General features: G+C 39.7%; 2 protein-coding genes across 3 annotated transcripts in view; one reads left to right on the top strand and one right to left on the bottom strand.

Annotated features, from left to right (window-relative positions):
- The window catches only part of ANLN (anillin, actin binding protein), a 28,950-nt gene extending 2,468 nt beyond the window's left edge, over nt 1-26,482 (bottom strand). The window contains exons 1-25 of one of the 2 annotated variants that reach the window (XM_057367733.1): nt 26,350-26,482; nt 22,086-22,239; nt 21,429-21,713; nt 20,670-21,016; nt 19,736-19,955; nt 18,630-18,823; nt 18,387-18,494; nt 17,798-17,918; nt 16,827-16,943; nt 16,089-16,315; nt 15,407-15,558; nt 14,935-15,082; nt 14,160-14,295; nt 13,651-13,833; nt 12,966-13,092; nt 12,106-12,154; nt 11,970-12,026; nt 10,513-10,551; nt 10,134-10,155; nt 8,984-9,096; nt 7,303-7,356; nt 4,433-4,519; nt 2,814-2,921; nt 1,283-1,455; nt 1-931 (exon numbers count right to left, since the gene is read on the bottom strand). The exon at nt 1-931 is cut by the window's left edge and continues 2,468 nt beyond it. In XM_057367733.1, coding sequence (XP_057223716.1) covers nt 808-931; nt 1,283-1,455; nt 2,814-2,921; nt 4,433-4,519; nt 7,303-7,356; nt 8,984-9,096; nt 10,134-10,155; nt 10,513-10,551; nt 11,970-12,026; nt 12,106-12,154; nt 12,966-13,092; nt 13,651-13,833; nt 14,160-14,295; nt 14,935-15,082; nt 15,407-15,558; nt 16,089-16,315; nt 16,827-16,943; nt 17,798-17,918; nt 18,387-18,494; nt 18,630-18,823; nt 19,736-19,955; nt 20,670-21,016; nt 21,429-21,713; nt 22,086-22,239; nt 26,350-26,367 — 3,363 coding nt within the window. In that variant the 5' untranslated portion in view covers nt 26,368-26,482 and the 3' untranslated portion in view covers nt 1-807. The remainder of the gene's footprint in view (nt 932-1,282; nt 1,456-2,813; nt 2,922-4,432; nt 4,520-7,302; nt 7,357-8,983; nt 9,097-10,133; nt 10,156-10,512; nt 10,552-11,969; nt 12,027-12,105; nt 12,155-12,965; nt 13,093-13,650; nt 13,834-14,159; nt 14,296-14,934; nt 15,083-15,406; nt 15,559-16,088; nt 16,316-16,826; nt 16,944-17,797; nt 17,919-18,386; nt 18,495-18,629; nt 18,824-19,735; nt 19,956-20,669; nt 21,017-21,428; nt 21,714-22,085; nt 22,240-26,349) is intronic. The other variant, XM_057367734.1, reaches the window with a different exon arrangement.
- Nucleotides 26,483-37,942: 11,460 nt separating this feature from the next.
- Nucleotides 37,943-65,372, top strand: MATCAP2 (microtubule associated tyrosine carboxypeptidase 2). Its single transcript, XM_057367732.1, has 7 exons — nt 37,943-39,297; nt 46,094-46,743; nt 53,427-53,570; nt 55,694-55,826; nt 56,969-57,274; nt 57,785-57,882; nt 62,214-65,372. The coding sequence occupies exons 1-7, from the start codon at nt 39,273-39,275 to the stop codon at nt 62,373-62,375; spliced, it is 1,518 nt and encodes a 505-aa protein (XP_057223715.1). The 5' UTR covers nt 37,943-39,272; the 3' UTR covers nt 62,376-65,372.
- The last annotated feature ends 6,493 nt before the right edge of the window (nt 65,373-71,865 follow it).

Genomic DNA, 71,865 nt, shown 5'->3' with positions numbered 1-71,865 from the left:
CCTATTCCTGGTTCTCAAATAGAGAATTCTAGCTTGTAAAAACCACAAGTCCCAGGAAATACTGACATACACAACCCTAAACCTAATTTTTTTTATTTTTTTATTTAGCAGTCCTACCAAAAATATTCAAGACCTTCCATTTCTATCAAAGTGCAATATACTGCATAAGTAATTCCACACCTGCAAATCACATAGTGTACATGCCATGCACTTATCCACACTAGTATGTGTGAGAAATTCCAAAAGTAGTAGGGATATGTTGTGCATGTCTTTTGTTCTGACCACAAGGATGCTGTACAAGCAGAAATAACTATACTACATGTTGCAAATAAAATTGTCTAGTTAATTCTGTGCCTGATCATTACAGAAGAAGCTCAACAAATGCAACAACATTAAATCTTGTGCTTCAGCAGCATCCTTGTTAGAATATTTTGAGCTATTGTTTCTTTCAGGGAGCTGAGTTATCTAGAAAGTTTGTCYTTCACTAGCTAGTGCCTCTCTTCCTGCCCTGAAGTGTGATTTCCTGCAATAATTTAATTGTTTAAAGGAGARAATGTATCTAGCTAGAAGACTTCCAAAAAAGGAGTTACATAAATATTTAGCACATTTAGAAACAGCTAATTGCTTCTTACCAGACTCAAAACTAGGAAGTAAAAAGGTTTTAAAAWTTTTTAAGTGAAATAAAAATACTGCATAACATAATCCTGTATAATGTTAAATACTCTCTCAAACTTAAAGCATAAGTGACCTAGGGGAGTTCCCGCATTTTTTTTTTAATTCTTTCCTTGTGTAGTTCCCTTCCAGTGTTTAAAGCTTTCCAATAGGTTTGTAGCAGGCATCAGGCTGCCACATGCGAAGGTCAACAAGGACTTGGTTGAGCTTTTGCATCCAAAGGTTACGTTCTTCTTTAGTATCGGCAGACAGCCAGTTCCTAGAAAGCAAAGAACCACATGGATTATTCTCCACCTCCAGAAAACGTCAAGCTGATCAACCATAGAAGCCCAAATAAAAGGGTTAAAATTAAGTCAAACATTCCACAATCCTGCTACCAAGCCACTTGGCATTTCCATTTCTAGAAAAGCAGTCATTTGTCCGCAGAGCACTGAAATGGGACAGCAAGAAAAACAGGACTAAAAGTGAACAAAACAGTTCAAGTGCCACCCCAGTCTTAGCATTTAAAGAACCTTTGCACTGGTATGAAAAAGTTGTAATGTTACTAAAACTAAAAGGTAAAATACCTTCCCACACACATCCCATATCCTCCATGATTTTATGCACTCACTTTGTAACACAGAGTGTGTCTCTGCATTGGCTCACAAGAGTTTCTCGGTCATCTTCTCTCTGAGGTCGGACAGTTATTAGTTCAAAAGTGTTGGGACGGGCACAGAACTCCCTGTTGGCAGGTTCTATCTGATGATTAGTGCAGTTAGCCAAGTTTATCCGGCCCAAAGGATGCTGGAAGTGAAATAGTTCATCAGTCAAGAATACTGCAATCAAGAGTAATTCTGAACAACATATGCTTTGAGAACTTAGATGATATTAAGTGAACACACCTTCCCACAGTTACTCCATAAAAAAGAATGATTTATGTGCAGCTGTAAGAAATTTATTTAAAAAACATTCCACAATTTAAAGTGATCATGGCCTAGTACTGACATTTATGAGCTACATCTATCTCTGCGTGATGCAATATATGAGGTAAGGGCAAGGGCATGCAATCACTAAGTTTAATATTTTTGTAGCTCACAGTATAACCAAAATACAGCTGACCCTCTCAGTACAATAATGAAACAACTCTTGAAGATTTTCAAGAACAGAACCTAGATAAAAAAACCAAAGCTTTTTTCTTACAGGCAAAAGCCRAATAGGAACCTTTCTTTTGCTTATTTTTTTTTTTTTTTACTATCTTCTCTTACAGTAGGCAGAGATTTTTCCCTCTTTCCTGGCAGGCAGAGAAAGTACATTGATATATTTTGGCAATGCCAACTATCAGCATATGGTCTTCCTCTGTTAGCAGAGAAGAAACTAAACTCAGGCATCTGGAAAAGCATAGAAGATGCAAAAGGACCAGAGTTTGCCACAGAGTTTGGGAAAGAAAATGTTCTGCCAATAAACAAGAAAGTGTTTAATGGTAAATAACTTCAGTGAGTCAGAAAAACCTTCTTAAAAGCAGTCCTTAAAAAAAACTGGAAACATGTTAGTACACACTGCAAGAACACACTAAGGAGACAAGGAGGTTCACTTCAGTGACAGATGAACCTCTGATTTGCTTCATTAGCCCAACAATAACCTAGGTTTCCATGAGAAGCATTTAAGAAACACCAGTTCCAGCAATAATGTGAAGCTTCAGGAAGACAATGACTTCAAATAAGACAGTCCATAATTACACACATGCTTCTGCAACATAAAATATGGCCACTCTAATTCTTTACCATATTGTTAGTCATCATTTTGTCTAAAACTTAAGGCAATCAGATACAGACTGCTTRGTAAGCCATACAAATGCAATCAATTTCAATTCAATAATTAGTTATTTGAGGAGCACAATGGAAAGCCTTAAGACTAAAAGGGAAATTAAATATGGATCTTCCATCACTTTTCCCACCTGACAGGGCAGTCACTTCCTAAGTTTGCCTTTATTTAGGTCACATTTACAAAGAAAAATCCCTTCCATTCCCCAAGGAAGCTTTCTRAGCTTGAATCCCATGCTTTACCAGTTTTAAGCCTAAACATCACTGTCTTTAAAAAAGAACATCTATTTGTGCAGGGTACTGCAGAACTTTATAGACTTAAACTTTATAAAACAGCATTACCTTTCGTTTTTCATCATCTGGGTATGTCCAATAGGAGATACAATTTCCAGACAGCACACACCAGCGCCTATGCCATGCTCCAAATCCACTGACATCTTCAAACATAGTCTTAAAAAAAGAAAAAAATTAAATGGGGTAACATTGTGCCTTGAGCTAGGTCTGTACTTAACGATTTTTTCTACCAGAATGGCTCTGTAGCCCTTCATAGGAGCAAATGAAAGAGAAAGAAAAAAAAATTATACTGGGAGAGGCTTCTATTAGTACAGTATATTTATTTTCCAGATGGCATAGAAAATAAGCTCACACTATCATTCTCAAGTTTGCAGTCTTTTGTTAAACCTATCTTTGCTGTTTCAAATTACCAGCTTTTCAAATTACCACCATGTTGATGGTGGCATGGATTCCAAGTATTTTAAGATAAAGAAGGGTGACATAGTATATAAAGTATGAACAGTTCACAAAACACGTTCAAATAACAATTTATTATTATAAGATATTTGAGTAATTTTTCACTTACAATTCAGGATTAAAAAACATGCAGTTATTCAAGAGGCCACACTCAAGGGAGTCTAGTCAGTTCAAAAGAAATTAGAAATTGATTTTTAAATGTTTGTGTTGGCAGTTCTTTTATTGGATGCTGGATTTCATCAATTTCAAGCCCCATTTCCTTAGCACTGGAATGGAGAGTTTACTATCTGATTTCTATTCCTGATACCCCTTGAACTTGTAGAACTTTTTTCCAATTAATGTGCATATTGTGTTTCCCACTCTTCACAATGCATAATTTTTAATGGTACAAGGAGTTTCCAAACCCTTACTCTGAACAAATTCAATATGCATTACCCCATTCTTCCAGTTTTACATATTGTATAGTAGAAAAACAAATATAGACTTTCTCTGATTGGTACCTAGAAACATGGGACAGCAAATACCATAAGCATGTGAAATGTTTGCATCTAATGAAATCTGTTCATACTTCAATTAAGTGAAGGGAAATGATACAGAAAACAATGTCTGAAAAGAGTCTAAAGAAATGGTGTTTTCTGGAAACACCAAAATAGCAGCAAATGTTAATGTTTCATTTAYATAGCACATTTACTGCCATCTTGTGGACACTTCAACAGTTCCAGCTCTTAGGCACAAGTATCGGCCGTGCTTCTAGGTCCAGTTTTATAGGGAACTTCCCAAGACGTTTCTCAAAAAAAAAACCCCTATACTGTTGCTTCTTTGTCATTTCCAAAGGCTGTGAACATAGTAGAAAAAAACTGATCTYTTGTTTTTACTAGACACACAAGAAAAGAGTCCTGTAAAATTCTCTGCCGTAGCAATTAAAATCTTACCTGACATCACAGGTTATAGCAAGAGAAGGTTAACTGAAGTTCAAAATAACAAATGAACAGGTGTTTGGAAGAGAGATACACAAATTCTTGAAAGGTAGCCTTAACTTAGGCTGTTTAGAAGATAAACTAAGAAACATTTGTGGTCTGGTTCAGAAATGGAAAAAAAAAATAAAAAATCAAGCCAGTTTTAAGCTTCAGACACAGCTGTAATGTTAAGAAGTTACTACACTTAATAGGATCTGTAATTTCCAAGGCAGGAGTTTGAAGTGAATACCTTACCAAGAACCCTTTCTCCTCCACCAGAGAGTCCACTTGGCATTTCAACCTCAGATATATATGACCTTCCAAAGGAGACAAAAAGGGAACCTGAAAAAAGCAAAACAATCATTTAATTTTTGCCACCTCTCAACTAAGCTTACAAGTTCAAGCAAGCCACCGGCCCCAAGAGGTTAGCACTGTCTTGCTCTTAGGATCTTCAGCCAGAAAGAAGCAGTCAGTCAGACTCAAGCAAGACAGTAATAATCACTTTTTGTTTCAAGTTCTTTGAGAAGCTTTCTAAGAATTATTTATTAGTTTRATCAGGACATATGCATAAACATGCACTCTAAAGACACGCACTCCAAGCATGGTTAGAAACAACAGAAGGCACCAGTCCACACCCTTCAAGCTTCTGCCTCAGYTTGACATCAAGGAAAATATCAAAGTGAGCTTAAACAGGAATGGTACTTGGATACCATAAGCATTTTTGGCAGATACTGATGYAGTAGTGCCTACTCAGATAAACCTTTGTATAAAAGAAAACCTAAAAAGGGGAAAAGTAAGAAAAACAATYGTTCTCAACTGACATTTAAGGTGTTAAAGACGTGTTAAGCAATTTCTAATGGAAAAGGTTTCAAGTCCTATCTTCTGCCACTGGAACAAAAAAAAAAAAAATAGTAGCTTAACTACTGTACCAGAGGTCAGTTAAAAAGTTATTTGGTAGTCTAGGGTTTTGAGGAAGAGCATGCAACAAAGTGTGCCTTTGAGCTTCTGCCACATCCCTCCCCACATAATGCCTCATTACCTTGACTACTCCCATGAAATCATATCCCTTCTCTTTTTTCCCCCTGACAAAGTAACTGAGGCAAGCTGTTAATTCAACAAGCAAATGATGACCTACAGGGCATTCTACACACCATACTTCTTTGCAAATTTGAGTAAGCAACACTCTTAAGAATTTTGAAAAGAATTTTTAAAATCAGAAATCTTGGTCTTTTGTATTACTAGAAAAACCAGCAAGTTTTCTCGTTTTTCAGTGCTGCTACTCAAATAGAAATAAAGAACTGTTTGCTAGGGAATAGGCACAGGCTTGTGTACAGAGTAGCAAAATAGCTTTTAGAACCATGGAATCAATGCCAATCAAATGRAACTAAATTTTGTTAGTAGTTAAGATGAACAAGAGTAACCCTCAGTAGTTAAAAGTGCTCATCTGTGGGGCTCAATGAATCCCACAGAACACCAAAATAGATGGTGTGGTTAGAAATCGATCACCTTTTGGATTGCAGACATATTGCAGCTTCCTCACAAACAGGTGACCAAATCATTTTTACATATTTGATCTACCCAACTAACACAGCACTCATGGCTTGCTCCCRTACTCAACAGGAATAGCACAGCACAGAAAAATTCTAAGCATCAGGTAGGAGTCTGAATGACCACTTGAGAAGCAAAAAGTAGTAAAACACTTCCACATAAGTAGCATCTGTCCTGGAACTCTTTTTATCAGCAAATACAATTACAACCCTATATGCTACATCAGGGAACAATGGCATATCATTCTAGCAAAGCATAGTAAAATCCATTTCTGAATGAGCRCCTCAAGGACATTTGACCATTCCCYTCTTCCAGTTTATGGGTTTTACATTCCTTTCARGTTTAAGTCAGAAGAACCCAGTTTATGGATTATGAAATTTACCAGTGAAGAACTGTGTGACARCCAAGTAAAAAGGTTGTATAACAAACAGAACACGTTTAGCCCACAATACCATACTAATTACTAAAGYAGGTCTTGAAACACCTTCCTGTATACACAATTACAAAACATTGCATTCTAGTTAATATTATATCTCTTTTAAAGGGTTGAATGTGATGGGAAGGAAGCAATTTGTCAAATATCCAGCTAGAGAAAGAGAAAACTAAAGCCCATGACAAGGCTAGCTTGAATTCTGGTGCATCCTGCCATAGAAAGTCGGCTTACTGTCATAGAAGATTATCTGTAATGGCACTCAAGATAACTGAAGAATTTGAAAAACTGGTTTCTTAGGAGATTTTTGATTAAAAATAGGAGATGATAGGTACTAAAATTATCACTTCCTTAACTTTGAGGGAAAACATGAAAATTAATCTAAAACACTTATCTAGTTATTAGTTTACTTGAATCTTGCAGAAGAATTATTTTCAGAGGTTGAAGACAAATTATTTCTGTTAAGGTTTTCAATTCACATGATTTCTAGAGCCAAAAACATATGCACCAAGCCAAACATCTTAAGTGCACATTTGTGTACAAATAAGGACTTCACATTTTGATATGTTTAGTATTTTCAAAACTTTTGCATAAAAAAGAAATGTCTTAATATGTCTTGTCAGAACAAGGTGTCAATAGAATAAGAATCAAAATTACTTRGGTCCTGAGAGATTTTCATTTTCTTCAGCAGCAACAAGTTGAGTTAAACCAACATTTAAGCTGCCAGATGATTTTTCTCTGGTTCCCTATGACCACAGCAGCTAATTCTATGTTCTATGCAGTTCATCAAAAAGCTGACTCAAATTGCCTGACTAGAAATCTTTAAGAGACATATTGATTTGTTCTGAAGCAAGAAACACCTCCTCTAATCATCTAGGAAGACAAGAGACATGCTAGTTAAGGAAAAACCCTAGGCAACCTAAAAGGAGTTCTAGCAGCATGTTTATTATTGTGAAATACAAGGGATAGAAATTCTGCACATCTTAAAAGCTTCTAACATTCTTGTGTTTAGTTAGTAAATCTTTGTAGGGCATTTTCTTAGAAAAAGGAAAAGAAACACCTGCAAAAAAAGCCAGACAGACATTGAGAAACATGCACTAGAAAGCAGTTTCCTAATTGAAGTTWTAAACTAAAGGATCATAGCAACCTTGTCCTGGAACATATAGCCCAACAGTTCTTTTTCCTCCCCTTCAAAATTTATCTAGGGAAAAAAGAAACATGCTCAATGCAATTAGTGTAAAGTTAAGGTCTAGAAGAAAAAAAAGGGCACAGTTCTACATGGATATATTTTGGTCCTTTCTATCCTGGATTTTAACAGCACATATTTTAAAGAGGAATGAAACTCAGTCCACTGCGGCAGCAGTTTGTTCCATATTAGAAAWGCATGAAGCAAGTTAAAAGTCAGCTGTTTGGTACAGCCACAGGTGAAGTCAAAACTGAAACTTTAGTGAGGCAATAATTYAACAAGAAAAACCCCAAGTCATGAATAAGATTTCTGCTTTTTGCCAGATAACTGTAAGATTGCACCTGCAAAAAATCAACCAAGTGATGGTTTCCCTGGAATTCTTTTTGARTCTTGTACTTTTGCTACAATTCACTAGTCCAGTCCAGTGTCCTATCCTACAGTGTAAACAAATAAAGTTCAAATCCAAACTGCTAAATTTAATGAAAAATCTGGTTCCATGAACTCCAAGAGCAAGGGGTTACCAATAAGAAAGCTGTACACAAAGACTTCTMCCTATAGTTCTGGTTAAGAAGAACATTTTTGTAGAAGAACCAAAGCTGCTACTTCTGAAATTCACAGTCAGTAAAAACAGTGCAATTTAACTGTTAAGTTCTGCCAGCTGTTTCAGTAAGGGAATCTACTTCTATCTACAAGAAGTAAATCTTCTTGGGATGTTTTAAGACTTCTACACAATCACAACTTGCTCTTGTTTTCTCAACTCTCATCAGAAGCTRTAATTGCAATAATACTATTAGTACAATAAGACTTGATTAGCCAAAAAAAAAAATAATAATACTTATGCTGCTGTTTGGATAGCTAAAGCTGTGATTTAGTATTACCATAAACTGTAGTAACATTTGAATTAATTTAAATTAGCTTAGGATAGCTGCTGGCATAAACACCTATTAAAATAGTCTTTAGGAATTAGATATTAAAGGTTAGAGATTGCAATGAATATAAAAATGTATTTTTTAAACTTCTCGTAGCAAAAGCCAATAAACATTCTGTTTAGATAAGGAACTAATGGTATAAAATTCAATAATAGCTCTCAAAAAAAGTAAGATAATTTGCTTCTACAAATTTAATTGGGATATGAAAGGAAAAACTCATACTCCTAAATATTTTCAAAAGGCAAATTTTAGGTCAATCAAGTGCAGAACACTTAAAATACTTCATTATCATTAAAACACACTTAATGCTTTTTTTAGTGATAACTGCAGGACAAGGAGCAACAATATGAAAACCACGCACAGAGATGCCAACTGCATACATCAATKTTTTTGCCAGTGAAAGCAAATCAGTAATCAAATTTCTTTATTATCTTTGCATAACCATACCTTATATTGARCTACAAAAATGAAAGAGCATCTGGCATAGTAATATAAATCTCTSTTGTATCTCAAAATTACATTTAATTCATATGAAATTACATATAAGTAACTATCATGCACAGATTTTTAATGTCTATATAAATACCATATCTATAAACATATACATTTCATTTCTAGGATGGTACTTTTACCTGAAAAGCAAACCCAGACTCAAGTCATTTTTCTAGTAGTATGCAACGACCTGTAGATTAGTAACCAATAATTTCCCTTACCTTGTCTAGTGCAAATTTGGTATTTCCTACAGAAGACAGCGATAACTTGTGGGTTCCAACMAGGATGAAATTAGTACTGCGTATGGCATTTGGGCCACCTGGACTGGCCATGGCTGTGGAGAAAAGTTAAAGTGAAGTCATAACAAAACACACAATCAGGATGCTGCAAGCGTTAAAGTAAAGTACTTTATTTGTTCTACTATATGTGTGCCCTACTCAGTACTCCAGGGGAAGCACTCTTTGCAGTGCAGCCCAGAAGCACATTCAGAGAAAATCTTGATACACACCATTCCTCCTCAGCAGATTTTTCTTTCAGAAACTAGCTTTGAAAACATCCACAAGAGAGAAAACAAAGCATTTTGAGTCTCAGGGGGATGGAGAGAATGCTAGGGCACACTACAAAGCACACAGGCCCTGCAGTAGGAACGTTTTCTCTTAACCTCTTCTCAAGTGACACCGCAATCTTCCAGAATTTGTATGCCTTTTCTTTGCACTTACATGAATAGAAACACACAGTGTAGCTCAGGTTCAGGAACCTTACTAGTTGCAGCAGCATGGCAGACATTCCAGAAYTAGCTCATGAGCTCCTTAATTGCTGCAATTTCTGCTAAAGCTAGCTCAGGTATCTCATACTTTAGTCAGAGAAGTGTATAACATTTYTATATACTTAGATAAACACTCAGAGATGCTGTTCTTCCCTGTCAAGAGTCAGAAATATATAAACAAGTTTATACATCTTTTCATATATGTATATATGAAACAGTACACACAAGAAATACTTCAGGATCAGYCTGTATTTTCAAATTATTCTGTATTACTTTGACCTCAGACTCTAGTTCTCTAATTTAAAAGTCGTTAAATTAGTTTGAATTCACACTTTCAGGGAAAAAAATGTAAACCATGGGTATCTGATACCARATATTAGTTTCGATTTTGTAAAGATATCTTCCATTAAACATAATGGTAACTTCAATATAAACWCAAGGCCAGTTTCTAGGCTGGAAAATTTGGTGTTTATTACTCACAAATGGTCACCTGTTACTATTATTAATTATTGATACACTAGTTTTGACATAGTAAGTTTTTTGCTTGTTTTACACAGCAAGTGTAGATTAYTCATCCTGGAATAAGATGCTTAGACTTTACTTACCTGGAGTAAGTAGGTTGCTTTTCTAGAAAGAGAGAGAAATAAAAGCTTAGTGRAAAAGTAATTCTGACAGTCTCTACAGAAGACAAAGCTAGAGTAGAAAGAAACTAGATTTGAAGTACTTTTAAAAACACAGTCAAATGGAAAAAAAATGAGAAGTCGAAATAAATGTGTAGTAACTGCATATTTCCAGCATTACATATGGAACAGAGCTGTTTCTTGAGCAGATGATTGAAAAATTTGGCAGAAAACTGGACAATTTATAGTCTTACATAAGGGACAGAAAAAAATCTATTATGGGCACAGCCTTAATCTGTGTGAGAATAAGGCCTTGGAAGGGGCTATAACCAGATCTTGTTTCTAATATTACATTCATACTTACCGAGGTAATAGATGTTAATAATCTCTTTGGAGTAATAACCTATAAAAGAATAMAAGATAAATGCATTTGCTACTGAATTTGTCCACCACATTAGCATGAAAATTAGACAGTGAAACTATGAAGTCTTATCTAAATAAATTTTGAATGGGTACTTGTTGTAATGAATAGGTCTTGGGTTTTGACTGGACATCTTAGTGAAAGAAATGTTACAGATCAAAGGAGTATTTACTGCAGAAAAGTTAAAGCATGCATTAACTTGGGATGAGTAACATATTTGAAAAAAACAATCTTAGGCCTTTTGACCTCATGTAATGAGGTTTCAAAGTTACATTTGTTTACTAAATGCAAGAGCTAACAAAAGGTACAGAGCTGTTCTATGTGCTACTGTTATATTTTATTTTTAAATTAAAATCTCCAAGTTTAAGTGGGACTACATTAAACATGATTTTGAATTACGTACTCATCTCTTCTTGGAGCTGAAAGACAAGTCTAAAAAGCTTGTCTAAAAGCAGATATAGGATGCCATTAGCAAGCCCATAACCTCATATCAGCAACTTACTTAGTGTCACAAAACCATTCATTCATTTTCAAGTAAAAGTTCCTTCAAACTACAGCATAGGAGAGAAGTAAACCCTGGACTTGAAACTTATTAGCTATTAGGTGGGAGCTTTCACTGGGAGARACTTTCACTGTGCCAGATCAAAGAATAAAGATATTTCCTGTTTTTGCTTGCAGAGATGGGATTTAAGTACTCATTCCAACTGTTTTGAAAGACACGCAAGTTTCTTGTTTTTACTGGGTGACAGACATCTAGGTCTGATTTCCTCCTTGACAAAAGTCATTAATTCACTGTGTGTTCTAGCTATTAGAATGAAAAGAGGAAAAATACACCTTGTCCSCAAAACAAACAAACCACCACAAATCCCCCAAACCAAAGTCGGATAGCCACTGGCTTGTTTAGGGTTACACACCCTTAACAAAGTACAAACACTTGATAAGSGTGCACCCTTATTAAAGCAATGTTTGCTTTAAAAAGTAAGTATCTAGTCCTTTTACTTAACACTGGGGAGTAAGAAGAGTTTTCAGTTGGTCAATAAAACCTTTAAGACAAATCAAACTCTAGGGTAGGGCATATTGACTGGCGTAATTTAAATGAAGTGCAGAAAAAGGGCAATAAATCCCTATCAGAAGCCCCACACCTAATAAATAAAGGCGTGCAAAGCCTAGCATTTTGAAGAACTAGTACGACTTCTCCTTCTCCTCCAATATATTTCAGACTCAAGCAAGTGCTCCAGGTTCAATCTACTAATTGCTGCAGGTCTCCATAATCCATCTGTCATTGCAGATGTTCCAAGAAGGGAACAAAAGTAAGTAACAGATTGTCTGAGACTATTAGTCAGTTCTTCTAGTGCACCTTCTGTTGAAACACAACATACYGATTTTCAGGTTTCATTTACCTTAGATTTATTTGTCTTTTTCCTTTTATCAGTGCTTGTAACTTCTTTTCTCTGCACCTGTAAGGCAAGAAGGTATTTAGAAAGTACAGCGCATCATTCTCCCTTACATCTCCTCTTGACAGGAATTGGTACATACCCAACTGTARACTTCTATATTTATTTCAAAGTCATTTGATACATCATGCCTAAAAAGGAAGAAGAAAAAACAAGTTTTGGTATGTGGCAGGATTTTGGGGGGTTTGTTTGCTCGTTTTGGTTGGTTTAAGTTACTCTTTACTTCTTCCTTCCTTTTGCTCCTTGTAACGGTCCAAGGAGCAAGATCATCTTTGTGCATTACTATTTTAAAACATTTCCCAGAACTCAAAGAAAAGGGGAGGGGAGGACAASGGGCAGATAAAGTGCATCTATCATTTCTCAGATTGCACCCTTCAGCACACTGCTGGCACATGCTTCTAGAAACAGATTCGGTTTTTTGAGTAAATAGCTTTAAGTGAAAATTCCAGTTCAACTGAACTTTGAAAAGAGTGTTTATTTATTTTGAAGACTTCCTAACAAACAGCTATTTGAACTCACAATACTTTTTKAGTTGACATGTGAGAGTTGAAGTTACAGTTGTAAGAGCACTATTTTTCCATATACCAAAACCAAATAGCTATATAAAATGTTAGATGCTTCAAAAGAGAAAAACACATCTCAGGCACAGCAATCCATCTGTCATTGCAGGTGTTGCATAAAAGAACAAAAGGTAAAAAAAAATCAAGAGATAAAATAGATGATGGATGGTAGAATAAGTCTAGGTTGCYCTTCTGAGAGAAGTGCCTTGCAGCTATTTTTTGAAGAAGGAAATAGCTATACCACAAAACTTCAGCACACTTTTTTGCAGAATATGATACTCTTATAACTGTGACTTTCAACATTTTTATGCATSCTCCACCATCAGAGTGGTTCAAATAAGACAGTTAAAACTGGTACAAATAAGAKTTTCTTTACACTTACATAGTAAATGTCGTCGTAAAAGTAAGAGCATCTCCATTCAAGGAACTGGCAGTACTTGCTAATGGAGTTGCAACCATGTTTTCTGCTCCAGATCTCAGTATTATTACATAGTAGTAATTTCCTGCTTCTGTAAATACACATCAGATGGTTTGGTTAGCCGGAGGACTCCAAGTATGTGAAAAAATCCCCAAGTACTGCATTGGTAATAAACACATCTCTGTTTCACCCCACTTAAAACATTTAGTTACAGTCAAGACTTGCTTATAAACTTACTCTTAAAACAATTCTATTTTCTTTATGCTGTATCTACTAGTAAAATTGTCTCCACAGGATTCACTGTATTACTGTCAGGGCATCTCAGAGCAGTCCTACACTAACCAGTGAGTGAAAGAGGAAAGGAAGATCTTTAAGTGAAATTCAGCACATAATCTTAATTCTTTTTACTCCTTAGGTCTGCCAGTTTAGCCACCTATAAGCTTTCACTGAAATATTGAAAAATTATTTAGAAGCAGATGAACTGCATGTAATAGCTAAATTTTCATTACCTCCAGATTTCAGAGAACATCAACACAGAAGCCAAAGACAAAAAAAAAAAAAAAAAAAATGGAAAATGAACCAGAAATATATGCTGGGGGAAATGAAGAAGGGGCAGAAATGAGATAAGGCTTTTGTTTGCTAGTTTTACCTGGCTTTTGAACTGTACCACATACAAAGTCTGCTTTTAGAGGTAGACGCATTTCTGAAATGGAAACAGATCCCCTGGAGGGAGCAAATTCAGCAGATGTAGAAGCAGCTTTATTTCTTTTGTTATGTGGTCCCTCACTCTTCAGTTTATTCAGTTCTTCCAATAAAGCAGTTCTCTTCTCAGCTGCATGAAGAAAATAATTAATTATAATTAGTTGTACAGAAGAGAAAATGGTACTGAACAATTTTTTTCTGCCATAACTATGTAAAATGCAACTTAAATGTTAATAACTTTATAGTATGATGAGAATATTAGGGTCAAGAAAGATGCTAAAACTGTTCTCTTGCCTATTTAAGGAGCTGAGACAGAACAGATACTACCCTCTTCTGTTTTTCAGGTGAAAAACCACTAAATGGCCACAGCATAGCACAACAAATGTGTGGGGAAGAAATTATGAATTAGGTCAAAGTGTTCATTACAAAGAATTCAACTTGAGTATAAAARCCTACTTGCAAACAGAAGAAGTCTCTCTGCTTCTGCTTCTTCTTGTGACCCTTTTCCATGTTCCTCATCRAAACAGCAGTTCAGAGCTTGACTGGCTTGATAAATCACTGTCTGTTGCATGTTGATCTCATTGTTCAGTTCCTAGAGTAAACCAGWAGTAAAAATAATTAACAACATGAGAGATTTAGTGTTGCGCTCAAACAAGAAAATGTCTCAAGATGAGCATTTTTGGGGGGCAATGCTTCAGAAGAAAATCAGATCCTTTAGACAACAAACTACAAAAACCTTGCCAAAGTAATAGTAAACTGCAAAAGAAGACTGCAGAGCAATTTTTTGATCTCAAAGTTATGGTGGGAAGTGAAAGACTCCAATATTGTATGTTCCATATCCCATCTAGTCTTCCCTTCATCAGGGRAAGCAGCAGCTAACCAGAAATTCAGCCATATAGATGAACAAAGCACTAGTAAAGACCAGAATATTACCTACTGAAAGTATGTAGTTATAAATTCTGCCTAATTCAAAGGAAGTAATAAGATGCAGATTGTCTGTCTCCTCAAAATAATGGCTTGTTCTCTCCTGACTTAAAAGGACCATGTTATAGGTTAAGAGAAGCATTAGCTGTTCAAATTATGCATTATCATTCCCTACCATTAGATATTTATGCTACAAAAACTAATTTTTAAGTTCTAAGCAGTATTTTAATGTCCTGGACATTCACTGCGGCAATTAAATTTGGAAACGGTAGATTAGAAAAAGGATTTTAAGAAGCATATTAGATACCTGCATTTTCTTTTTGATATTGACTTGATCAGATGGGCCATTTCTTTTCATTTCTAGTTTGGAAGCAACATCTTCTTTGCGAACAATGATTTGTTTTATTGAAGGACGTTCTGTTTCCTTAAATCTTTGGGATCTGTACGCATCGACACTTTCAAAAAAGGAAACCCCACAGAATGTTTCACAGGTGTGCCAAGCTTTTTTTTTTTTAATATATACATTGGTATGTATTATATATTGATGCTTTCCAACTTGCCTAAATGGCTTTAAAGAAAGCATTCTATCAACTGATTTTAAGTTTACGCAACATAAAAGACCATACAACTTTGATAAAGGCTGAGATCTTGTAAAAAAATTAATTTGTAGTTTGAGTTTCATTTGTCATTTAGTCAGTATGCATCACTGGAAGAGTTAAAGAGCCAGTGCCTTAACGTGTACACTTACAGAATCAAGAGTGGAGGGTTGTGTTTGTTACCTGTAAGGAAGGTTGCGATCTTCCGACATAGAGCCAATACTATCTCCGGATTCTGCCCTGGGAACTCTAGTCCTTTGGAACTTCTCAGACTTCAGACTTACATCACTGATACTGCTACCTTCCCCAGTTGACTTAGAAGGAGAACCAAAGGCCTGAGGAAAAGAAAACATTATATTACAGATGTCTGTTCAAATAGTAATTCTGTTTCCTCTCTCCTTTACTTGTTTTGTATATAAATAGTAAATTTTCTTAACACTATTTAACAGGTGATATTTTAAAAATATGTACATAAAGTATGTTTGTTTATCTTAAGGACACTAACGGGTTATTGAACTCWGTGAGATGCCACCCTTAGTTTACAAATCAGTGCACTTACATAATTACTTCTCTTCAGATTTYTCCTCAGCAGTCACTCTATTGAATGCATGTATGCCACTATAAGTCCAGTACTAGTTACAGGTTTGGTTTAGCAGAAGACCACTTTTTTAGCAGAGCATCCAATATGCTACACTACTTTAGTAAAAAAATACCTTTTGCCTCATTATGCTTTCATTAGCAAAATATCATTCATAACTTTTTTATTTGCCCAGATATCCTAATACTACAAATTATCACAGCTCACGAGCAAATTGTACATCTGCATGATAAACCAGCCCTTCCCCACCCTCCTAAGAATTCTTACCTCTGAACCAACAGATTCCACYAGAGGGGTTAACAGAGACATCGATGAAATATTCAATGACTCTTCCTGCTCATCCTCATCACTTTCACCTTCCAGGCTCATGCTCATTTCTTTCTTCAGCTTTTCTATGTCTGGACCATCCTCTTGAAGAATTTCAAAAATCTCATTTATCACTTTTGAGCTATTCATCTCATCATCCACATGCATTTTGCCTTCRTATACTTCATCTGAAGGGTGACATTTGAAAATATATTAATAGCATCAAGTCTTGTTAAACATAAGTGAATTCTCTTTGGTTTTCAGGCAAGCTTGATTAAATAGCACTTCTTATAGTGAGCCATACAGAGCCTAAAAGTACACTTCCATGGTTATTTTAATATCTTGTTTTTACATATACTATGTAATCAATGCAGAAATGGAATGAAAAGAGGCACCTCTTAGATTTCAACCTTTTAGTTCAAATATGCCTGAAACTTAACTGCAGTAGAACAGTCGTTCCTGTCCTTTCTGAATAAACTTTTTGGCTTTTTAATATTCTTTGAAGACTTCARTGTCAAGAGAGAAGAGTTGTGATAAGTTTCCTGATTTGTTTTACATAAATAAACTTCCTTGCAAAACATATGGGGATCAGCATATGGATGATGAATTCATTTTTTGGATTTGAAGGCTATTAACATTGTTCYAGACAAGTGGAAACAGAGAGCCAAGTGCATTAATATATATCTACTGAACACAAACCTTTTGGTTTCTCAGCAAGTTGTTCAAGTTTTGAGACAGACATACCTTTTACAGGGCTCTTTGACTCAGCAATCTTCAGAAGACTGGGTTTATCACTGTCTTCACTTTTTGAAGTATCTACGGGGTTTACAAAAAAGAGAAGTATTATGTCTAGCCTTTGAATTTTATTTTAGTTACTGATATTTAGAAGTTTTACTAACAAAAAAGCCCCACTAGATTAAATATTCCAATTACCCACTTCTCAAAAAAAAAGTATTAGAATATAAACCCTCCACAACCTGTACATCTAGGCTTCTGTCCTATAATCAGAAAACTGATACCACAACRAACAATGCTGAAACCATAGCGGAGTGCAGCCACTTGAGCAAAAAGGGGAAATTTTAAAAGAAACAAAAAAACTCACTACTCAGAAACCAAAGCACCCAAACCCAAACTTTCTACAAACACATTCGACAGCATATTTGCTTCTAAAGTCTATCAGGAGTCTTTAAGGTCACATATTTTTCACAGAGCTGAAAATTCTTGCATTCAAGCACCAGATAGGACATCACGAGCACCTCAACATTATTTTCATGTGTCCTACTAGCCAGAATTAATATCATAAAGGGATACTGACACGGGAAGAGTTCCCTCCCATTAGATTCTTGCGGAAATTTGGATACTTGGATACAGGACAGACTAAATCTGCAACTGACARCTCTCATTCTCTTCCCTACACTTAACCTCCATTAAAGATTGAAACATAGGTATACCCGTTGAAAAACAAAAAGACAGTCTTGCCTTGCCATCCTTCCAAGTATAGGAGTGCAGAGTACTACTATCATAMAAGAAGATTTAAATAAGACAATCAGTAACTAAATGAGAGGTTCAATTCCACCCATCAGTGCTAAAGGCCTCTTTGTCTGCTCATCAGTGTCAAACACAGTGCTCCTGCCCAGCACTGGTCACAAGCAAACTGTGACAGTTCTCACCTGACGACTCCACACTGGGAGACTTTGCTGATCTGTCCCCTGCTGGTGTGTCTTCTGCTGATCCAAGAACAGAGGCATCTGAACTAGGAGGACGTTTTGGACTAGCCTGAGATTGGCTTTCCTGGCAAGAGCAAAAACATAATATATTCAGGAGGTAAAATTGAAAGTGACTAAAAAAAAACTACCAGAAAGAAACACATTTCAACACCTGCTAGGAAAAAGACGTTGTYTCTCCAGTACCCTATTTATGTATGACATTTAGCTGAAGTAGTAAATACTAAATGCTTGTGTGAGGAGCTCTTTTGCTTTCACAGTTATAGAACATAAAACTCCCACACTTATCATCAAAAAGTAAATAAATCAATTGGCTCAAAGCAGTATCACTTGTCTTAGTTGGTTCTACAAGCGGTAAAAAAYGTTAATAAATTGTTTATCATACAAATTACTTGACAAGTGATCTTGTGCAGCCCAGGCATTCCCAAAGCATAGGTTTTTATCTCTTATATACATTTCTACACCTATCCTTGTGTGTTCAGAACATGTTAAAGCAATTCATATTGTATTTTGATTGATGGAGGTAACACATTACCATTTTAGCTTCTGGAAGCTTCCTCTTTGAGCTGTCACTTTTCTCTGCACTCCACAGATTGCCCCTATCAAATCGGCCACGAAGGCACGCAAGTTCTCGTTCACGTTCCTAAGCAAACAAAGGGGAATGGGGAAAAGCTGACAGCTTTAARATGTCACAACATTTCAGATTCCTCAGGTAGGTGCAGAACAGTTATAACCTTCCCCAAGCATACAAGCTAGCTGTGAATGTAACAAGTCATACCTGTTTAAGCTGAAGTGCTAAACTGGCAGTAGAGGAATTTTCATTTTGTTTGAGAAGCCTCTCCTGGATTGTTCTTGTATTTGGGGTGACAATGGGTGTTCTGCACCCTGGAGTATTCGTAGCAGGGCTGCGTGTGCTACGCTCTTGACAGCGCTCCCCAAAGCGTTCCAAGAAGGGTTTAATTCCTGATCCCCCTAGAAAAGCAATTGTTTTGCCTTGAAGGAAACTCTCAAAAGTAAAGAAATCCCGGCAATTTTGTATCCTGATGAAGGTTCCCAGTGAAGCAATTAAGCTGTCTCCTTTACAGCTCTTACTCCATTATACTTTATTAAAACTGAACCTGAAGCGCAAATCATAACGGACCACGGAAGTTAATAAAGCAGTAATTCAGAGCAAGTAGATGTCTCTCTCTTACTACAGTCCACATACARACTGGTTATTTTAACTGGTTTGCCTTTTCCACATTTCCTCTACAACCAGCCCCACACCTGTATCTTTCACTAAAAAAAAGCATTCTAGTACATGAGAAGGATATGTTGTWTGGTATCCAGCCTACTTGATTGTGCTTGTCTTTTACTGTAAGCATATCTAAAACTTGCTTTTCTGCTCATCATTTCAAGAGTTCAAGCTGTTAGGCCASGTTTCCGACACAATAAGCAGTTGAATTTAAAACTTGGGGTGTTCACTTTTTTTTTTCGCATCAATACTACCACTGAAAATAAAGACACTGCAAAGTTAGAGCACCTATGCAGCACCAAGCTTTGATTTCTTCTAAATACACAGACTCTTAACATTATATCAAATTAATACATACAGTATGCAACCATTTGAAATAAACTTTGAATAATTTCAGTTAACGTGTTACGCTGTGTTTGCTCTTAGGAGTTACTAAAATCATGTCCAAGAAAATATTCCCTACAAAATATGGAAGCTGTACAATTTACAATAATTATCACAGCACTCATCAGGATTTTACTCAAGTTACAGAAAGAAATAGGTATTATTTGGTAGGGTACATTAAATTCTTAACTCATATGTATTTTTCAACACCCAACACATAGGCTTAATTTGAATGAATATTTACTGAAGCTGAAAAAACAGCCTACCTGGTGTTGTGGGTTTACCCTTAGGTTCAAGTTGCACATGTGTTCCTTTGACTGGCTCTGCTTTGGACTGAACTGGTGGAGGCAAAGCTGACTTTGCWGTTTGTGTACGCTCTTCAGTTTTCTGAGGACTGCAGGGATTCTCCTTTGGCAGTTGTATTTCAGATTCTTTAGAGCAGGGAACAATGACTCTTGAGGACTGTGTTAAAAAATTGTTTGTGTCCTTAACAAGGTAAAAAGGGGAAAAAAAAAAAAAAAAAGAGATGAGACTTATCTTCTTATTCTCTCAGGAGGAAAAAGAACAAAAGGACTCTCCATAGCATACTATCACCCAACACACCTATTCCTTCAACAAAAGAAAAAACCAAGAACAAGTGTTAACCTTTTAATAGATTTTTTTTTTAATCCAGTATTTCAAATTGTTTCAGCATTTGATTCCAGGTACTCTTGCCAGCTATTTCAGGTATTTTTCCCACATTTTCCTAAACAGGAATGCACATGGCAGATATTGTCATTGTAAAAGTGGCATAAATTGAACAATAGGTGTCTGGTACTACTAATTTCATCATTCTGATCCAGTCTTCATACACCAATAATATTTACAATTTCAGTCAATCAWCTACATGAGGTTACAAAGTGAAACCCAGTAGCTTCCTAACAAGCCCCCCTTCTGTGGTCAAGAGCAGCAATCAAGGACCTTGACATGAACTGTGACAAAACACATAAGTACTCTCTAAGTCTCGAAAGGAATTCTAAGCTGTTTCAGATCTATTAAMAAAAGGGTATGTGGGATTGTGGCAATGCAGAAGTTGCAAATATACTGCGATTGCTCRCACCAAATCTTTAAATTTAGATTAAACAGTTATGTGCTAACATTTGTCTGTCCYATTACAATACTCAAATCAATTTTTAATCAGCAACTAAATCAGACACTCACCGCTCTCTTTGAGTTTGCTGGTTTATCAATAGAAGCCTCAACAAGCCTTTGAGAACAGGATGCAGCTTCCTGCTTTACACTGCTACTATTGATTCTAGCAGATGCTCCACTTGTAGTGGACAATTTGGATAAACAAGTAGTGCCAGGCTGTTCTTGTGCATTGTTTTGCTTTGCAGATGGATGACTTAGGTCATCTTCCCAGGAACCAATTGTAGCAGCAAGGTTAGCTAAACGGCCTCTTCTCCCAATAGGGGTTCCACTTGCCAGGGCATTAGATGTCTGCTTAGGTGGAGAAACAGATAGATCTTTTGACTGGAGAGGAGACAGAGGAACACATTCAGAGGGATCTGGAAAAAACCAAAACACATTAATTTTACTAATAAAATAAATTGAGATATATTAGCATATTTTGCATTGTACTATATATTGAGTTCATCAACAATTAGATGATCCTGCCATTAACAGAATCAAACTATTAGCCCTGGAGGCATTCAGACTAAGCAAATTAAACGTTTTTAATGAAGCAGTTTACTAATTTCATGTCATTACTGTGAGGAGCAAGGCATCAGACAAGAAGAGAAAAAAAGTTTAAAATTAAGCTGTAGACAACAGCTTCAACATGTTAGGCCTGCTCTAGTGTTGCCTTAGAATTCTTTATGAGAACATCAACCTTCACACACACAAAATTGTCTTCTTCTAGCCATAATAATCAATGCAAGCTCTGAGAGACACCAATGGTGCTTAGCAAGTGAAACRTACCCTCACTATCCCAGCAGCGCCGCTGTTCTGCCAACTTCTGCATACGTGTTTTGACTGACAGGGCTGCAGGAGTTTCTGACTTGGTGTTTGGTTTTACTTTCTCAAGAGGCTGAACMAATGAAGCGCTGTTAGATGCAGTTTCATGCGATTCTGAAGTCATCTGAGGAGTATCATGGCTTGTGGAACTTGAAGGAACAGGCTGCACATTCTCCGAACAAGAAGCTTGAGTCTCTGTATCATCAGGGCAGAGCCTCTTTGATGGCGATGGCTTTGTATCTGGTTTTACTGACAGGTCAGARTATTCAAACAAATTAGTATTCAAACAATCTAAAATATTTTTTGACAATACAGAAGGGTAGTGCATATAAAGTCATGATTTATGAATACTTCAATATGCTTCCACAAAAAAAATGCCTTTCCCAAATCTATCAAGCACAAGGCATTCTCTTTGGCATTATGCAGTTATTTCTAAATAGCTAACTAATGATTTGGCACATCTGCTCTCAGATCAAGCTAAGCATGAGCTAGTCCTAGTGTGCAGATAACTGCATCCATCACTGTTCAGTTTAAGATAAATGTTCAGTGTTTTCACTTTCCTTTAGAAAAAAAGGTGGGACTTGTAACAAGATAATCTTTTTTAAAGATGTTTCAAAATACCTTCTTCACCGGGAAGAGRTGCCTGGTTACCAGTTTCTGCCAAAGGCTCTCTGGCCCTCTTGGTCTGCATTGCTGGTCTCGCCCCCATCTTGGGCCTCTCTGCCATTTTYCTCTGCAGGTTCTCTCGCCTGGCGCGGGTTCTTTCCAGGAGTTTCTGAGTAGTCAATAAGTCACGTGTTACCAGACATTGCAGTGCGTTAACTAATAACAGCTCAGAGTAAAAGATGTTGTAATTCTGCATAGCACGTATACTAAGATCCACAACACCAGGATTAAGCCAGTAGGTTCCRAACTTCACTCATTAAATCATCTATTGTCTCTAATTAGCTTGGCTTTGAAAGAAAATCAGGCTAAAGAGACACAAACAATAATAAAATTAAGGAAGAGGTGCTCCTATACAGTCTGAAGTAGTCAGAAATGTGGTGGTTTTTTTTTTTTGGTTTTTTTTTTAACACATGACAGTCTTGATCTGTCACGTCTTGCTAGTAGGGCCTTCTGACACATTGCTAAAGCATCTGGTCAAGTCACCTGACTGGCACTAATCCTCTAAACAAAACAAAATAAATAGCATTTAAGCAATTGTCAAGAGGTTGTAAGAAAGTTCAACAAATAAAACTGTGGATGTCAATGTTTAAAAACATTTGCTATTACACTTTCAGAATCAAAAGGGGAAATTTCTTTGCCTCAAGCCTAAATTTTAAGAATAGATTGATCATGTAAGTAGCTGTATCATGACAAATAGCCTGTTTATTAAGATAGCTCCATACTGAAAAACATATGAAGAGATACCAATTGAGCTACATAACATCCTTCTTCATTCCCTACCCACTAGAAATGTGAGTACTCTGATTAAATTCCATGCAAAATAGCTGTTTTAGTAAATGTTCCACACAAATATAAAGTGATTCCTTACAGTATTCAAGTTTAAATTAGGTTGTGGTTTGTTTGTTTTAAATATAGCAATTGTAAGTCATTATCACTCAGTTTGATCACATCTAAAGGATACTTAATTACTCTTTTGATCTAGGTTTTAAGGTTCTTTGAGACAAGAAATTGTGCAATTGAACTRACGGCCTTTAAAGGGAAGCATATAAACTGCACTTGTTTGGTGGCACATAAATTATTGTGAGAACTATGCCAGCCATTATCTGTCCTGTTGCACAGCAATTAAATACACATTTCACATTTTTAACTGTCTAAAGCTGAAGTCTTAAACAATGTTCCATTGTWGGGCAACCCAGAACAAATAGAATGTCAATCTCAACAGTTTTTCTGTGAAAGCAAATCTCAGCTTTGTTAACTTTCATAGAAAAGGAGGAATTTGGAAAAAAACACATTAAACACCACAAGTGCCTTCAATGCAGGTTGCATGCTAACTTTGTCCACAAGTCAAGCTTCCTTATTTCCAAAACACAGAGCTATAAAGAACCTATAAAAACCATGCAGAAAAAAATTGTAAAGGCTATTAAATTAACAGCTCATCTTGCGCAAAATTAAATATCTTCCACAACAGTATTCCTACAGTTCTATTCAAATAGAGTCACATTCCTTTTTGTTTTGTTAGTTGAATAAAATAGAGTTTCAGTTGTTACAAATGAGATGTCACTTCCCAAGAATGCACGCCTCTGTTATTCAGAGGCTCCAGCTCCTATTGGCTCCTTGTATCTCAAATTTTCCATGTAACTGCTGTAATTCCAACGGTGCTATTACACACAATGAGTACGCCCCACTCCACGATTTGAAGCTTACTTTCCAAGTTCTTCAATAGGGTATTTTAAACAAGTACATTCTCCCACTATTCTATTGCAATGTTTCAGAGTATCATAGAATTCTAAAATCCTGSAATATCCAGATTTGGAAGGGACCCACTAGGAGTCCAACTCCTGGCCATTCACAGAACAGCCCCAAGAATCATACCATGTGCCTGAGAGCATTACTTTTTTTTTTTTTTTTCATCAAGGAATCTGAGGGCTACTAAGTCAATCTCAGAATCACTGTGCTACTAAAGCACCTTTTAAAAATCACGAAWAAAACCTTCCTACTTCAGATGTTAATGTACAACCTCAGTTTTTCAAAAGTATGTTTTAAAGTACACATTAGAGAAGATACTCAGGCCCATATATGATTACAGGAATTTGTTTTAACTACCCTGCTTTATTAGCAGAATAGAGCAAATAGAGCAACTGAAAGAAGAGTTAACTTCAAACCTCTCATTTGCCAATTTTCCCCAAACAACTGCATCACTTATTTCTCTTTGCTCATCCTCCATGCCAGGAAACTGTACTCGCATCTATAAATGGTAAAAACTACTTCAACGTACAAAACATCCTAGACTGTTTATAACATTCTATAGTAGCAAACAAACCCTTTTGTGYAAGAAAGGTGTGTTACAAAACCAGCTATAAACAAAGTCGCAAATACTATGTTCATTGTGATCCTGAAAAAGTACCCACTGCCYCATCTCCTCTGTGCAATCTGTATTRATAATTTGRCTGTGATTCAGAGAGTTTTYRTTCATTGAGACACAAACAAAATTTGCTACTGCAAAGCAATCAGCATACACTGAATTAACAGTATGCTTTGCAATTAAGGCATTAATTACACCACTTTATATAATCAACACTGACATTACCTCACCAGGTCCCTGCAAGTAACAGAGCATGGTAATTTGTAGATAAAGATTATCTGAAAACAGTTCAACTGAGGTATGGTTATACTAAAAGAAAAAAAAAAATAGCAACACAATTCACAGAACATTAATACTTAAAAACAGGCAGCAAAATACTTTCTTTTCACAGAACTTTAGGGGAAGTTACTAARCTTCAATACTAGGACACTAATATTAGTCAGAAATTTACACAACAGTGGAATGTCCTCACAGCAGAAATAKTCTTGATAAGGTGACTTTTTATGCACTCTGCAATACTGGCTTACACTTGGTGAAGTTTACTCTGGGGAGCGGCCTCACAGTTGGTCATAGCTTTTCAAAATCAGCTATGTACAAGAAGGGYGTGTAGAGGTTGGAATATCTCCCAGCATGCTAAACCACTTTAAACTTGATTCAATAGTCYGGACTATTCAGTTTATTCAAGACAAGTTGGATCGTGTCACCTACTACCAGTTAAGAAAGGAGGTTTTAGATGTTTACACTTAGCAAGACCTTACATGGAGGTAGGGTAGATCCGCCTTGGCATAAAGCATTTTTTAAATCTGTTCAGATCAACACCTTATGTTCATTTTTTTAAAATCAGATCTGTGTAGTCACCTTTTTTKGGGCACTCCAATTATTTAAAGCATGCCAGTTTGATAAACAGATTGTTTATAAGGTGAGGAGGCAGTATTTCATCAGTGTATCTGATTTGAATTTTTTTAAGTAGTTCAATTTATTTACGCTGTGGATTGAAGGCCCTTTTTACTACGACATTTCTCAAAGCAGACGCAAGACAGCTCTAAAACTTCACRTCTCTGACATGAAATCAGAGAACAGCATAGCATCTTTAAGAAACCTTCAACCTTCATACAGATTCAAGCTGATCAATTCCACTCATTTTGCTACAATTTTGCCTCTGTAAAACTTAAGSACACGCACACACACCAAATTCATCCTAACAACCGAAGGCTATTTTTTTTACTTTTAAAAAAGAGGAACTGTGCCTGCCAACGAAAGTGACCAATCGCAGGGGGCTATAGTGGCAAAAAGGACTCATTTTTTATCAGAAGGTCTCMGTTTTGGGCAGACTTATGATCTGACCTTTAGGTATGGCAGGAACAGTGTGACAACAGCGCTCCCATCTGCTCCCAGAGTCCCTCCAGTCCCCGCTGAAAATCTTATCTGCCAGATGCTCATGAAAGGCAAAAGCCCGGCTTGGGAAAGGGCCTCTCCTCCGCAAACCCTTGTTCTAATTACCCGTACTCTGCTCTCTCCCCCAGGATCTGACAGAGCCCGGGCGGCTCGCAGAGCGCAGGCACCGGCGGGAGCAAGGCGGGCCGGGGGCAGGCAGTGTCCCCGCTGCAGGCAAAGAGGGTCTGCAAGCCCGAAAATCCCCCCGCGAGAGGGGACGAGGGCGCTGACAGGGCTCAGCCAGAAGCCAGGCTAGGAGAAACYATCCCACCGCGAAAGCGCAGCGAAAGAAGCAGCTCCTTTCCCGTCCTTTCGGACCCCGGCCGGCTCCTTCCCCGCCCTGTGTCCCCGCGGTCCCCGACCCCGACAACTCGCCGCCTCCCCAGCTGACGAGCCGGAGGTCGGGCCAGGCCGTGCCCTCACCTCGGTGAAGGGGTCCATGGCCGTGTCGCTGGTGCTGGTGCCCGCGCAAGGTCCGCTCTCCAAGGCCGCCCGAGCGCGGCCGCACCTCCGCCCCAACCGCTGCCGGGATTTGAATTCAGCGCCCGCCGCGCTGGCACGACGGGAAGAGGCGGGGGCGCGGCGCTGATTGACAGGAGCGCTGTCCAATCCCGACAGCAAGCGGCCGCGCGTGCCCGCCCTCCCGGGGCTGCCGAGGGGCCTGCGGAGCGCCTGAGGGGCGGCCCGGCTGTCCCGGCTCTGGAGGCGGGTATGGCTCCGTGTGCTGCACACCGGGGATTTCCGTCTGAACCTGTCCCTGCCGCCTATCGCTTCAGTGCGTTATCGTGGCTACCCTGTCGCAGAATTCGTTTGGAGAAGACTTCCGAGATCATGGAGCCCAACCCATGATGGAACACCACCGTGTCAACCAGGCCACGSCACTGACACATCTAGTCTTTSCTTAAACACTTCCAGGGACGGTGACTTYACCAACTCCCYGGGAARYGCATTCCARTGTCTAATCTCCCCTTCTGTGAAGAAATTCCTCCTAATGTCCAACGTAARCCTCCCTTAGCRCAGCATAAAGACTCTGTCCTCTTTTCCTCACCTTCCTTCKCCTCACTGACAGCCCCTCTAAGAAAGAAGAGGCCTTTACCTCCTTTACAGGTAAGAAGGGCACTAGTGCCTGGTTGACCACACCTCTTGCTACAGCTGCTCAGTGCCCTGAGCCTTTTTCACTGGAAGATTAATTTTTTACCTACCATTGACATGAAAATATCAGTGGAAAACATGTGATGAAGCAAGTGGAGAGAATACTTACCCCAGTGCAGCTGCGAAACTTGCAGATCTTTCACATGGTTATTCAATTTCTCCTCATACTGCAGTCTGTGGGTCTCATGAAACCTCACCCACCATTTTCTACAGCTCTGCACCATTTCATTGGCAGACCTTTCTCAGTAGATGTGGAATTAGCATGAGACCCACTGGTTGCTGAGGTCCACTCCTTGCTCTCCATGCACCATCCCAAAAGCCTTTCCCACACATGTTTTGAGCACAATCACAAATACAGCTTGTTATTTTCATCTCCTCCATTCCTCTTGGGAGGCTGCTATAGGCTTGACTACCTAAATGGATAAACCTTGACAAATTTCCASTCTGTCCATACATATTGGCAACCCTTTCTACCTTTTTGCTCGTATGCAAGTAGTGTTCATTACCTTGCACAAATGCCCTTCTTCACTAGTGCTTTACTTCTTGACTCTTTGATTATTTATAAGCAGCAGCCTTCTTCCAGCCTTTACTTTGCCTTGCTAAACAAACCAAAACTCTTCTAATTGTCTCTCATAAAAAAAAATCTTTCCAGTGTCTTATTTACAAACAGCACTGCGTCAGTGTGCAGCAGAATCTAAAAATAYAGTATCAAATAGTACTTTTCTGAAGAAATCTTCAAGATTGAACACTCTGGCAAAAAAATATCTCTGCACTGTTGTCAGATAAACGTGGGTAGGAACAGTCTGAGGTCCAGTGTCAGAACTTGCTCACGCACTAGGCAGATAATTGGGACTTACCAGATGGGACTTGTCACTCATAAATAATCTATGAACCAGCCTGTTCAGTAGTAAGAAAGAACCAGCTTTATTTCCTTCGAAAGAAACTAGGTTTAGTCTTACTGGTAAACAACAGAAACATTCCTTTAATGGCGCAATAGAGAATCAATGCAGGAAAACACCAGAAAACAAAATAGCTCAAAGTCATTGGCAGAAAATGGAGAGAATTACCCTTAAGTCCTTTCTTACTCTTGCCATCCTGAAAGAAGAAAAATGGTGCACAATTTGAGCCCTTTAAATAATACAGAATTATTGCAATCTAAACATGCTTTCTGCTTTACATGTGGGTCTGTGAGTTTTTTACAGTGCAGCTCCATCTGTCCTTGGTGCATTTCCAAATATGGCTCCATGCACTGCTGGTTCTTTGAAATGGCACAGCATAGCACATGATGCTCAGTCTGGGGGCCAACAGAATGGGGGTGGCTGCACTGTTAGCCTACATAATGATGTGTACATAGTACTGGCATGTGTTAATATTATTATTATTATTAAAAAGAGAGAAATAATGATGCTTATTCTGTGCAATGAATTTCTTATAAAATGTATTTCTATACAGTGTACTCTGAAAAATGAAATGGAGATTCCTGGGAGTATATGACTGCTTAAAACATCAATGCAGCATATATGTGACAAATGTCCTTTCCTTTTGCTCTCTACAAAACTAATAATTTCTTTATAACTTTGTTCCAGAGTCAACAAGGTCTTGCTAGAAATATATCGAATACTTAGTTTYTCATCTTCTCAAGGAATTATGTCTGTCTTCCAGGAAACCAGTGGACAGTAAATACATCTTATCCTTTTATCACTCTAAGAAGCCAGAGAAAGTCAGTCATTTTCAGGAACTGTGCTATAAAAATGAGGTCTGTTGTCTGCATWGTGGTGGGGGTATAGCCCCTAGAAATGAAATTTTCAGTTGGAGTAATATTTTTCTTAATAAATTATTAAAACTATTTCTCCRACAACTTATGGAAAAAAATAAATTGATTTTTCCCAATCTGAAGACATAAAGAAAAAGAGAGGGAWAGAAAAGAATGCCATGTGACACCAGCAGAGCAATGAGTCAGCTCTGCCTGTTCAACGGCTTTATATTTTATGCCAGACTTTTGCATTCAAAAATTATGAATCACACCCTTCACTGTCTCCTCATCTCACGTGATATGGTTTARGATTTCTACTTGCCAGGCATAAGCTAATGAAAAATATTTCCTTCTGTAACAATAAATACCACAATACAAAGAACTTGGGGAACAGTTTTTGCTGGCTTGCAGTTTTCATGGGAATTGAGAACTTGTGYACCAGAGCCAGGCATTTGTTTTTTAACATGGCAAGAAGAACATTTTTACTTTCTTAAGTTTTCCTTTAAAAAGTTTTAAAGTGTATTGACTGTCTTCAGGGGTGTATTTTCATTTCAGAAGGTGATATACATTTGCAGTAGCACTTTAATAAGAGTGGAGCACTTTTTAACTTTAATAAGGAGAACACTTGCCAAAGTGTTTTTATCTCAGGCTTCCTTGCAATACCAATACAATCACAAATGTTCACTGTGTAGCTCCATTCTGTAATCCTCAGAGAATATTTCCTAAAACTTTCAGCTGAGAAACTGAGTTCACAATTCTGATTCCAAAGGAAAGATGAGCAAGATGCTTCCTTTGATGCACAGAAAAATCCTGTCAATTAGAGGAAATACTTTCCATCTTGTAATTKCCTTTTATTCATTGTTTAATAACTCAAAATGAAAGTTGATGCTCACCTATCTTGCYCTTGCAAGCAGATTCAATCTGCAGCATTGTAATACAGTGCAGTAGAATACAGTAGTTTAGTATTCCTTGTAGTGTAGGTTTCCTTAAAAGGTGTTTTTTTACCAGAAAAAATCCACTTTTCCACTAATCAGCTGGAGATCTGTCGATGACACTTACTAGTATGATTGCATGGGAATCCAGAGAGCAGTAGCAAATGTACAGCCTAGCACTGATGGTGTGCACCATAACTTCTGTACTTTAGTCCCACTATAATTAATTCCTCCCCATCACTTCAGACAAAGGGTTTGACCTTGGAGAAGAGACAAGGAGACAGCCCTTGCAGATCTTCTTGAAGACATCCCYTTCCCCTAGCCCAGCTTCTTTTTTTGCCAACAGTGGATCCTGGTGGATGTATGGTGCCGGTCTGACTCTCTGTGTCTTGGCTATATCTAAGTTGAAKTCAGGCTGTAAGAAATTCCCCTCTTCACAGGACTCCCAACAGGACCCCTGTAATAAGGGAATCCTGCACTACAGAAGAGCGGTAAGAATATAATATCTTTTCTGTGATTTAGAAATGAAGAGCAACTTGTGCCCTCAGATCCTCTTAAATACTCTAGCATGCCAGAGAGCTGTCCTGGWAAAAGGCAATTTCACCTCCAAACAATGAATAGAAAGGCTGATCCATTTTCTGGCAACACACAGCAGTTTGGATTAATCTGTATCTTTTATTACAAACATTACATAATCAAAAACCTTTTGATGGGCAGCATTTAGGATATGTTCTCTAAGCCAAGCCAAAGGTGATTATACTGCTTTTGTCAGCTCCTATGGTAATCACAGAGGCAATTTATGCTGATATTATCCMGTAAAGAAATATATTTATGTCAGGAACAAGACAGGTTTCATGAGTGAGTAACCCAATGTGTGACATGGATTTAAATTAGCAATGCTCAGAGCACAAGTCTCTCTCCTAATAGTCTGTATAGGAAAATCCTAACCAGCTCACGCATACTAAAAAAAAAAAAAAAAAAGGAGACCCCATAACTACCACAGTGTAACTTTTATCTGGGACTTCATTTTCTATTACCAAAAGGATTATTTCATTATTTTGCCATGACAAGTGTAGTTGGGGGAAAAACCCTTAAAGTGGATACTTGCTGGGAGAAAATATTACAGGAGGTCTCATATGAGGAGCAACTGAAGGAAAAATTGTGCAGAAATCAAACCTGGAGGGAAAAGCAAAAACATAGATTAATGGCTGGACTTGATCTTACAGGTCTTTTYCCAGCCTTAATGATTCTGTGATTATGGGGAGAAAGGACTAAAGCCAGAAGAGTGAAAAATGGCAGATAACAAGGGATGATAACAAAGAAACAGAGGAAAAGAAAGAAGATATATTCAAATGGAGAAGTAGTGAAAGAAGGAATGAGACAAAACTCCTATTTAATTTACAACAAAAGACAGTTGTCAAGTGGACTCAGTTTCAGAAAAAGATTTCTGGGTGGTTGAACTGCTATTTTACAAGGCTGTGGGAGTTAAGAAATATTTGTGTGCCATGCACTTTCAAAAGATTTATTGTATTCAGTTAGTATAATATTGCATTTGTATCACTAAATCATAGAAAGTTTCTCAAGACTGCTCATTTAGGTCTCCTAACTGATTTACCCAGGAGAAGGGGAATTAGACTTCCTTCTTTTGTGTCCCAAGGTAAAATATCCACTTTTCTTTGTTTATTCATATGGTACAGATGTACCATTTGCTGACCTAAAAATTCTGGAATGAAGCAAAGGGCGTGAGAGTACTTAAGCGCCGTTGTGTTAATTCAGACCGGGATGTTACTTTCAGTACCTTAGACTTGTTTGCAACTGTAGCATAGTGCAGAGGGAGCACATAATCACAGCAGCAATTTCACCAGCCAAATTGTATTGCCTTCTTATTCTTGAAATAGTTTTGTGAACAATGGAAAAAAAATGGGAGATTATTATTGAGAAATCATTTTTCACTGAAAAAAGTGTTCTATAAGCATGAGCTTTATTTAAAGACTCATTAAGCTGTAAGCTTAACAGTTGATTATTTTCTGCTGTCTTGCCCTCTTATATTTTAAATAAATAAATGAAACTAAAGGATACACCTTATTTATTTATTAATATAAATTAATTTAATTATTTATAAAAAATTATTTCTAAGGAAGGCCAGGAGTGTTACCTACAAAATTACCTGACAGTTTTAAAAATCAAAATAGATGCTTCAAATTGACTGTAGCCTATGTGCTTTGCTAAACAGGGAAAGACCTAAGGATATCAAAAGGGTTTTTACCTGAGTTCATGGTGGGTTTTTTTCACTTTCTGTGTCAGTTCTTTGGGAAAAAAAAAAAACCCAAAAAAACCCAAAAAAACAAACATTCAATATCATTAAATCCTTTCTGCAAAAGTAGCATGTTTACACTAGAGGGTGCTGCTTGGACAGGATTTTAGGCAGCTCAGTGTCTTGCTTTGGAAATKTCTTTTTCAGCATTTGGGAATAAGAAACAGATGTTTTTAGTGGCACAAGTCCTACTGAAGTTTAAGCAAACATAACTGAAATATTTTCTGCACCCATACCCATGAGGTACATTGGTCCCATAKATCATCTCAGCTTCAGTAGCAACTACACTATATAATTACACTGAGGATGTGTTAGGAATGAGTAAATATCCTTAATACTTCAATATGCTTTTGCTTTAAAAACTACTATGACACAGAAAATAGACTAACTAATGGGATATAAAAATGAGACCGTGGCTCTTCGTTAAGAAGAGGGACAAAAGCATCCAATGGAGTCAAGCATAAGTTCTCAGTCTATAGTACAAATACAGTGTCACTGAATGCCTGGGTGTGATGTGACAGAGGGTTGCCTCACCTTACAATAAAGCATGAAAAATGGTGAAGGGAATGGAAATGGTCAAGRGGTTATTTTAAATAATTCTTCCTTCATTCTTCCGGTGGTGATGAGAATGAGAACTCTGAACATGTCTCTACATCTCCAGGGCCTTTGGCTGCCTCGAGCCAGAGCCCACATGGAGATGGTACAGATCTTTGGCCATGAAGAGAGCTGCTGCTCTCTTGCTGTTGGCAAGCGGCTTGGTATGGGCATCTTGTCTTCTTATATATGTAATCCAGAAATCCCTTTTGAACTTGCCAGATCTGAAACATAAGAATGTAAGCTGGTGTTTGCCCTGCACTGTACCCATCTCAGAGATGCTGCAGCTCCTACTCTAGGACTCCACTAACACTATGATTAAGTGGTACCGAGGGAGTCTCCAAAACCAGACAGAAGGTGGAGGCAAATGAAGTCTGAAAATAACTCTAGTTTGCCTTATGCTTTTCCCCAACACTACTGAATACTATTTTCATTGGCTGAATTTGTCACTGATACTATTTGGAAGGTGTTTTTCCTCATGGAGTAAATAAAACAGCCTCAGCTGTTTTATTATCCCGTTTAACTTCACAAACTATGCGGGAATCTGCAAAGTAAGGCTGAGTGTCAGGCATGTACTTGGAAACTGGAAAAAGAGAGTGAGTTTATACCTTGGATTCTGCCCCTCACTGAGTCAGTGCTTCTTCTTGAAAAAAGGGTTTGTCAGAAGACCACCTTCTCCATACTGGGAAAAGTCCCTTCTGCTCTATTGATCCTGTCCTAAGTGTGAGGATCTGGATGTCTGATGAAATGGAATGCTTTGATGAAGTACGTCATCACTCTTTCCACAGCTACTGGGTCATTGCCCACTGATGTCAGCTGAGAAGGGTCCCCTGCCCCCAGCACTGGAGCTCCAACTGTGGGAGAGTGCTGGACCCACCATGCAGGAGAGAGCTGCCTCCAAAACACCATGTACTTACACTTATTACTGCACAAGTTGCTTCTTGTAAAAGGCTGCTAAGGCAGTGTTATGTGTTTTTTGGATATTTCCTTCTCATTCTATATGTCCATTGTATAGCTTGGACTAGAAAAAAAAATAGGCGATCAAATAAACAAAGTGGAAGAGGAAAAGATAAGGAAATGAATGGCAAGAGAGAGAGGGACATTGTGCCTTTCTCAGGCTGGTTCAGAAATACTTGAACTGCTTACCTAATCAGCCAGAAAGGATGATGCACTACTAGGAAAACACTTGCTTTTCAACTGAAATTATCTCAGCACCACAAAAGAGTCGACCAACTTCAAAAGGCACAAAGTACAAATGTTTAACAGATTGTCGTTTCTTGTGAGCTGTAGTTTAACCCCAGCCAGCAGCCAAGCCCCATGTAACTGCTTGCTCACTCTCCCACCAACAGGATCCGGGAGAGAATTGCAAGTGTGAAAGCTACAAAAACTTGTGCATTGAGATAAAGGCAGGTTAATAGAGAAAGCAAAAGCTGTACACACAAGCAAAGCAAAACAAAGGATTGATTCAGTGCTTCCCATGGGCAGACAGGTGTTCAGCCATCTCTAGGAGAGCAGGGCCCCATCACATGTAACAGTGACAAATGCCATCTCTCCAAACATCCTCCCGTTCCTCCTTCTTCCCCCNAATGTAAGCTGGTGTTTGCCCTGCACTGTACCCATCTCAGAGATGCTGCAGCTCCTACTCTAGGACTCCACTAACACTATGATTAAGTGGTACCGGGGGAGTCTCCAAAACGAGACAGAAGGTGGAGGCAAACAAAAAACTCACACTGGTTCAGAAATAAGTGAACTGCTTACCTAATCAGCCAAAAAGGATGATGAACTACTAGGAAAACATTTGGTTTTCAACTAAATTATCCCAGCACCACAAAAGAGTCGACCAACTTCAAAAGGCACAAAGTATAAATGTTTAATAGATTGTCTTTTCTTGTGAGCTGTAGTTTAACGCCAGCCAGCAACCAAGCCCCATGTAACTGCTTGCTCACTCCCACACCGGCAGGATCTGGGAGAGAATTGCAAGTGTGAAAGCTACAAAAACTTGTGAATTGAGATAAAGGCAGCTTAATAGAGAAAGCAAAAGCTGCACACACAAGCAAATCGAAACAAAGGATTGATTCAGTGCTTCCCATGGGCAGACAGGTGTTCAGCCATCTCCAGGAGAGCAGGGCCCCATCACATGAAACAGTGACAAATGGCATCTCTCCAAACATCCTCCCATTCCTCCTTCTTCCCCCCCACTTCATATACTCAGCATGATGTCATGTGGTCTGGAATGTCCCTTTGGTCAGTTTGGATCACCTGTCCTGGCTGTGTCTCCTCCCAACCTCCCATTCACCCTGAACTTCCTRGCCAGCGTGGCCACAGGAAAAGCAGGAAAGGTCTTGGCTCTGTGTAAGTCCTGCTTGRCAATTACAAAACCTSTCTGTATTATCAACCCTGTGTTCAGCRCAAATCCAAAACAYWGCCCYACACCAGCCACTGTGAAGAAAATKAACTCTACCCCAGCCAAAACCAGCACAGAGGCAGATTGTCTTGTGCTGCCTGTGCTGCCTGACCTGGTGTTTTTGTTGCTGGAGCGAGGTACCTGTGATTCATCTGCTGCTGTTTGCAGTCAGGTAGCAGCTTGTGCTCAGGCTGCTTGCCAGTGCTGCCTGCCTGTCCTGCCTGCCACTGCCGAAGGCAACATCCTGCCTTTCTCAGAAGGATCCCTGTAGTGACAAGGCATTGCTGAAGAAGTGGACAGACAGTTAAAGAGGAAAGGTCATGACGGGTGAGTTGGTCCATCAGTCCATACTGAAGCAGGTGCATGCTTTACTTTGACTACTGTATTTTTATAACCCCCTTCTCTGCCACAGGAAAGCAGCCTCTTTTTCATTAGGTGTGTGTTTTTGAGTGTACAATAGACATATCCGATTTTTTCTCCTCATGTGATAGCAGACAACATATCTGCATTATYTGAGGTTCACATTGCAAGGATCTTGCATTGCTTTCACTTCTCTGTACTTTACTGCAAGGTTTGCCTGTGTTTTGTTTACACTTGTTGGGTTAAGTTTAAATCTTGAGCCTCCTTAGCATAAAGAATGAACAAATTCAGTGGMTAAATTAATCTGAATACTGGAGCTGTATCAAATTGTGCATCTTAAAATAGCAGTCCCATTGAATAAGTCCATGAGTAAGCAGCTCCCACAAGCATGTGCTGCCTTTGCTGTGTACTAGGAGTGTAGGACCCATTGGAATCAGAAGGAGATGTCAGACATTTCTGAAGGAGTTTCTAGAAATATATCTGGAAGAACGGTCAGTCAAAGTCATTTGGTCAACRAAATTGTTTGGTCAGGAGTTCTTCAGCCAGCTAAGAGCTATTAAGCAGGGAGGGAAGGCAGACCTTGCCACTCTGAAGGGCCCAAAGCCGTGCCAAATTATGCAGTTAGTTAAGGACTCTCGTTCTCAGCTTTCATAGTTCATCAGTGATTTTTTGTTGTCATAGAGAAGTGGCAGAAAGATGGTGTGAATATGAGGGAGGAACCAAATAAAACTGATGTTAAAACAAGAGTGTGTGTATATATATATAAAATCCAAATGCACATATACACATATATTTTTATGTAAGCATGTATATATATGCATTTATATATATATATATGTTGGAATTTTGCAGTGTTAGCTTGTGATAGTTATAGAGATCAATAAAATGTGTCACTGCTCTTACAGACTGTACTCATTGCAGAGCTTATTGATGTAATATTCCTATGAAGATACTCCTCTGTATGCAAGACATTGCAGTATTTTTGACTGGGTGAAYATGAAATTATCTCTGAAGGCATGACCAGGTAAATCTGAAATTATCTGTGGAAGCAATCTTACGTTAAAGCTGAAATACAGAACGCACATCACCTTTAATTCTGTCTCCTAACAGTAGATATAGATCCATTTGGACTGTGGAACTGTGTCATTTAAGCTGYATTCCACAGTATGGCTCATCTAAACATCACAATTTGTCCCCATGTTCCCTCATCTCATTACAATGTGATCAGTGCCAGCTGCACTGATAGCCTCCAGGATTTTTTTTCATGACAGAGTAGCTTGTCTTTTTCCCCACTGTCCTTCCAGACAGACTTGCAAACTAAGATGTCTTTGAGGTCAGAACTGCTAGAGGTACACTAATATATATATTTATAAAATATGTGTTTGTGTGTGKGTAGCATTTTTGTCATTAGACAGTAATGTTTTTCTCAACTGACCTTTCCTTGTTAYGCTTTTAATCAACAAACATGACAAAGCTTGCTCAGAGACAAAGCAGAAAGCAGGGACAGGTGGCCTTTCAGCATCCCTCCTCTGTGCCTTCTGCTATTGCTTTTGGCATCCTCTTGCTAGACCCAGGAGCTAGCATGACCTAAAAAAACCTTCACCCGCTCCTGCAAAGGAAAAAGTCTAGCAGGACAAAGAAAAAAAAGCCAAACAAAGTGGAGGCAGCAGATTCAGGGGTGAGTGACTGCCTAAGCACTTGGGGGGAAAGGACTCATGGACACCAGGGGGAAGCAGGAAGATGAGAAAGATGGAGAGAAGGCATCCACTAGGATGGAGCAAGGAGAGGGAGTAGATGTGTAAAATACACAAAAATAGCTGTTTAGTTAATAATTTCATTGCTATAGGCTTCCAAGTATATATAAGATAGCATCTCTAGAAGGAGAATTTAGGGTCTATGCAGCAAAATCATCAGGAAGTTATGGTAAAATGGTACATTGGCTTTATAATTTAGCAGTTGTCTATCATTTCTTCATCAGCTGTGCTGAATATTTGCAATGCCTGAACTGATTCACTGGTTTTTGGATTTTTTTTTCTGTAATTGCTATGTATCACAAGCAAACTAACCCATTAGGGATAGCTTTGTCTCTCTAAATTTRAAAGTGTTTATTCAGCTCCTGCAATTTGAGATTTGGCGACAAGCCTGCAAGTTCCAGATGCTACATTGTTAGCAAAATAGTTTAGAGGGTATTTTAGGTTAAACTTGGACACGTTGACAGAGTGTGYATCTTCTCAGTTCTTCAAAGAATTGAAGTTAAAAGGGCCATCAAATTTGTCAGCTAGGCAGAAGTGTGTTTCAGCTCTGGCTCCTCATTAGCTGACTGAGAAAAATGGCACCTTAGTCTTTTCATAGCTGGTCTTAAGAGTACCTGCTTTTGACTGCATGTGAGGTGGTAGAAAATAAAATTAAAGTATTTGCTTTTAACTCTTTTTTTTGGCTTTTTTTTTGTTTGTTTTGTTTGTTTGTTTTGGTTTGGTTGTTTTTTTTTTTTTTAATTATTGCCTGTGAAGACTGATTTGAAGCTCAGTAAAAATTTTCCAGGTAGGACAGAAAAAGGGGTTCTCTGAAGTCTCAATAAGCTTTGATCTGTAGAATTTCCGCTGCTGCTACCTGATGATACAGCCAGGTCCTMTTGGATGGTGCTATGGAGGGAATCTCTGAGTACAGCACACTGCAGATAYGGATTTATTGATGGGAGGGAAGGTGGCACGTATTTAAGATACTCAGCTAAAACAGCACACAACTTCCCAGCTCTCCACTCCCTGGGAGATCACTACAACTCATCTAATCTATGTTAAGCACTATCGTGCTGCTAAGTCACTCTCAATTAAATTGCTCTCTCCAATAAGTGCTGACCGTTTTAAAACAGTAAATTCATTATTTACACAGTAAAATGTATTGATGTGTAGTCTGATTTCAGTAATGCCCTTAAATCTACATGAAGAGTACAGCATCTTCCTACACCATGCCTACATTAATGGGTTACACAACCGTGATTGCTAAAATAGAATTACTTGTTCCTATTTGATATTCAATTTTAAAACACACAGATTGTATTTCAAGGAGTGAAAGGTTTCACAAGCAAAGTGACAGATTGCACAACAAGTAAAGCGACAGGAGGGTGTAACATAAAGTCTGTCTTCTACTTTAAATTCTATTTACTACTTATCAATGTATGATAACCATCAGTTTTGGCCCTGAACAGTTGCCCTGATGCAATTCCTCCATTCTCTTTACATGGCACACTCCCGAACACGAGACCCATCTCCCAGGGCGGCACATACGCAGTCCTTCCTCTGCCTGCTACAGATCAAGTTGATAATTACCAAACACACCAATTGTTACCAATTGCAACGATGGTGGTAGCTGATAATTATCAGAAGATTGCAACGCTGGACTCTGCGTCGATTATGCTCGCTGGACTCCTGCAAAGGATGACGCTGTAGCCCCGCCGATGCTGCTGACACCCGGSACCAACCGTGCCGGTGGGATACAGAGCTGATATTCCCGCGTGGCGTCGGCGGGGTGGCACCTCGGAACGCCGGCCGCTGCACTACAGATCCCAGGGTGCAGCGCGCCCGCGCCCCGACCCGCCRATGCTCGGGCCGCGCGGAGCCCTCCGGGGCTTGTAGTCTGCAGGGCCGGGCGGGCGGGGGCTCTGCCGGCGCGGCTCCCGCCTGCCGGCGCGGGTCCAGCCGCGCTCCCCCGGATCCGCCGAGGCGGCGAGGCGGGCACATCCCGCTGCCTCCCCTCAGGGCTCCCCGCCCAGGAGCCGGGAGCCCGCCGCGCAGGGGGCAGGCGGCGSGGCAGAGCGGCGGCGCTGGCCGGCGGAGCACCATGCTGGAGTCCATCTGTGTCACCGGTGAGTACCGGCAGCGGGGGCGGGGCGCGGTCCCGCCGTGCCCGGGACAGCCGGCGGCCCGCCAGCTCTGCCCTGCCGGGCGGGGAAGCATCGCCCGAGCGGCGCCACGGGTGTCGGTGGGCTGTCACCTCTCCCTGGCAACGAGGGGAAGGGGCTCCACACCTGCCTGCCTGCAGGAGCAGGAGCCCCTCCGGTGAATAGGGAGTGAGCGTGTTACCTGCGGGCCCTGACCCTGCCGGGACGCTGGGGAGTGGGAGGTGACACCCGCTCCGCYGGAGCGAGGGATAGACCATGCTGGGAAGAATGCTAATAAAACTATTGCTAATTATATCTGGTGTCTTTCACTCTTTGGCTCTACGCTTTGCTGTGTTCTCAGAGAATTWACAAATCCTTATAGTATGCGTGTATAAAAGCCTGTATTATGAATATAGAGGAGTATTTCGTGCCGCACAAAACCGCTATCTTCCGTGCTTTGTACATGTGGAATGAAGGAAAACCTACAATGCAATTGCTGCTTGGAAACAGATGTTTTCCTTGTTTAAGTTTCACATCCTTTCATGTGTCATTACTTCAGCTGCTCAAGCCAGTGTTACTTTGCCATGGGGAAATCTRTCTACAAGAAATCTGCTGGAGGTGTATTGGTGTGCCCTCATTCAGTACCCTAACAATCATAACTACGATCTCTTACAGCTTCTCTTTCTCTGCATAATTGATATGCTGTTCCATCTGTGCATGGATWAGACTAGAGTGTTACTTCTGATAATGGGAACAGAAATAAAGTTCATGGRATTGATCAGAGCATTCCTGGAGATGTGCAATAGGCACTGCAATCTTAAAGGATGAGATTTCGTGAAAGATATTTGAGTCCATATCCCTCAATCAAATGTTCTTGACTGCACCTGTGCTGCGGTAGAACAAGACAGAGATCTGCTTGGATGAAGTTTCATCCTGTGCAGGTCTGTCTGTAAATCAGTATTCTGTGATTATATCCTGAGTTTATTAAATCAGTGGGAGTTTGTTACTTGATTTCATTAGAGCCAAGTCTTCACTCTTCCTGATTATTACTGTGCACATGTAATTTAATTTGAAGGACCTGAATTTGGAGTCAATTACATAATACGGTATTTCGATGTAGAAGCAAACATGCAGGAAACTGCTTGCAAGTCAGTCCATACTTTTTTTTTTTTTAGGTAGAAAGAGTACATCTCAGCATTGTCATTTTAAAGAAGAAAATTCAAACTGCCAATCAGTCCTATAAATGCAGAGCTACTTGCAAACACTGGCAGCTAATGAATCAGATATACAAGTTGGCTGATAGCTGAAACCTGCCCTTGGTTTGAAGCTCAGCATTAAAAGCTGAATGACAGATAATACCTTTACAGGAGGAAAATAAATAGGTGGATTGGGGGGGGGGAGCTGTGGATGTCTTTTACCTTAAATGTAAAAGTTCCCAATCATACAGGCTCTAGTTAATAACTAGATGCTTGTGAAAATGAGAAGTAACTCCATGTCAGTGTTTTCACAGAAACTCATTGCCTAAATCTGCTGTTGAGCTATTTTCAGCCATTATAGACAGAGCTTCCAGTGCTGTCTAGTTCAAGTTGCCTGACAGCTCCTGTTCAAAGCTGGAGTGTTTTTAAACTTTAAAGGTGTTTTCACCTTTCCAGTGGTGAGGAAATAGAATACAGGGTTCTGGTCTGAACAGATTCTGAACCTGAACAAATAGAAGCCTGTAGTGTTTGAGAGGCAGTAGAACATTACATGTTCATATACTACACTATGTTGCCTGCTTTCTTTCTATAGCCCTCTGCACACATGAACAGTCTAGAGCCCATAAACTACCGGGTGTTGTGAATCTATTCAAATTATCTGAATATTTGAATTAAATATTTCTTTGTAATGTAATTGTACTGTTGCACAGTGTGTCAAARGAAKAATCTTGCTTGTCACATCTGTGCAGTTCCTTCTCATCTCTCAGTTTCAAACTTAATTATTGCTTGTAGATAGATCACAGRTATTATTTGTATTACTATAAATTTGAAAATTCAAGTTAGCCTTGAAATGGTTTCTGATTTTGAGTAAAAAGAAACCATATTCTCACATGGTAATGTAGAAGTATATTAAAGTAGTGGCTCAAACCATTACATTGCTAGGACAGGAGGARGTGCTCCACAAACATGTTTTGCTAAGCACCTTAGTCACACTTGCAGTTTGGAAAGGATTTGTTCGTTGTGCATATATAACCTGAGTGACAGCTGCTCGAAAACTGCTAGAGCTCTCTGCTATTTTAGGACAAGGCTAGCCAGACAGAGAGATCTGTGCCCACAAATACCTGTCATTAACCTCATGCCACCTATGGAACAGGTGTTTAAGAAGCCCCTTGGACAGTAGCTGCCCTGTAGCGTAGAGGAAGGTATTTATACAACGCTCTCCAAAGTCTAGAAGAATGTTTACGTTGGGATTTGACCACGTATATTATTAGATCAATCCATCAGTTTCTAAAGGATGGAGATCGGTAATATAGCCTGGCTCCTGAATAAAACATAAAAGCTAAACATTTTTTTTCTAACAAATAACCTCTGAAAGATTAGGCAGTGTCTGCAGTGGTGCAAGGCTCAAGGCTAAAGACTGGGATGCAATTAATATATGGAAAAGTGTTTCATTAGTGCRGAATCATAATTTGTAGTTGYCACATATCCTCTGTTAGGAGTTGGMCACCATCSCTTTTCCAATACTGCTGTGACACTGGGATAKCTACCTGCATATAAATGGAAGTTACAGGTAAAACTCCCCTGTGTGCAAAATCAGCCTGTGGTATTTTTGAATTGTTCTGTGACATGTAGTACACTTGTGTCTGCAGGATGGAGTAAGCCCTGTACTGCCAGTTCCAGCTGATATCTTGTAAATGATGGGACTTTGGCTTGGGTATGATCTAGCTGCCCTGCTAGCCCATTTTGTGCTTTAAAGAGGGATAGAGCTCTACTCTGGCCCAAGACAGAGCAAGTTGCCATTAACTGGAGGGTTTTCTGTTCTTTGTTACCYTAATTATGACAAAATAGAGACAGGCAGCCCTTCTGTCCCCTCCTTGCTTATGTCTACATAACYTTGCACTCCAAATGTGGCAGATTGTTTCATGTAATGTTTCACCTCTGTGTTTAGGACCATGTTTTTATTACTGTGTTGTTGCAGAGGAACAAGATATAAATAAATGGAAGTAAACAAGATGGAGAATCTTTTAGAAAGAGACAATATTAGTTTTGTGGTGGTTTTGTTTTATGATTTTTTTAATTTTTGAAGGATTTGTGGCTTTGTGACGAGAGTTTGGAAGTGAGAAYAATGAAAAGAATCTTTGTAAAGAAATTACATGAGGGAGGTTCTCAAAGGTAACTGCATCCCCGGGCATGTGTTCTTTGACAGTTTTCTACTGCAAAAAGTGCAGAAAAAAACCAATAGCTAAGTCAGGTCAGGAAATTYAGATTTGTGCTTCTCAGAACACATGTAACAGATATGAGATACCAAAGGTAAAATGTATGGGATCTGTAGTGCTGTATCTGTATCCTGATATGCAGGATAGCATTACACTATAGCATGGTGATTTTCAGTTTGCCTTTTTCATATCTTTTAGAAGTAATCTCCAGTCATCTGTCTAATGATATCCAGAATTTAAAAGCTGGAAATCACTGCTAAGTAATCCATGCAATTAATCTGGGTTGATAATCCGTTCTGCTGGCTACTTTAYAGCAGCATATATCTCAGTACTTTTTGAAATAGTGAAGCAGGTTTTCAGAAAGCAGGCTGTGCAATGAATTGGTTTTATATTCAGAATACTAGACCGCTTTTTCAATCACCAGGCATTGGTAATCATTGGAAACTCTTGGGTTTAGTAAGTCAAGTTTCCTAGAAGACAGTATATTCTTAGTTTGGTTGATGCTGTCTGATTTACAGATRTGAATTTAATATATCTGTTATAGCTTAAACAAATGTACTAGAGAAARAACTTTATATTTGGTGCTTTGCAACATGATTTTGATATAGTCTCTATTATTCTCTRATTTATTTGGTAATGATGTTCAGAAGACCTATACAAAATTTTAGAAGAGCAGTTGACTTCTGTGAAAGTATTTCAGATGTGCTTGATTGCCTGTTGATTCTGGRTTTCAGCACAAGTAGGCATCAAACAGTATCCTTTAAGTGAGAAGAAAATTAAGGACAGCCACRCTTAGTTTGGCAGCTGAAAAATCACTTTGCAAACAAGATTGCACTTACAAAGTAACTACAGACTGGGGACAACTATTTTTGATATCAGCCATGTGTGTGTGAAACCTGCCAGTGCATGTTCAGCACTCAACCATTTGTGACACTTTTGGGAGAATTCTGCCTTRAGGTAACATTAAGTGATTGTCTACAAATAAATGAATTTATTACTGGCTAACTGTATCACTTAGCTGTGACAGCTTGCTGTCATGAGGTTATGGTAGTACATTGACACGAGGCTTAGGAGGAAATGTGTGGTTTAAGGTCATTTTGAGCTTTTTAATTGAATTCAGTTTCTGGTTATTTTCTTTTCTGTTTATCAGTTCTTAGATACATGTGTGGTATTAGTTCAAATTATTCCATTATAGCATCAATTTAAGGCTTCTGTATTCTTTGTGGCTTTTGAGAACTATTTAGTAGAGGGTGAAGTGTTAATACCTCTGGTGTCATGTTATTTCTTCATCTATATTTTAAGGAGTGGCTGTGTAATTTACAACTTAAATTTTGTCTACGTAAGCAAAGTCATGTGCTCAGAAATTTTATATGTGTTCAGACATTAAATTAAATTCAGATGTAAATTAAGGTTCCCAGTAATTTACCACTCTTAAAAGKAAGGGTTCTCATACTGTAGTAGTTGATACAAGTCTGAAGTCAATCTCAAATACTTGCCAAGAAATATGAGAGTGGTCCACCTATTCTGTGGTTCAAAAAAAATGTATCTCTTTTATATATTTAGTTTGATGTTGTTCTCCTTGTGATGGGGAGCTGTGGTTTCTCACCATGACAGCTCATGGGAAAGCAAGATAAGCCATGTAGGCAGGTTGTCACGTATGTGATGGGAATGATYTGACAGAATTTGAACAGGAACGCCAAGGAGCACATTCCTGTGCCAAGCACAGAAAGGGAATTCACAAACTTACCATGGAAGAAAACTGAGTTTGCATAGGATACACACTCTTCAATGAAAGSGAATAATCTATTGTTCCATCTCTCTTCTTTCCAATGAAGGAAGCACTCAGACCATAGATCACCCATTGTATATTCATGCAAATAGGAGCTCTGGTCTTTTTGGTTTTTAGGACAGGATGTTCGGGAGAACTAAGGAACACAGGTTGATATGGAACTGACAGAGGTCCAATAGCATGAAATACGTTGTCATGGTGCTTATGAAGGAGCAAAACCTAATTTTATTGTGAAAATAAAGCTGAAATTAAGCCACTGTCAATTTTTTTCCCCTTAGAGGCATTTAATGATCTCTTGCTAATGTTCCATTCAGAGTATAATTACTGGATGTAAAGTAATTACGGCTCAGCTATGTATAACTGYGGGATGAAGCTCAAATCCCTTTCGCAGGCTTTAATCATGCTCCAGCCATATCTTCTCTTCCATGAATCCTATTATTTTAGGTACAGAAGTAGGAAACCTTCTGCTGTGGCATGATTTATTTGTACCAGTAACAAATAAATCATGTCCACCTAAAGTTCTAGGAGGAACTGACTGTCAAGAGGAGGGGATGGTTAGGACCAGTAAAGCGAGGTCACTTCACCCTAACAAKCCAGCACAAATGTTAAATTCAGTTTTAATCCTCAATGACATTTCCGTGCAGCTGCTCTGCACCAAGGACCAATCTCCTCCTGAAGGCTRTGCCAGCGGTCAGGGCAAGAAAGGTGGGCTCACTCATTAAAGGAACTTTATTTGCTTCTTTCATTCAGTTTAGTTTACAAGGTTTCTTCTCAAGTGTCCTTTTTAAAGCCAATTGATATTTTAGAACAGCTCTGAATAGATGCAATAACCAGTGCTGTCTTAAGGCTTTTCGGGTGTGTAACTAGCTGATCTCTTTTCTCTCTCCTCTTTAAATCTTCTCTTTAAATCTAGTTTACTGTCTGTATTAAGACTGAACACATGAAACTGAAGTAATTTAAACGTATATTACTATCCATATGGTGTTGTAAGTTGTTCATGGTTGCTGTCCCTTTCCACTTTTCTCATCCTTTTCTGAGTGTAAATCCTGTGAATCAAATTTTGCAGATGAGATCACACCAGACTGCTTGTATCACAGCACAGATCCCTGTGGGACTTCACTATAAACACAGCTCACATGCTCCTATACAGTTTCCTGGTTTTTTAGTTATTCTTTTTGCATACAGAAAGCCTTTCTTGCATGATAAAGATCAATCAGATTTTGCGTAGAACTATACATTTGTTAATCTAGCAGTAAACATTTGTAAAGTCCTGCAGAGTCTTTTAAAAAACAACTTAGCTCCTAGCTGCCAATGGTGTAATTGTGCATGGAGATGCAAGCATAAAATACTTYTTTAGCTGTATCTTACAGGTCCCAGTCTAGTAGTTAAAAAATTATATACACACTCAATTTGTTTCTATGCCTAGAAGTGAAGATTAATGTGATGTGACTGCAGTCAAAACATCACTGCAGTCAGGACATTTAATGTTTTGTTTATGTTGCAGTTTTGAGTCCTTAAGATTAGTATCACTGTAGGAAAATCAAGTTTGTCCTAATTTTTTTTTTTCCTCTTGAATGCAGAAAAACTTCACTGGCCTAAGACAGAACTTTCTAGGAAATCAGTCCTGAGTCTGGAAGTATATAAACTGAATATTAATAATGAAAACAGTCTCCAGCATCCTCCTTCTGGGATCCTTAAGGACATTTTCACAACAGGAACCAGCAGCTACAACGTCCTTCTACAGAGCAAAGAGGAGAAGAAACACCACGCTCAGAAGCAGCCATCCGCCCATCACAAGAAGCACAGGAAAGCCACCAAATGCGGCTCCACATCGCGGGGCAGCGAGCACCGCAAGGTGAAGGTGAGCGGTGGATGGTGCTGCGGGGGCAGAGTGTCCCCCATCCTCCCGGGCAGCACCGGCAGCAGGAGCGCTCTGCCCGCGGGGAGCACCGCGGGACCRCCACCCCGACCCAGGAGCAGGAACAAACGGCACCCCAACCTCACAAAGCCAAAACAGCCCCAGGCTGCAAAGAGCCATACCAAGGAAGGCGATGCATCTGGCCAAAAACTCTGTTTATTGACTGCCATCAAGCCCTCCAATGTGGAGAAGGAGAAAGTGAAATTCTTCGACTCGGATTTTACGTACAATCCTCAGTTTGAGTATGAGAACCCTGCTCTGCCAAATGTGTTAGCTAAGCACAGCCATGCGTCTGACAGATTTCTTAAGCAGGTATAGTTACTTTTAYCCCCTTCTTTTCGTTTCCCACTGATTATTTCTTCTACACCTGTGTGGTATTTAGCTTTGTGGCAAGTCATTTCTCCTTATCATTCACCCCTGCTGCTTGAAGAATGTATCAAAGATGAAAATGCACTGGTAGAAATGAAATAAAATCTTTTTTCATTAACAAAAAATAAAACCTTAAAATTTACAGATTTTTAAAGGATAAAGGCACAGTTCCTTSTAAATGAGTTTACATGAAACGTAATTTAAAGCAAGATAGTTTTTTAGGCAATAAAGTAGGGTCCAGTACAGGAAAGCTACAGTGTCTAAACAGGCAGAGGAATAAGGCAGCATAGAAATCCTGCCAATCCTCTTGGTGACACAGGGATTGAGAGAGGATAGCAATTATTTGAGGTCATCGTTATTGCATAAGCATATGTTGATGTTCCTTTTTTTAATCAACTTTGAAATGTTATTTGAATATACATTCCACTCAATCAAGCAGCAGCCAAATTCCTTTCCAGAGAGAGGTAAATTTTAAAAAGACACTTTTGGTTTTTCATAACATGCAGCCACATTGGTAACATAACTACAGACATTCCAACTCTGTGTAACTCCCTTGGCTTTCTACCTGAGGTACAAAAAAAACAAACAACAACAAAAGCCTTACTTTCRGCTTTGACCTAAGTGACAAAACCCAGTGCTTACCTATACAGTAGCAGAAGAAGTATTCTTCCCACTTTTGCTATTTTAAATGGTTTAGAAGATTTTTTTTATTTTAAAATGGTTTAGATCTTATTTAAGTCTGACAAGCTTTTCTAAGCAGAGACTGTTATATTTTCAAGTGACACTTAACTTGGGAAGACATCCTGCCATTCCATGAGTTTCACTTCTTTGTGATATCAATATTTCACTTAAAAAGCCTAAAATTCCTGGTGGAAAAGATACATGAGTGAAAGGAACTAAGGATTCTAAGAACTGATCCCCGACTTGTGAACAGACTGACCTTTTTTTCTTCTTCTATGTCCAAGAACATATGAAACTGTTATTGCCCATTACGTCATTGAATTGGTAGTCTTGGTCTCYGTTTTCACATTGAAAATATCTGTATATTTTTAAAAGTCAGTTTCTGGGTTTTCATTAAAAATTTATTTTCTTTACGAGAAAACAGAACAGCTGTTCTATTCTTAAAATCATCTTCCATGCTTCTAAACAACAAAGTAATTCATAATGACACCAAATAAAATTGMTCCTTGACTAGAGCTTTTTAACAGTTTTTCCTTGATTTTTTTTAGCAATATTAGCAACATAGATTATAGCAAATCAACAATTACTAATTTGACAAGCTGAATTTGATACAAATTATCCCTTTTAGTGTCAACTAGCAGAGCCTCAAAAGTCCTTTWATGCCTGATGATTTTCTGGAGCAAGCCTGTCACTGGTTTACCTTTCTTTAAAAAAAAAATCCCGAAATAAACCTAAGTGATGAATATTTTAATAATGAGTGATTCCTCAATATTATTCTAATTTGTAACTCTACCTTTTTTTTCCTGTCAATAAAAAGTATGGGAAAATAGAGGCTTTGCAACAACTTTATAAAAAGCACTGAAGGACTTAATATTCAATGAAGTATGTTATTTCTGAAAATTAACAAGGAAGATGTACATTAGTTCATAAGACTTACTTTGAGTCACTAGAAAATTTTAACGTTCGTCTCCTAAAGAAAAACAAACAAAAACGCCTTGTACTTAAAAATGACCAAACCACCAGCTTTAACACCGCTCCAAGCCCAGCAGGTGTCACTCTCTCTCTTTGATCTACAACTAGCTTGAGAAATTTTCATCTCCACGCAAATTTGAATTTAATTTCATGCAAATTTTCTRTCCATAAAAAGCAGCATTAATCAAAATTTTAATCAGCAAGTATTGTAGGAGCACTTGCTTTTCCTCATTGCTATTTTTTTCTACACAGATTGTACTTTAGGTATTTTAGAGGAAGTTAAGTTCAGAAAGGATGACTTTGGTTGCAAAAAAGTGCAGCATCAAGAGCTCAGTCTGCAGTAAAAACCCAACTGTGCATAGTCATCTCTTTTGCTACAAGAAAGATCAATTCCATTTTGTTGGGGGTTCTTGAAACATTTTTGGCCCTTTGTTATTGCTCCACTTACTTTAGAAAGCTTTGGTATCTGAAGAACAGAAATATTCCGACTTTTTCCTACAAAAGGTGCTCATGGCAACTTATACTTGCTTGCTCTTTTTTTAATAAGAAGCTGTAAACCCAGCTCTTATTGACCGAACCCATCATTTTTATAGGGGGCTTTTAGGATACTTAAGTCAAATGAGCTCAAGACCTGACATTTCAGAATTGTAGAGAATTTTTCAGTCATGTCAAAACTATTTTTACCCACAGCTGTGCATAGCCTGCTAGGACATTAAAACAGATTGTGTTTTCTCATTGCCCTTTCTGCATTTGTGCATGTCTATGAAATTGGTTAATATGGCATTACTGAAATATGTCTGGAAGACAAATCATACTCTGCCCCATTTATTTATTTTTTTAAAGGCAAAGAGGACTGAGGATTTGGAAAACATTAACCCAGCAGTGCTGCAGTGGGGAATGCACAGGCTTGTGAGCACCCACTTTACCCTATGCCTCTACTTAAATCAAAGCTTTTAAACCTTGGGCACAGCCCAGCACTTTTATTGATTGACTTTTCACAGACATAAAGCATTTTGGAGTTATTAATACATTTGAAAAATGCTAAATTTAGAGCCTTTCTTCCTGTACTTTGTTCCATTTATTTCTCTCTTATTTCATATTTTCTTCATAATAAGTTTTTTCATGAGTCACAATATGTGCCTTTAGGGAAGAAAACTTGAGAACAGAAAATAGAATACAGATTTGCACTCTTCACATTGATTACCATATCTGATATTACAGAAGTTRATTCTCTTATCACTGTGTTTCAAGGTCACTGCAGCAACTGTGTGCTGTAAAAGTTTTCTGGCTCAAACTACTTCATTGTGAAGTGTTTTAGCACTAAAAGTGTTTGTTATTTTTGCTCAGATGCTAGAGGTGACAATACTTGCTTAGAAGAAATCCAGTCCCCAGGCTTTGGAGAGCAGACAAACTYAACAGTTGCAATTTGCTGAACCAAAATCAGCAAGTTGCAACTTTAAGTAATGTGTTTCTTTGAAAGATGGCAAGAATTCTGTTTCTATGTACATTAAAAAAAACAGCAAAAAAAAAAAACCCCAACGATTTTCTTGAATGAGTGATCCCCCAATGAAAGAGTTACACATCCTCTTCCCTTGTACTCATAAAAATATAGCAGTTTTGAGTTAATAAATAAACCAGTTATGCCACATTGCAAGTGTTTTATGACACCTTTTAAGGCAATAATACAACTAGCCTACAGTTAACAAATTTATCAGATGTTGGAAAAAAATTTAGGTGGAGCTGGAAGGCCAAACAACATGGCATTCAAAACTGAGTAATTCTTTGCTGTGTCCAAGTGATGTCACAGCTTAGGCATGTGGAAGATTCAAGAACGTGACATTGTCTGTAAAAAGCACTAAAATGTACAATGCTTCTTTCTCAGCTAGTAACAAATTCCCTTGTTAACTAAGATTTATAGATAAGGTGTGCTAATACATAACACAAAGCATATCAGGCCATCCAAGCAGTGTAAATTCTCAGAGTCYCAAACAAACTCATCTCTTCCCCTAGAAGAGACTGTAGATCACTTCTGGTGATATCACATAGGAAGAAAGGTTTATTTCAGAGCACWGTCTCATACCAAAACCCAGTGAGTATCAACTTCTAGGTAAAAATGAAAAGAATAGGAATTATTTCTCCTAACCAGTAGCCAGGTATAGCCACACAATTCTTTTCTGATGAGTTTACTGTTTGGCCTTTGGAACTGCAGCAGTTGCAGTGTTCTGCTGGCCCAGAGGCAGAATCACAGTTGGATGATGCAGTAGGCAGCAGCTGGCATGCTGGTCTGGATTTTCCCCTTTCCCAGCAAATTCTTGCAACACCTGACTGAGTCATCTCACTTTAAAGACAGGTGCAGAACCCCAAATTGAGGGCTTGTTGTCRTACTCGGTGCCTGGAAACCAAACATTTCCCAAACCTTTTCTCCTCAGGAACCACCCCCAGCTGTAGTGGTTGTGGCAAGAAGTGTCAAAACCAGGAACATCACTGGCTTATCTCAGTGCCCAGGCCATCTGCCACTCCCCAGAGATTTGTGTGTGATGGCGCTCCCTGTTGTTTCAGTGCTTCCAGAACCACATCTGCCCACTTGGAAAGGATTTTCAGGAAATTTTCCATTTTGCTTGAAACAGAGTCAGTAGAGAAGGTCCTAGGGGTGAGCCCCCTTCTTAGTAATTTCTGAATATCTGTTCAGCAACGAGGAGGCTGAAGCTTAATGTCTTTCTCAATATGCACTTGTAACACGTGTCTGGATGTGGCTGGAAATGCCAGGGTATGGGTTAACTAGCATGGCACATAAAGAAGTTTCCCGTTGAAGCAGTGAACTCTATCAGGTTGAGGTAGGAGAGGCCACAGTGGGTCTGTGCCTCTTCAGGAGGAGCTGTCTGAAAACCAGCCATTTATATTGTGCTATTGGTTCAAGTGTTTAACAGCATTTTAGGAAAGTCTTCAACAGTCCAGGAAGGAGCTTGCYTGTGGGCAGGAAGAGTGAGAACTTGGGCCTCCTGACTCCCCAAAACGTTCTGCCTCCTGTAGCATGGAGGTCTCAGCCCCAGGGAGTTTGCTGTTACAGACAGCCAAGCAGGAATCAGAATTGTGTGTTCAGTGCTTATTTTCTCACTGTTTGTTGTGATGAGGTGGTTTTTGAAAATGCCTGCACTCCTGGGATTTMATTTCAAATGAACTTAGGCATCCTAGAATTTAAGTGGGTACTTAGTGTTTAATAGACTTAATTGACATTAAATATCAACAAGTAAAGACAAATTTCATGCTAGAAGATTGTTTGAGAGATTATTTCTTCCAGAGTGAGCAAATAAAGTTAATTAATTGTTCACAGAAACCCAATATACCAAACAACTAGTAGGTAACATAAATATCTTAAGGATCTGGCACCTGACAAATGAAACTGAAGAACTGTTATTATGAATTGTTCAGGCTGCTGGCTGAGAATAAACTTCCTGGGAAAGGGGTTGGAATATTCAGGTTGCTTCTTTAACCAAGGATTTTGTGTAAGACAGGCAAATGCCTCAGCATTTGCAGACACTGAAAAAAAGGATAAAACAGCCAGTGATTTTAGAAGTTAAAATTCATAGGTAATTAAAAAAAAGGAAAAAATAGTTTGGAAAAATGTTCAAGACATAGAAATACTGAACATTAGGTGCAATATTTCTTTGGCATTCGGGTAACTGATATTTCCCTCATCAAAGAGCTACAGACTTCAAGAATATGTCTAACTGTCATTTATGGGTTTCWGTGGCAATTACTCAGGGTTGCTTAGTTTCAACGTGAAAAAAATTAGAGAAGGATTGTTAGTAGCTGTGAGAGATAAAAAATTAATCCAATTTTTGTGGAAAATCAGTCAATCTGACAATGTCAGCATTACATAGCTAGAAACAAGCATGTCACCAGCTTCATGGAGGGATACGAGTGTATAATGTAAAAGAGATCCAGTCTGCAAGATTTTCACCTTTATTGTTAGTGGTATTTTCTTAGCAAGAGCATTAATTTTTCAAGGTAGTATCAGGAGCTGCTGTTATCAAGTCTATGACAAAAAGCCATTCCCTGTAGCTGCATTGTTGCTAGGGAAGAAGTTATTCCATACCACATTTTCTTTTAAGGATGTGAAATGACRTGCTGGAAATCAGATTACTGGGGATGAGCATTTCACACCCCACCAATAACAACCTCAATATGCAGAGTTCAGATCATGGTTATGGSTATCATGCTAAGCTTTCCACTTACAAAGGACTTCTTCTAGCAGCAATACCTAAGAGAATTGTTGATACCACTCTAGTTATTTCAGGGCTTCGTTTTGGGGGTTATAAAGAAGTACTGTGGTTTACATGAGAGGTTTAAATGAAAGTTCTGTACATGAAGTTCCGTCTCTCTCTCCTCCTTTCTGAAACAGACAACCATGATATAAGCGATTTCATTGTAAGAAGACATTTTTGGTAGAAGTATTATTGTTAAAATTGTAGTTACRCATCTGCTTAATCATGGCTCAATGTTTCTAAATTAGAAAATGCCAAGAAATGAAGCAAGATGACAGTAATAGTTGATCTTTTTCAAATTCTTTGGGAAAACATGAAAAGAAACATGCTGTCAAATTGCAAATGTCCTGGAGACCTGTTAACGTCTGTTTTAGAGGCAGTTATACAACATTGCCAAAATTAAAGAGAAAATGGGTATTGTTTTACTGGACTGCTAATCATCTAACCCCCATAATTTGTGAGTCTAAGACGAGTTGATCAGAATCTTTTTTTGGTACTTTGGCATTAATGTACATCTGAAGATGGTATAAATTCGTTGCAGAGTGTGTCAGCATGTATTAAATGAGTACAGCCTGCCAGTGAGTTAAGAAAAGAAGGATTTTAAACGAAAAAAAAAAGAGAGATTGAGAGAGAGAGAAAGAATACACATGCCAGTCTGACATGAGGATCTTACTGCACTGATATTTGCTATGCTTTTTCATTTTATAGTCCATTAATATCATGAAGCGGACGTTGCAGAAATATGGAAGCTATGAAAAATTTGAACAGGCCACTGGAGGCAGCTTGCTGACCAAAAGTCGGATCTGGAATCACGTCAGGAAGTACATGGTGAAGGAAGGCTGCCTTGGTGAGGTAAATCCTGCACTGCATTGGGGAAGGAGCACTTATGTAGACCTCAGACATTCCACATGGATGGACCCAAAGAGACCATCTGGGAGGCCTCCTCTCCTCTGTAATTACAAGAATATTCCTTACATCATACTTTTCTCAAGGCTAAGCCCAGTCTAATGTTTGAACAATTGAAATGACACAAATTCATTGTGAATGCTTCAGTCATCTCTCTGAGCCTGTTTCCTGATTCATATATGCTTGTTCTTAAATTCACTTCTTTTGGGAGTACCCCAGAACAACACCCTTCCTTCCCTCCTTTTTTTCAGCTACTTGGAGACCAGTACATTTCCATTTATTCATCAGTTCTGCCATCCGTTCTCCTGCATCAAATTATTTACACCAAGGGAAAGAGTTAAGAAAAGGCCAAGAAAAATAAACAGCAGCCCAAGAGAGTGATTTATAAGAAGCAACACAAATGAAAGTGACATAAGTGAATAAAAATGTCYGAAAGAGGTTGGCTTGTTGAGTTGGTTTGAGTGCTGTTATTTCCTGGCTTTAATCATCTACTTTTTAGAGCCTTGTGAAAAGAATTTATTTTCTATATTCAGGCTTTAAAAAGGCCAGTTTGATGAAGTTACATGAAATTCCTTGGAAAAGTCAGATGAAATTGAATGTATAAAAAARGGATTAATCCAAATGAAACCACCAGATGACACAGTCAAAGACTTGGATGAAATCAGTGGCAGTGAGCAASAGGAGTCTGGAATCATGAGACAAAAATTAATTTCCCAGAAACTAGGTTTAATTGGTAAACATTATTAGGAGAACTGCTAAACTCATAACACCCTTTTGTGAGAATGATTTGTCACTGATAACCAGACTTTACCTGCATTTCTAAGAGAGGGATTAACAAACTACAGGTTAGAGCAAGCAGAAAAAAAGAAATGTATGTTTGGTCTTTCCTGTGCTTTTATCTCCCTCTTCATTTTTGGCTTGCTTTGATTTCATGGAAGCTGGATCCTACACCCTCATCCAGCAATCCATGTCCTTTTTAATGAAATACTTTACTTTTTCTATGAAAACAGGGTTAACACATCATGCTTAGGATGGTCTAAAATATGAAAATACTTTCTCCAGCTGAAGAGGTGTTAATAAGGCTAAGTGGCACCTATCCCTCAAGTCTAAATGCTTTGGGATTTACCTGTTTTTCCTGCCTCTTGAATACAAGTTGTATGGGACTGACTATTTGTTGTTGAACTTAAAGCTGAATGGTGAGTTTTGAGTACAGGGAAGTTTCATATTAATGCTTTTGATGCCTGGGTCCTTTTTTTTTTTGGACACTAAACAAGTGATCTTTTTTTAAGTAATCTCCCTTGTGCTCTTCTGAGCAGTACTGTTTCTTTAGGCTTTACATGAGGAGGGAAAGGTGCTTAGTCTTCAGCAAAGAGTTTCCCTTTTCCCTCTCAGTCACTTGTTTAAAAAGGCTTTTTGAAGAAAAATAATAAAATATATCAATATTCATTAGTTCCCTCCTCTGCCAGTTTTTGTTTTGATTACCAGTTTTCCAAGAGAGAACAGGAAAGCAAGAACTTTATTGCTGCGTAGAGCAAAACAATACCAGTATTTCAATAATATTCAAGTCTKCATCATGTAACAGGAAAAGAAGTACAAAGTCCTTCCCCCTCTCATTCAAGTGGCTTTAGAATTGCAACTAAAATGGTTTCAGACTGCTAATTATATAGATACCTGGTTAATTTATGTGTGCTTATCTAGTATTTTTCAGTTCTCAGTAATACCAAGATCATTCAACACAGTTCAAAACCTGTAATTTTCTCTAATTTATTCTGCATGCAATTGCTGCCTGCCCTCTGTGTCTAGTCAGTGTTACCATATTAATTTTTTCAGTGTCGTATTGATCTGTCTTCACCCTTCCCCACCCCACTAAACCTGGAGGTTCCATCAGTAGCACAGGAGAAGGATAAACCCGTTCAGAAGGGTCTCTCAGGTGACTGCTGATCGTGTGACAAAGCTGTGGAGGGCAAGGGACCAAAGAGAAATGAAATTGTGGAGGGGCCCGAGGAAAAAGCAGGAATAGGAGCCAGAAGAGAGCTCTTTCAATTCTACCTGAACTCTCTCCTCTTCAGATTGTGGTCCATCTGACAGAGGACCTGCTGTCCCGAGCCTCCATGACSGTGGTGAACGGCCGCCCCACTCTCACCATCAATGTCTCCACTGCACGAGAGCACTGGCTGGAGGGGATGCTGAGACACGAGATTGGTACGAGCCTGGCATCAGTTCTGCATGCCTTTTGCTTATTTCACAGTGATGGGCTAGGCACTGGACAGATGCAGAAAGAGGGAACATCCCTATCCAAAGAACCTGTGCTGGAGGTGGGCTAAAGGGACAGAGAAACCTTTTAATCCCTGCAGCAGGCAGTAAAAGGATTCCAAGGTTTATGTACATTAGCATTTTAGGTCAGACCCAGAGCGAGCTTTTGAAGTGAGCCTGCCAGCTAGCCCCACTTACTGCACTGAGTTTCCCATGCCAAAGGAATCTTGGAGCAGGCAAAATGTAATCCTTTCAGATGCTGCAAGCCCAGAGGCTCTGCTCCAGGGCATGCCTTCTGTGCTGTCACTGCTTAGGGAAGTTTTGCTCATGAGAGCAATTTTTTTTTAACTACTCTGGAGTTAAGGGAAACAAAAATAKTGTGACAGTTTAACCTCAGCTCCAGCCATGTCACTTTACAAACCTGCTCCTGTCACGCTGCACTGCTTGACAACGTAGGTATGCTTTATGTAGGAAGAATTTACCCAGTGATCCCTAAAGTGGTGCAAAATTGCTTTGGTTTTRCATTGCACAAGGTTGGCCAAGCTCTGTGGAAAATTTCTACAAATTTTTCAGTGCATCTGCTTTAATGAAAAATGGATAAACTTGGCTAGTGCTTGAATATCAGCTGAGGAATAAGCCTTGCAATTGCCCAGAAGCAGTGTTAGTTTGTAAGGGACACAGCATTTTCCAATGTGGTGCTGTTTCATCACCTTCAGGAGGCAACATTTCTGCCCCTTTACTTTGATTTTCCTTCCTTCTGTTTCCTACAAAGTCTAGCCTATGCCAGAGATAATTCAGCTTGTAAGACTTTTCTGAAAATTCCTTTCCACAGATTTAGAAAGTTAAGTCCTCCTAACAGATGCATTCCTCAGGCATTTTCAGGAATTTCACTTGCAGTCAACAGCTGAATATTTGCATGCTGTATCTATTTCTGACAAAATTCTCTGTTGCAGACAAGGCTAAAGTCAGCATTTTTCCCAGTGCCCAGTCCTACCAGCTCAGAGTTCTGAAATGGGCATCTCCTTATACATTTTATAATTKTTTATTAATCATTGGATGCTATTGTTCTAAGGGTTGTTTTTTTTCCCCAGGAACTCATTATTTCCGGGGTTTTAACAACAACAGCCAGCCTTGGTGCAACCGGAATGGACGTAGAAAACACGGGTTAAAACCAATCAACCCTACAGAAGAGGGGCTGGCGAGCATCCACAGYGTCCTGTTCCGAAAAGACCCTTTTCTTTGGAGAGCTGCCCTGCTCTACTACACAGTGTACCAGGCCAGCCAAATGTCCTTCAGTCAGCTTTTCCAGGATGTGGGGAAATTTGTCAAGGACCCCAATACTAGGTGGGATTACTGCGTGCGGGCCAAGAGAGGGTGGACAGACACTTCACAACCAGGTGAGTGCCCTATTTGCCTTCTCTTTTTTTGCACTTCAGAGAGGTTTTCAGAACACACACAGAGGTCCTTAATCACGTCACACAGTAAAATCTTTGCAAAAGGGAGACATGGGACTCCCCACTTTCTGAAATGGGGTCTCAGGAATTCTGCTATGGAAAACAAGGCTGAAAATGCTCATAAGTGAGACTTTCAAGCTGAATCAGTAAAGGACTTTTTTTTGTTGGAAGTGGGATGTAAATACAAAACTTTGGAAAAGTTCATACTCACAGTTTGACCTGCTTTCTAGAGATGTAATATTGCCTGTGGTTATTCACAGGCACTTTCTTCTATGTTTGATTTCTTTTTCTGGCTAGTGGGTTTTGCCTTCTAGCTAGTTTTTGGAAAGATTTTCTAAGTCAGGGATATAAATATCTAGTTTTTAAAAATAAAATTGTTCTGCTTGTAATGGCTTCTGGGAACATGCCTTGACCAARCACTGATACAGTACAATGTATCTCCATTCCTTTCAGGCTGTTTCAATAAGGACCAGGTGTACTTGGATGGCATCCTCCGAATCCTGAGATACAGGGAGTCCATTGATTTCCATCTTCTGACAGCCCTTGGAAAGGTGACTGAACTCATTTTTCCCCAAGGGTACAGCTYTATTATTTCAGGAAGCCTGCCCTTAACGAGCTATGAGTCATTGTGCTTTGTTTTACTTTGATCTAGAATTTTCTGCTCTGTACAGCACCTTCCATTACACTGTGCAAGTTGCAAGTATTTTGAAGTCCCAAAAATTCTACCAGTTTGTCCTCATTYTTCACTTATCAGGTTAAGATTTTATGGTGTTATTTCTCAGTCTYCCCTCCCTCTATGGGGTGCTACCTGACTTGCAGTACAACAGACTGCCTTGGCCAAGCAAGACAGGTAAGAGACAAGGTGGTCGTCCTAGCAGAAAACAAAACTAACCATTTGACTTTAATGCATCCCCTTCCACCACAAAGAGTATTTCATCTCCAAGTTCTCTCACTGATGACAGGTATTTTTCAAAAATCAGGGGTTATTTCCCCAGAATAATGGAATTTCTACATTCACAGAACATATTTTAGGCTCACTGTAACTGTCATGGTTTGTTTATTCTCAAAATCATCCTAAGAAGTGCAGAAACTTTGTCACACTTTCTGAACCAAATCCTTGGGTTGCTAAGCTTAGACAGCTTTCATAAAGCAGGGTTCATCCATAAACAGGGAGTCAAATTGACAGTGAGCTTSAATTTAGAGCTGGTATACCAACATTTCTGCCTTAGCAGAAATCAATGGTGATAAAGGAAAGGGGTTTACGATAGAGGGTTTTGGTCCACATTTAAGTTTTCCCTTTGCCATCAGAAACATCCATATTGATGGATGGAGAAAGAGCATTTAGGTAACCGAACCAAGATAGGAAGACTTGAAAATTAAATCACACTATCAAACAAGTCTGCAACTTCCTTCTCAGAAATTTCCTTTTGCTTTAAGCCTGCTTAACTCCACACAGCTTCTGCCTGCTAAACTACTGAGCACACCCTGTTCCTTCTCTGCTTTGTACCTGTCTCTCTTCAGGGAGTCTGTAGGATTGTCAGGCCACTTCWAAAACGTACTAAGTCATTCCTCATCAGATTCCACAATGATCCATGTTGCATGGCATCCATATTAAGGGTCTACAAGCAATTTATTTCTAGCASCATGATAATTTAAAAGTCCTTGATTTTACAGCTCCTAAAATCAAGRGATCTTAAAATGTATTCTGAATGTTTTTGCTGCAGACATCTGCAGCCAAACTGGAAATTTGTGCATCAGAACAAGGTCTGCTCTCAGCATCACAGATTAGTTGAGGTCTGCAGAGACCTCTCAACGTCATCTAGTCCAACCTCCATGCTTARGCAGTGTCAGCTAGAGCAGTTTGTCATGGACCAATCCAGCTGGGCTCTGCATATCTCCCCTGATGGTGACTCCACAACCCCTCTGGATGGCCTGTGCCAGCGTTTTTCCACCCTCACTGTACAAAAGGGATGGAATTTTGCACATTTTAACTGGCACCCATTGCCTCTTGCCCTGCCAGTGTGTGCTGGTGAGAAGAGCCCTATTCCCATATCATCAGCTGTTTATAMACACTGTCAAGATTCCYGTGAGCTTTCTTTTCTCCAGGCTAAGCAGCTGCAGCTTTCTCAGCCTTTCCTCATAGAAGACATGCTCTGGTGCCTTAATCATCTTAGTGACCCTTCATTGAGCCCGCTTCAATATCTCCCTATATTCTCATGAAATTGAGAAGTATAAAACTTGCACTGGGATCTAGCCTGGTGGTTTATCACCACTTTAAATGGGGAATTTATCTGGTTTTTTAGGGTGGAATAGAAAGATCAGGTTGTTCCAAAGGGAGTGTTAAGCTTGACTGGCATGTCTTCCAAGTTAAAAGAAAAAGCAGRGGATTTAAACAAAAGAAAGCCTGGCATTTAGTGGGAAAATTTTCATTGCCTTTTCAAGATTCTCCRTGTTGTATTGCAACAAATGAGCTCATCTTTCTCAGCATGCCCACCTTGGCCATGTTTTCATTGCAAATACAATAAAGGTATGAGCATAATAGAAAAAGGAAGCAGTTGATATTTCTGACATAATTGCTGTGCTTTAGCAGGTAGTTCCCACAGCTCTAAGATCAGAGCACTGCTGTCCATGTGAATGTATTTAAACTTTTGCTTAAGTTGCTTTGTCTTCTGTTCTCCTCAGAATGCTGTAGAGATTTGGCTGATGGAGGCAGCTGTGCCTTCCTGATGCTTCTGACATTGCTTACGGTGTAGAAGAGTGTGGTCTGTGGAAACAGGATACATGCAAGCTGTTCAACATACCCCGATGTGACTAAGGAAAACATGAAATCTGAGAAAAGATGCTTCTCAAAAGGGGAAGTTTTAAAACTTCACAGGAGAGAAYAAAATCTGGGAAGAACTGCAAAACATTCATGTGGTGATTGCATGCAAGTTATACTGAAGAGAAGTAGAATGCAGATGTTGGGTGCACCTGAGTATAGCATAACTACCAGAGTTTTAAAAAGTAAAAGCAGCAAAATATCACCTACTATTGGGTTTCCCAACAAATGTATGGACACATTACAAAGAGCATAAGTAAGTCTGTTTTAGCATCAGTTCTTCTTATCTAGTGCAGTGACTAATTACATGTGATAAGGAAGACAACCCATTTCCACAATAGGATGAGATTAGGTTTTTGATCTCCTCAGGATGTCAGTTTTGGTCATTGTTTAGCTACTGCAAGGAGTGGGGAAATGCATTCCATTCAAACCATACTTCAGATTACAGATACATGAKTCTTGTTTACAGCAGTAACAGAAACCTCTAAACAGAAATATGAGAAGAAAGGGATCTTTTTTGTTTCCTTAGGGAAGAAAAGATGTAGAATTTAATTGCATCTGGTGCTGTGTCTCCAGACTGAGAGGAGATGGTAGGATTTTGTATAGCTCCTCTAAGTACATTAATTAGGTTCAATGCCACACAATCTTCAAACAGCAATATTTTAGTGACTTGAATAAGCCTGGGCACGGGTGTATGTTTGTTGTCTTAATTGGGTGCATCTTGTCCTTGCAACTAGAAAAGCACTCTTGTGCACTCAGATGCAAATTAATTCTCTTTGTGGGCTTTTTGTGCCAATTGTCATCACTGAGATGTGCACCTGTCTCTATGGATCAGGTTTAGCAATCCGGATTACACTGTTCTTTGTTTCCAGAAAGCCCTTCCATGCCCCTTGCACTTTGGTGAATCCTTCATGTGCACTTTAATCTGAATAGAAACCATCCCCTGCCAAGGGGGCAGGCTGCTTCCAGGGAACCCAGACTGTGCAGTGCTCCTCTCCTTAGAAGAAACATGGGGCAGAAATGCTGGAAGGAGCAGGCTCCACTCAAGCCACCGGCACGAAGCTCCTGTGAAGAAATAGGATGTGCCAGTTAGTGAGCACAGCGAGGCTGGCGGGCTTTGCCAGTGCATATGCTGCTGTCTGCGGGGTGCCCAGAACACACAGCTTGGAGACAAAGCAACAACCACACAAATTTCATCACACTGGACAGCTGCCCAAGGAGTCCTGCTCTGTGCTCATGTGCCTAGCCAAAGCATTCATCCTTTCTGGACTATCATTTACAGCAGCTTGAACTACTGTGATTAGAAGTCCTAGCTTCTAGAATCATAAGACTATGAAAATAAAAATATCCATTTTCCTAAGGAAAAAAAAAAAAAAAAAGCTATCAGGTCCTGTAATAGCTGGAAAACATTTGAGAGTTTGGCACCAATACCCAGAAGGCTCCGAGGCCACGAGGTACACCCAGTCTCTACCCTGCTATTGAATGAGGAAAACAAAAAACCTAAAATTGGGGTACTTAAGTATGGTTCATTATGTAGTTAGTTACTAGAGGTGTATTTTAATTTAGCTTAGCATAAGCACATTTGCCAGTGAAAATGGAACAGCAGAGTTCAGGTCAGCTGGCACCATGCATTTCCCAAAGACTGCTTCCTGTGTCATGCCTGTTCTGCACTCCTTTCTAGTTCCTCAGTCTTTTGCAGAGTATTTTTTCCATTCTCATGTAAATCTTTCAGCCTTGTTGAGAAGATATTCCAGAATTCACATGAGCTCCATCCTTTTCCTCTCTATTCCTGCAGCTGCTGTAGATGATTCTCATTCACATTCCTGCAAGTCTGTTTACTGATTGAATCAAAAGCTGAATCAGGAATTATGAAGGCGTCTGCTAAAATTATGCTYTTTTTGCATCTTCCACTGAAGCACACAGTTGCTCATGTTTCCAAAGGATTCTCCAAGTTTTTAAATTCCCCTGCTCTGAAATATTTTGTCATTTACAGGAGGGAATTTGTAGCAACAGCAGAGAAGCAACAGGAAAGTATTGCTAATTGACCCATGTCCTTCCTTACAGATCTCATACGAGGATGTGGATCGCCTGAAAGGATTAGCTGTGATTGAGAACATGAGGGTGCCACACTTTTTGCAAGACCATGCCCGGTACATGGAACATTTGAAAAAAATCATGGAAGTCAATGAACTGACGGACGAGGAGCTCCAGGATCTCATAAATTAATAATATTAGAACATCATTCACTTACTGTGTGACGATGTAGAGCTGGACTTCCCAGAGCTTGCAAAGAGGGACTTATGAGGAATGGGAGGGAAGAGTGGCCARAATATGCTGAATTCAGAAAAAGCCCCTTTATGTCCTTTTGCATTGTGATTGTATATTGCTTACTTTTTAAAGGGATTGTGCATTTTTGTAAAATTTGGCTTAGAAATTCCTCTGCAGTGGATCTGTCTGATCATCTACTCTGTTTTGTATGCTTGGTATAGTGCTTGGTGCTGTCTCTTGTAATATATTGCCTCTTCCCACCCAGGTTTAGAGGTGGGGGAAAGGAGAAAGAGGAGAAAATTCCTCCTTAGTTCACTTTTGTTTGCCTTATCTTTGGTCATAGCTGTCACGGTTCATAGTGATAGAACTGCTGTAGATTATGCTGMGTTGCTGTCTGCATAACTTCCCCATTTAGTCATCATTGCAATGAAAACAGAAAGTTTAAAAACAGTGCACAGAAGCAGGTCTTTGTGCCACAGGATTCAAGTCCATAACAACACAAAAAGTTTCAGGGTGTTTTTTTAGTGAGAGAATTAGCTTTTTTTAAAAATGAGGAAAAAAGGAAGGTATTGCTGTTTCAATGACTGTAAGAGGGTAGCAAAGCTTTCCCCTTCATTCCCTCAAAAAGTTACTCYGTTCCACATCCTTATGTGTATAGTACATGTTTCAGGAAGCTGAATTCTGGAAAGGGCCTCGCTCCTTTGAGGACAAGCCTAGCATGTCTAGGAAATTCAGCATGGCAGTGTTTTGGAAGGAGGATCGAGCAAAACTGTGATTTCATGACCTATGGTTCTAAATAAATTCAGGAACACAGGGCCACGATCCAGCACAGCAGGCAACACTCCCTTCTTYGTTGGGTCACCTGAGCCTGCAGAGGATCAGGTCACATTTTTGAGCAGTGTCCCCACCCTACAGCAAGCTTGAGCTTGCAGAGCTCGTTTCAAAAACAAGATGTGACTGGGGGAGAGAAGACAACTCTCAAGTGCCCTATTCCTGTGTTCCAGCAGAAGTGCTGCACTGCTCTGAAGCAACTTTACCTCTGTTCTAACTGTTGGTGCTATATCCAGGACCAAGGAGAGAAAGCCCCTTACAGCAAGGAGCTTTCTCTAGTCACGTGATAAATAACTTAGATGATGCAGGAGGATTTGATGCATAAACCACATTTCTTGATTCCGGAGTATTATGGAATTGTTGAGGCAAAGCATACAAGTATTCTGACAAAGGATTTTGTTTTAGTAGACAACATTTTACAAGGACTCCTCTGAGCTCCTGGGAAGCAGCTGTGGTCAGAGAGGTTGGGAGGAGCAGTGGGACCTTTGGACAGGGCTTCTGCCCTTTCTTACCCTGCTGCTTTTGCCCACTGCTAACAGGCCTGGYATGGGATAAGGGGAGTAGATTAAGCCAAGGTTTCCTCCACGCCACATTTGCATGGACCTGAGACACAGTATCCTCCCCCACTTAGCCTGTTCTTGAATGAAACAAATGGAATAACTCTCCACCTTATTTTACACCCAGGACATTACCAGACATTACAGCAGAATCTTGAAAACATATTTTCTGATCCGTAGGAAAATCTGTGAGGAAAAGCTGCTGGTTGGCTGARAGGTCTGAAGGTTTAGGAATAATTCCATAGAAGCAGCTGCCTTTCAGATACTATTACAGGTTGTTTGGAGTGGYTGGATGCTGCAAAAAAGAAAACGCATTCAACAGAATAAATTTACTAAATTTAGTTATTTTCAAGGCAGGGACTGAGAACTGTGCAGCAGCCTTAGTTTTGCGTTCTCAGTATTGTGCAGGAGCTGAAAGCATTTCAGCCTCTCTGTGCTGAAATAAAAGCTGTGTTTTCGCTCTTCCCCACTTCGGGCTGTCTGGTTTGACACTGGTGACTTTGCCTGCCCAGCTTTGTTTCAGAGCTGTGCAGGGCAGACACGGTGTTGCAGCAGCCTGRCAGGAACCATTTGCAGTCAGTCACACACACATTCTCCAGGTTTTGGCTCCTTTGCCAGAAACAGCAAGAAAGCCACGTGTGACTGAAGTCAAGCCAAGGATTACAGCCAAAAACTGTCTTTGGAGTAAACAGGACAGTAAACACTGTTTGAGTCACACCGTGGAAAAATCTGGCTCATTTTGCTGACCCTGGGGTTCTCAAAAGGGACTGTCCTTTAAGAAAGGAACAATTTTGAACTGATTTTATTCTGACAGGACAGATCCCTGCCTTTCTCCTGTGACTTCTACTTAAGCAAAGTGGTTTTCCTCCTCGTGCAGTAGTAGCATCTTATAAYCTAAGTGCACGTGCATAATGTGTCCTCAAAACCAGGAGGCTGTGCGAGTCACCCTACTTTGCCACAAAATGCCACCCTGCAGGCCTGACTCTTTTACCACTCTGTAGCCCTAAACTCTATTACAGGCCTTTTTGCTTTACTTGAAGATCTGCATCACCTTATTTTGCAAAGCAGTAGGTGCCATTAAACTTCCATTCTTCATTGTTCTAGGAACAGATTTGCCTTGTGCAAAGTTTGGAGTCTGGAAGTGGTCAATACCGATATGTAGCAATAGGCGAAGCTGTCAGCTTCTGGTTTTGGCATCAGAAGTGTCATTCCTCCTTTATAAAAATGTTTCAAATTTTGAAGTGTAGTTTTTTGTAAATTTTCCCGAGTTTTTGTTTTTCACTGTGGAAAGGGTGGTTACTGAGTCGTGATACTGAAGTTCTGTGGTAGAGTGTGTGGACAGCAGTGGTGAGCAGTGGTGAGCTCACGTCACTGCGTATTTTCATGGTGTCAGTGCTGTGTTGGCAGCCTCTCCTGCTGCCTGGCCTGGTTGTTTTGTTGTGTACCTATGTCTTGCTACGTTATTCCTATACAGAAACCTGGTCGACATTGGAAAAACCTCCCTGTTTCACCAGACCAATTTTGAAAAGGMATTTTATACAACTTTTACAAATAAAGACAAAATAATGAGAGACAAGTGTACTGCAGTGTTACATTGTGATGTGTGAGAGCGTTACCCTCTCCAATGGCCTCAGCTCTACGGCACCTTGGACATCCTATCTCGTGTATGGAAAAGGTGCCTCTCTGACTCTGTTTTCAAAATCATCCCCTGGGGTTGGGTCATGAAGGTCTTTTGAAGCCTTACACTGRGTATGGCTCTCCCTGCTCAGTCAGAAGACCTGGCTGCTCATGAGGAAATCATCCTCYCTTTTTCTAGGATATGGTCTGAGGCAGCTTTGGAATCTCTTTGCAATGATGCAATTCCCAGTACAATCCATGCAGGAAATGGCAACTCCGAATGTTCCATTTGAATATTTTGATCCACCCCCTGTGCTCTGCTGCTACATTTCAGCTCTCCCTGTCCCTCTCACAGTATAAAATGTGCTTTCTTATCTCTAGGGAGTCCCGTGATCTCCTTATGGCTCAGCTCCCTCATGTATAAGCAAGGATAACATTTAAGTGTTGTAGGTTMTTTTTAATGGRAATAATTKAGAAGTCAATTGCTGATTTGCCTTKCAAGACTGCTAAGTATTATAACACCATATTCACCTTCCCAGAGAGTTTGGAAAATATGGCCTGAAATGGGTTCCCTCCCTAGGCTCCCAAATCACCACTGTTCTCTCTTGTCCAGTGCATCCCAGATACCCCTCCTACAGCATCAGCAGAGGGAAATACAACCCTCAGCCATCCCCTCTGGGCAGGTACTATTTATTTATTCAGTACTGAATAAATTTATTTAGTACTGAATTTATTCAGTACTGAATAAATCTCACATGTSTTACAGGTGATCTGCAGRACTAATACAGCTCTGAAAGCTTTTYTGCAGCACTCRAAGTGCCAGGCTTGTGAATCTGGATACCCYGCCAGCAGTTCCAGAGGCAACCTAAGCACCAAGGTTCTCTGAAAGGAGGGAAAGGTGGAAATACTAGACACCAGGATGGAAATCTGGCAACCTGTGAGTCAGAGTGGAAGCTGAGAGAGACTTTGTCTAAGCCAAGAGAGAGGCAAAAGGAAACAGCTGGAACAATTTTTTTGTTTGGTTGTTTGTTGTTTGTTTTTTTAATATTTATTTATTTATTTTACTGGTTCATTTAGTTTGGGTTTTTWAAGAGAATATTCATTTCAAAGTGTCTTAATAATTTTCATAATAACTGAAAATTTAGTTTGAGGGTTTTTTTTTCAGTATGCAGTTTAAAATGAGATCATTTGTCTCTGGAATACAGAAGGGAGACTATTTTGGCTTTGTTGAAAAATTACGGACTTCTTGCAACTGGAATTYTATATTAGACTAAATCCAGAAAATCTGGATATTGAATTTTAAACCCTTTCATTTACATTGAGTCAATTACAAGAAGATGTCATCAGGATTCCCTTTTAAGKCATAGCCTTACCTTTCCCATTGAAGTTGTCTAAATCATTTTTTTGTGCTACTGCTGAAATATTTTCTGTCTTCCCCGATTGCACAATGCCTCTGAGACACTTGAAACACCTTTTCCTGAGGTGTCTATGTAGATGCAGGCTGAAGCACACCATTATTTTCTTTTTATTATTTTCTTATATTATTTATTGTATTATTTTCTTCACTAAATTTAGATAGCGAGAAAACTGAGGCTGATGTTAGAACTGCACTGGCTGCTATGTGAAGAAGGAAAAAGCAGGGGTAGAGAGCCCAGACAGAGCTCTCAAGGATGAGTAGGATTGAGTTGAACAGACATGGTTTTGAAAGAAAAGATTCCTGAAAAAAATTCCTRAAAACATCAGTGGCAGAAGAAAGGCAGATGGTGGCACAGGAGGGGCTGGCACGAGGCCGCAGTCCTGCTCTCATGCTGCAGGGTCAGAGCAGCGTGGGCACCTCCCACAGGGACCTTCTCCACAAGGGCTCTGTGATTCTACTGCACAGCTACTCCAACACAGCAGTGCCCTGAAAATGGCACTTGGAGGGTCATGTTTATTGCACAATTTCCATCCCATGCCACATTCCAAGCAAGACACCTGTCAGGCTGTTTTCTCCAGCTTACTGGCTTATTTCCCCTGTTTGACTTCTGTCCTGGCCCTTAGCACTCATCCCTCAGGCTGAGTTTTTTRAATCCTTGAATCCTTCACATTCCTTTTTATCTAAGGAATACAATTCACTACCATATAATGAATCTCCTAGCCTAGAAAGTAAATTCACTCCCACCCACCAAAAAATCCCCAGGTGATTTGCGAGCCAACTTCTTCCTCCCCTCCTGGCAGCATTTTAAAGCTGAAGTCCCTGCATTTTTGATCTTCCTTTACAGCTTTCAGGCACATTTCTGTGCATAAAGAACAAGATGATGCTAACAAACAGGTGCACTGCTGTCCCTGTTCCAGAGGTGACAGACAGGGAAAAGCACAATGTGTTTCAGCTGCCATCCTTTGAGTCTCCACACACTCCTCCACACTTCCCCCAGGCAGAGAGCAAACATAGCACAAGTGTTCCTCCTCCAGCAGCTTCCTGACCCAAGGAGCACTTGGGTGGATGAGAACGGGGTGAGAAGTCCCTTTAAAGCTGCTGGGGAAACCTCACAAAGAGATTCAAAGAGTAGCATGACTCCAAAAGTGCTCGGTCAGTAAGAGGAGCAATGGTCCTACATTTGAAGGGATCAGTGAAGGYTTCCCCAAAGGAGGGTGCACAAGGATTCAGCAGTGCCCAGCCAGGCATATATGTAAGTGACCTTTGTGGAGCCCAAGAACTTCAAGGCATAAGAAGAGGGGGATGTGAAGTGACCATCCAGCTGCAAGGTGGCCTCTCCTGTCTACAGCATGACCAGGGATAAAGAAGATCTGAAGAAAGAAGAGCTTTCCTGAAGACCACTCCCTAAAAACTGRTGGGAAAGTGCCTGGTGCTGGTGCTCCTTGTGTTTCCACATAAAGTCTGAGCAATGCTGCAGTTCAGGTCTTTGCACATTCCATCATTTATTTTCTTTTTCAAATGAGACCTTTCACACAGCTGATAAAGAGAGAYACATTTGGACGTCGCTCAGGCTGGGAACATCCCATCATGCAGGGTTATGAGATGGCCGGAAGAACAGGTCATCAAAGAGTCATCCAGCCACATRTTTCCTAAGTGAACACGTAACCTGTAGGTACTTGGGAGTAAATAATTTAAGCCRTTTTGATTTTACAAAGGAGCTTCTTTTAATTCCAGATATGGAGGTAAAAATTACTTAAGGCTTAAAAATCAAAAAAGCAAGTAAGCTGACAAGAGCTCTGTCTGCAATTGTGGTGACATCCTGCTCTGTGGAACATGGGATGCAGCCCAGAACTGCTGAGTGGTGACACTGAGAGCTGTGCAGTCTGCTGGCATGGCCCTCCAGCCTCCCTGAGAGCAGCCAATTCACAGAAACCCACTGCTGTGTCTCTTCTGGGGATGAAAAAAGCTGCTGCAGGCTGTTTCCCACAAGAGCCCTGATTCACAGTCAACATGACTCCTCGCATGGGGGAGAACTTTGCATTTTCCCTGGGAAAAACAAAGAACATAAGCCTCTTTTAAAGTTTTTTCCCATCTAGAAACTCTGTACAAAAGTGTGAAATCTGGAAGGAAAGTCAGAGGCCAGGAAATGCCTGCATGCCTTTGCCTTGCTTCCTGCAGCTAAGGAAAACTCACAACCTAAATATGGGACATTTCCATCTAATTTCTGAGTGCTTGAATTTATGACYTGACATGCTCCCAGGGAACAGCAGCTGCTGTCCCAGGAGTCTGCTTCCTGTGCATCTGGCTCCTGCTCGTGGCCAGCATGCTCCTTCAAGACAGCAGCTTTAAAACCAAAAATCAATTCAATCTTATATGGTGACATTTAGATGTCTAGGAAAACCTTGGAGTCCYCTGGACTGACCCTTTTCTGTAATTTTCTGGGACTGCTGAGCATGGACTCGCACGAGGGCTCAAGAGTGCCAAGACCAAGKCTGATTACCTCGTGCAGCCAAGCCTCCACCCCTGCCTGCTGCACAAGAATTTATCATCCTACTGCTGCCACAACCTGGTTCTTGGAARTTCATCTCCAGGACAGTTATTTACTTGTGTTTGCTCCTCAGAGGTTTTTAGCAACTCTCCAAACTCTCCTATATCATAAATCCTTTTTTTCAGTTGGCCTGCAACACTGCAGTGCAGCAACGCTGCAAAGCCAAGTGACCAAATGGACATTTGCTAAGGAAGTTCTTTTAAAAAGCCCATGGGACAAAGCAGAGGCTTTTCCACGAAGTAAATGGGTCAGAGCAAATAGGAAAGGAGAATGATTTGGCTGAGAATAATTTAAAAGTTTTCATTGTGAGGAGCAAAGAGACCAAACACTAGACATGGCCCCCTCAGCCTTGGTGAGCTGGGTACTGCTCTAAGCTTTTTCCAGCTAAAAGGTTAAAAATTCACACTTGTCCAGGAGCTTCCTCTCCTGACAGAAGCCACCACTGTGAGGTCTCACCAACTACAGCCACCACAGGGACCATGTGCTGTGCATCAGCTGTCACCATGTCCCCAAGCTGGCATGTGTCAGCAGGAGACCACAGGCAGCCCTTTGTTGTGAGGAAGTGGCCAAAGTTCCATGTGCAATGGGCAGGGAAAAGCTCCAAAATCTTCACTTTGCACAGATGAGATAAATGCAGGGAAAAGCTCCAAAATCTTCACTTTGCACAGATGAGATAAATGGCCCTACAAAAAATTAAATCTGGGCCAAATCAGTCTGTAGCCATTGGTGACATCACTAATGAAGCAGGACCCTGCCTCACAAAATTTAGGCTCCTGAGGAGATCCCAAGATTTGTAAGGTGCATCCAGCCTTCTGTAAGAAACACTCACTGCTTCTGTATCCCCACCTTAGTTGCTGCCTTCCTTGGCACTGCCTGGGCAATAAAGCCCCAGCCAGCTGGGCCGGCAGAGCTTCCACTAGGGGCACCTTGAAATAAAATTGCTGTTCAGGTTTGCTCCTGCAGGGGCAGGAGGAACACAGCCACCACTTCAGCTTCTGAAGAACTATCACACGACAGATACTTAGTGAACTCCAAAATCCATCACACTCAAAACCACCTCATCCTCCTCCAGGGTTGTCACAAAAAAAGCAAACAAAGAAAGCTTTTTTAAACCAGTGATACCACATGARGCACTGCTGACTGCCAACACAAAGCAGCCAGGCACATACCTGATACAGATTCTCCATGCAAGGCAGAATTCCACCTGTAGGCGTCCAACTCCGGCATCTTCCTCCTCTGACCTCGTAGCGCCCATCTTACTCCAAGGTGCCTTTTTGTCCATCGAGTAGTCACCTTTCCAGAGCTCTCCACTGGGCTGAGGAACCTCCAGGCTACACAGCAACCTCATTACCTTTCCCTACAGCTCATACATGGGTTATGAAGGTGGCTCAGCTCTTTCACACCAGCAGCCCCTGCTAACAGAGAACTCATCAGGCAATGCAAGGGCCCCTGCTGCAGCTGTAAGCACCATCACCCACGCAGGAGGCTGCAGGTGCTCTCCAGGCTTTGGTGCCTCTGCATTTATTTACACCCGCAGCAGAATAAACAGAATCCAGCCTTTGTAAGTTTTATTTCCAGAGCTATAAAATAATTTCAGCCTCCCARCATATTTATAGCAGAGAAACACTAGCTGGTACAAGAGAGTTTGTTCTTGGGAATTTAACTGCTTCTCACCTCATGTAATATTCATTTGACTAAGGCAACTCTATTGCATCTTCACCTATATTTTGCAGTCATCCACTGAGAGTTTCTTGGGGAATCTGCTGCTGCTCAGATCAAAAGAGGGGAGCAAACCTGTGCCTGATTRAAAAGGACAAACCATTAGCAAGGAWCCAGAATGAAGTCTGGAYCCAAGGTCTTCGGCTAGTTTAATGACCAGAGATAAGTACCTGCACCTCCCATTTTCAACAGGGAATGCTGAGCAACTGAAGATACATTTTTGGTCTGAAGCTCTGAGCTCTTAGTCATTCACTTAACCTCTTGAAACATCTATGAAATCTCCCTCAGTCTGAGAGTCACCCCCAGGATCTGCCACCTTTTTTGGGAGGCTTAGTTTTGCACACAGACAGRAAAGTTTTCAACTGTGTGTGTTTGCATGGGAATTTATTTAGCTGTTGAGAAATTAGTTATGATTGAGTCATTAGAAATGAGGTGATATCTCAGAAAGTTAAAGTAATAAAAATACTGCAAGAATATGATACTGTTCTGTTCTAAAACTCTCAGTTTCAACATCTCCTTTGGTGTGGCATCACTGTCAAGAGTAGTGAGTCATGCCAGACAACTTTCCTTTCCACTCAGCAGCAAAATGTGTGGTCATGTGCAGCCTGGAGCAGCAGGCCCTGGGTTAGTGGCAGCTCAGCGCCTTTCACACTCAGCCTATCTCTTTTGCAGCCTATCTCTGAATTGCTTTTTCCAGTGTTTCCCTTCTAGGCCACTGGTTATGAATTGCTGCATGAAAAAAACCCCACGTAGGTGGCC

Source organism: Malurus melanocephalus, unplaced genomic scaffold, assembly GCF_030028575.1.
Source record: "Malurus melanocephalus ecotype Western Australia unplaced genomic scaffold, MMel_1.1 scaffold_83, whole genome shotgun sequence".
Taxonomy (NCBI): Eukaryota; Metazoa; Chordata; class Aves; order Passeriformes; family Maluridae; genus Malurus; species Malurus melanocephalus.
This window is presented reverse-complemented; position numbering and strand designations above follow the sequence as displayed.